This window comes from Populus alba, chromosome 6, assembly GCF_005239225.2.
Source record: "Populus alba chromosome 6, ASM523922v2, whole genome shotgun sequence".
NCBI classification, from domain to species: Eukaryota; Viridiplantae; Streptophyta; class Magnoliopsida; order Malpighiales; family Salicaceae; genus Populus; species Populus alba.
Genome location: NC_133289.1, coordinates 24,385,971 through 24,455,099, shown reverse-complemented (window position 1 = coordinate 24,455,099; position 69,129 = coordinate 24,385,971). Strand labels below are relative to the sequence as shown.

Sequence of the window (69,129 nt, the reverse complement as noted above, 5' to 3'; positions counted from 1 at the left end):
GAAGAACAGTGACGGCATCCAAATCCAATTAATAGACTCATAGGGAAAAACATGGGGAGCCTTTTGTGTTCCTAAGCAAGTGCTATTCACATGCAAGGCAAGCAAGCACTTTGTTAGTTTCATTTCCTCTTATTGGTTTTTTTGTGATTGTAATCATTTGGTTTTTGGATGCTAAAGTGTAAGGCAGACCCCAAGGGTCCTTCCTCATCGCCATCGCCATCCACTAGAGAAGGAAATGGCCAAGAACAAAAAGCTATACCAAATCTTCCACCTTTTATCCTTAGTGGGTCTTCTATGGACGCTCTTAGAAATCATAACTTCCATGACTTCCCCTCCCCCTCTCTCTCTCTCACGCGCACACACCATTCTTTTTTTAGTTTAGATTCTCATAAGATAATGAAAAGAGATGTCTTCACAAGGAACGGTCCTCTTCGCAGGGTTCGGCTTGGGGTGTTATATATATATATATATATATATATATATATATATATATATATATATATATATATAGCTATGAAGTAATAATGCTTGTGACAATGTCACATGCAAGTAGCTCTCCACCACTACTAGTTAACCCTCCTTTTTTGCAAGTCGTTTCGTTCTTCACTTATCTTCTTGTGAAGGATGGTGCATTTTTTTGTAGCTTTGAATGCGTGAAAGAAAGAAAGAAAGTCATGCGAGGGCATGCGTTTCTAGAGTCTATGTTTTGAGACAGAAGAGACGGGATAATAGAGACACATCCCTTTATCATTTTTATTTTAAAAATGTAGAAATTCACTTGAAAATTGTGATTTATTTTATAATTTTATCCTCACCTCTCCAATCAAACACCTGTCTATCTCTTTTGTATTTGAGCGTTAATCCTGTAATTATACTCTTTTGAGGTAAAATAGATTAAGATAATGAAAACATGTCCCTTCATCTTTTCTATTTTGAAGGTAAAGAAACTCACTTCAAAATTATGATTTATTTTATGTTTTCATCTTCATCTCTCTAACTAAACACGTTTCTATCTTTCTGTATTTATCTTTTCTATCATAACACACAAACCAAACGCAACCTAATTCTCTCTCTCTCGCTTTTTTGCTGTCTCGTGTACATTCATGTGATTTCTTCGATCAGATTTTATGGAGAAAAAGGTTACTTGCTTACATGGTCCATTCCCGTGAGTGATCAAGCTTTTTCATGTCATGAAGTGAGATCCCTTCACGGTTTGAGAATAATCTTAACTAACAATTAATTTCTTATATGCCATCCAAGTTGATTCACAGATAAGATTTTATAATTTGCAACAAGCAATGGAAGTCTTTCTTGCCCAATTCATGAATCTCACTTGGAGTCTGGAAGCTGTCTGTTGATTGTAAGAGCTGTCTGAATTCGAAACCTCATGGTGAGGAACAAAAAAAAAACATCCACAGAGACTTGATAAACTGGGTTACATCATCTTCCTTAACCAAAATCTGGAATTAGACGAGGCCCGTCTGAAAATTATAAAAGGTTAATGTTTTTACAATTTGGTATTTTATCAAAGATTTATCTTCTCAGTTCTATCAATTGCTGTTTCTTTTTTAGAAAGAAACAGGAAATTGTTGATATCCAACGTATGCAACATGAAATTTATTTGGGACTCTGTATTTCACCCTGTTCCTGCCCTAATTTGAGGTCTGACATAAATAGATACATGGGTCCTAACTCCATACCTGTAATAAAGTATGGTAATCAAGTAAGAATAGCACTGAAGCCAACCTTTGTGTCTACTCTTTTATAATATATATGTATATTTTTTTCTTTGCTGGTGAAGGAGATTTTAGAAAGGATGGGAAGTGATTCGTGCTTTAGCCACTTTAGAAAGTGGAATGTCCACTCTCCCATCAATTCCAAATTTTGAAACATAGGATTTCAATGTTTCTAAAATGTAAGAAGGACATCTCCATTTAGGTGAAAATACTATTATTAAATTTGGTACGACTAAAATTTAAAGAGTTGATTCAAGATCTAATTCAAGGTTAGGTTAAAATAAAAAAAACAAGCTAGAGTTAACTTGACTATTTTTTTGGTAATTCAGTGTGTTAAATTCTGGTTTGACTTTAAAAAAAATATTAAAAATAATATCATTTTATTTTATTTTTTAAAAATCCTTGAATCAATACACCCACTCAAACTATAGACATGATCACGTATAAGAACAAGTTTAATAACTTTAGATAGAAAGATGAAGCACTTCATGGTTTTGTAAGAAAAAATCAACAAGTGGGTAGTACAGAACTATTAACCCCTCAATAGCTAAGACAAAACCTTAAACTATAGGATGAGTCCATGATTGCATGCAAATAAAGCCTTTCCTTTAACTTGCGCTATAATATGGGTCTGTATTATTTTTTAGTAAAATATTTAACCTTTATAAGCGTATTTTATTATAAAAAATAGAAATTCAATAACTCAACTTATAATCCCAATCAACTAAATAAGTTGGTTTTAGTTAAATAATATTTTTTTAAAAAAAACAATAATGGCTAACAAATATATATATATATATATATATATATAAGCTATTGCAATAACATGAGAAAAAAATCGTTATTCAAAAAAAAAAAATGAGTTATAGTTATGTTTGATGAATTTGTTTATTAAAATCAATTTGTAATAAAAATCAACACACACATAAAACTAATTGAATAAAATAAAAAAAAATATCATACAAGGCTATATATATTAAAAATATAATAAAAAATAAATATTAAAGAAGGTTATACATTGCATAATAAAAAAATATTAGACAAAACTACAATTTATGATAACATTTTTTATGGTGGTTATACTAATTTGTGTATTGTATGATGTGTTTATGGAGTATGAGAAGGCAGTTCCTATGAATTTTTTTTATGATCCAAATGATGGGGTGATTAATATATGTTATCTTTAAACTTGAGGGGTCAACCAAGACATAAAAAAAGAATTAAAGTGAAAAACACATGACAATCAAGTGGCTTTAAATTGTAATTTGTTTTTATTTTGCTCAATGAGCTTTTTTTTCTTTTTAATTGCATTCATTTGAGATCAAATTAATGACCAATCACACCTCGTTTATTTAAAGATTACATAATTCATAGAAAAGGAATCAAAGTGAAAAACACATGAAAATCAAGTGGCTATTTTAAAATTGGATATCTTGAATTGAATGATGAAATTAAAAATAAGAAATCATAAGAATAAGAATTATATTGAAAACATCAATGCATGATAAGAAATTGTGCATGTAGAATTTTTCAACCTATCATCTATTTAATTAAATAAATTATAAATTATTGTGTACATAAATAAATAAAAATTTATTAACGATAAATAAAAATATAATTAAAAAAATTAAGAGAAAAATATAAATTAAGATGCATAGAATATTGATTAAAATCAATTTGTAATATAAATCGTCATACACATACCTTATTTAAAAGAAGAAAAATATTGTCCAAGGTTGAAAATACTAAGAATATTGTAAAAACTAAATATTTAATCTATATAAAATATATTAAAAAAATTACAAGTGAATCACACTAACCTCTTAAAAAATTAAACACATCTAATATAATTAAAAAATAATCATTATTTACAAAAAGCTAAAAAAGCCAAAAACAAATCATAGAGAAAGGGGTATTACCCTAAACAAAAATAAAAATAAAATAATTTTTTAAAAATATAAAAAAACATTAATTAAAAAAAAAAATTTGAAAAACAAAATAATAAATAAATGAGGCCAGATGGCGTTAAGAAAAGGCCCACGTGTGGGCCTTTATTTAGCTTTATTAGTTCAATAAAGTGGATGACATGTCATCTGCTTTAATTATAAAAAAAAATAAACGACAGTCATCCGCCTCAATAGACGATGCATCGTCTGGAACTCCTAGAATCTTGTAATTGGTGTGGCCAGAAAAACAGATTCATGTTTTTTTTATGCAAAAACCCATTTTGAACCAATATTTGACCAAAAAAACCTAATGAACATCCTAAGAGCATTGTCTAACCAATTCATGATCTTCAAAAGCATAAAAAATCACACAAAAACTCGAAATCAACTAAAACAAAAGATCTTTTTGACCTCATATATGTTTTCTAGTCATTTTCAAAGTAAAAAACACTTAATCTTAACCCCATATCATGTGGAACCATTTGACATAAAAATCAAATGTTTTGACGGTCAAAATTATTGCCAGCAACAACTTTCTTTCTTTAAGCTGGAATGCAGCTACCTCCATCTCTCTCCTCTAAAAAAAATCTAAAAATAAAAAAAATAAAGTTTAGTATCAAAATTTACCATTTTAAATTATAGGGATCAATCACCTAATATCTAAAAAAGATGGGGGAAGAAAATTTTATTTTATGTTACCTGTGTTTTTCAGTTCAGTCTTTTTTCTTTCAATTCAACAATTTCTTCCCTTCTTAAAAAAATGCAATTGACTTTAAATCCAAGCACAAAATGCTCCAATTATGGAAAAAAATTAAAATTTAAGAACCAAAATAAAAAATAAAAAATACACTATGACAATCCATGGTGAATTATGAGAGGGTCATCAGTAAAAATTGCTACAATATTTTATCCACAAGCTTTAGTTTTTGATAATGTTAATGGCTTCCAAAAACCCAATGGTATGATAGCTCCCAGGAATCTTTTTGGTGATGTAAATTGAAAGAACAATACTAAAAGCATTGGTGCCAAAGAGACTGGAGGTGAGGTTTCAGGCCACTCGTCCTCGGCATAATTGCAACGGCATCTTTCTTTCTTTCTTCTCCATGCCTCCATTTGTCCATGTCTGCCCACTTTAAGCTTCCCTGTTTATTTGTGCTCCTCTCTTATTTGTTCAAATGGTCAAAAGAGTCTTTTTCAAAAACTCAAAAGTAGCAGCTATGGTGGTCCATAATCGAGAACCAAAATCAGGGACCATAACCTTCTCTTGTACATTGAAAGCAGTACTCTCCATTTAGGGTGATTCTTGTTACTTGGGGAATATAATGTTCTACTTGAATGCTCAACTTCAACATGACATCAAAAATACTTTCATTTTCTTTTAATCTTAACGGTCGTAAAACCCAGACTAGTCTAATAAGTTAATTCTGAATCTAATTCGAGCTAGTTTCATAAAAATAAAAGACTTAGAGTGTGTTTGGTAGTGTGGTAGCGGTTGCTTTTCAAATAGCTTTTCGTGCCGAAATACATGCTAATGATGTTTTTTTTTTCATTTTTGATATCAGCACATCAAAACGATCCAAAAAGTACAAACCGAACTCAATTTTAGCAAAAAAAAAAAAAAATTTGAAATTTAACGAAACGCAGTTTCGATCGCACTACCAAACGGTAGAGTAGCTTTGTCAAAACTCACAACATAGCATGTTTAATTAAAATTCTTTATTTAAAAAAAAAAAATTAAAATCTAGGTGACCCATTACTCGAAACTCGTTCAGGATGGGGTTTGGCAAGAACTATGATTCCAACCACTACTTTCTTATCCTCATAAAAAGAGAAATTGCATTCTTGTATAGAGACGACACACATGGAAAAGAGTCTCCAAAACCCTAAACAAGCTTTGTAAGAATATAAACTTCTCAAAACACCAATCATTTATAATTCCACTAAAATAAAAAAATAAAAAAGAACAGAGAATAGCCAGCGAGAACAGAAAATCAAACACCTCCTCTTCTACTACTTTTTATTTATTTATTCTCTGTAGCTCCGTCATCGGGCATGATGGGCGGTCGATAAAAGCCCAGTAAAATAAGGACTAGAGGTGTTAATTCTGCAACCTTTTCGTCAGGGTCAAGGCAATGAGACACGTTAGTCAAATCTACCGCACTGCTACACATGCCGAGGATTAAAAAATATGCGTGTGAACATATTCTTATTCTTAATAATAATTAAATTGTTACTATATATTATATTTGTCAAACTCGTTAAGCAAGAACAAAAAAAGGAGTACGTTTTGTACGGCTCCTTTTTTGACTGTATAATTATCAATAATCAAGGAGGGCATGTGTGTGATCGTGACAGGGCCCAATCCTAACCTTTGTTATATGTCTTGCAATGACCGCAGCAATAAATCTTTGGAAGGACTTGTAAAGTTTGAGTGGAAAAGGCAGAAGATAATTGGCTTTTTTAAGGATGATTTGTGATTGTTTTTTAAAAATATATTTTTATTTAAAAATATATTTTTAATTTTTAAAAATTATTTTTAATATAGTATATTAAAATAATTTAAAAACATTAAAAAATATTAATTTAAAAAAAAAAAAATATTTAATTTTTAAAAAAAAATACTTTTAAAATATAGAAACAAACCAAAGATGCCGTGATTGATTGATGCTTTCTCTTTTAAATTATCCATTCAGTTTCAAGTTTTTCTAGATATTCGTTATTGGAACAAATCTATATTTATATAAAAAAATATACTTGTTATTTCGATGTTTTCTTTTTTGTAAAAATATAAAGAGGTTAAAAGTAAAACTAGATGAACATAAAAAATGGGCTTTAACCGATAAACATGGTTGGTGATTTCTTAAACTAATTTTCATTCGATTTAATTTAAAATTTAATCTAGAATAATAGATTTTGAATTACTAAATTAAATTATATCATAGAATAATTATCTTAATAAACAAGTAAAGTATTGCAACGAATAGATAATATAAACTTCAATATTTTTAGCTAGCTAACCATCATTATAGTTATGTACGGGGAAAAAATTAATTATGTTTAGATATAATTGCATGGAAAACTTGAGATTCAAAGTTAATTTTTATGAAATTTAATTACTAATAAATAGCAGTAAATATTAAAGAGTACTGGTAATATATATGGTTACAAAAGCTCATTAAATATATATATATATATATATATATATATATATATATCCTATATGCAATAATGATATTATGCATATATAGAGATGGGAAACAAGTTGAACTAATTGATAAGGGTATTGATGGATATTCTTATTCTTAATTATATCCTGTAGAGATGGGAGGGGATGGTGACTTTGTGGGTAAGGTATTAAAGATTATATATATGCCTTAAATTGGATTTTAATGTTTCTGTTCATCTTTGCCTTTTGTACTAAGTTTTTAATATCAAATTGATGTTTGAAATCCTTAAAATCCTTAGCAATGTGGAGGTGAATAATGTGGTGTAAGAATGTTGACTCCATCCTTCAATTTCCATTGCTTTTTGTGTGCGTTTATAGTGTGGAGTCTTTTTACCTTACACGATCGGGAAACTTAACTCGGACAAAAGCATCATTTGTTTCGTGTGAATATTAGCTTCAATTCTTCACATATATTTATATTGTATTTTTTTTTTTTATCTAGATATCTTCATATCCTTTTAAAAAATAAAACTAGTTATGTTTGAAGTTGGTGACTGACTTTTCTAATAAATGTATTTTTAAAGATCAAACTTGTATTCACATCTTTACAGGGATATAATAGTGCTTAACCGCTAAATTAATATTTCATTGGATGAAAATTATATATATATATATATATATATAATTTAAAGAACGGGAATAAAAACAAAAATATAAAATAAACTGTCCTTGTATGTCTTCTTTGAATGCCGTGTTTAACATTCTTTTTTTTTTAAAAAAAAAAAAAAAAAAGTTGAATGAATAATTAAACTAGTATGGACTAATTGAGGTCCTATCATTTTTCTGAAAACAATTAGTGTGGATTTTTGCAGCTAAAAACCCAACTTGGTTTTTAATGCTTAATGTGACCGTGAGACAAGTCCTAAGAAAAATCATCAACTACCCCTTGAATTCAGATCACGAAACCTTCACGCCAAGGTCTGGTGGACCCCTCGCTACAGGGCCAATAAATACAAGTCAAAAAACAAACAAAACGCAGAGAGAGAGAGAGAGAGGCGTGCCATGATTTTTCCTCGTTTAATGTCGAACTTCTTCCAGGTATGAAATGGAATCAAACGGTTTAGGTTGCTTGATTCATGAAGATCAAGGAGCCGATCCTGCCCACATGTTTTGTGATCGGATGGAAGGTCAGCTGACTCAGCTCATTGGGGATGGCTTGACTTTCCAAATCCCGGGTCCGGGTCCCACCCACCCACCCACCAACTTGGCGCTCTTGATTGAAACCTCTCTTAAGTCTTAACACCGTCGAAAATTACGGGGAGAGTAATTCCAATTCTCTACAACAAAGATCCACAATAAACATATAAATATTATTAAATCCAAACAATTCAAACCTATCATTAAATATATATATATATTTATTTCGTATTGAGCGTGTATGCACGCACACTTAAAACATTTTTTTTATATATATATATAATATACTCGCGCGCGCATATATATATATATATATAAACTTTCACCGTTTAGTAGACACACATGTATCTCAAATATATAAGTTACTATTTTATTTTATATTGAATAATAAATGAATACTCTCGAAACACTATGATTGTAATATAAATATTTAAATTTATTTATTTATTTATTAAACACGGATATAGTAAGAGCCCGATGTTACAAACCCAAATCCCTGTTTGAAAGGCCGTCGAGGACAAATTTTCTCCCGGTTGCTTTCGTAATTTATTGCATATAGCAGAACATAGCGTTCCGGTCCTCCTCGAGCAAATTGCAAGGTCATGCTGATTTTTATAGTCAACCAAGAGATCAATGCCACTGCTGGTATTGTCATAGAAGATAACACATTAAACGACATTAAATACATTCTCCGAGCGATTATAGGAATATAACTCTTATATTATATTATATTAGTTGACATATTCAAATAGATTTAATGTTTTTTTTTATATAATAATCCAAAACTTACGAATAAAAAAGATAAATCTCCTTCGTCATCTATATTCCACCAACATGTCATGTATTATCAAGTACCTATTGCTGGACGGTGGATATTGGCATCTCTCTTCCCATGGATATCTTGTAGCATCCAAGTCGTCGTATTTGAAGAGTCACATGCAATAACCAAGATATATTAAGTAAACATGGCCCTTGACAAAGCCATGTAATACAAGGATCAAGTAGTTAGATTTTAAGCTTGTAGGGTGTATTTTAACTAATCAAATTCTAGATTTATTTTTTAAAAATTACTAATTCGAGTCCCATAAATCTCAGAGCTACTAGAAGCTTTCATAGTCGTTAACTTCATGACTCGTGAGATTAGTTAATGTGTATGCAACCTGACCCAGACACCCATGTTAATAATAATAAAAAATAGTTAAATTTTCAATAATTAGACTAATGCACTTTATAGTTTTTTTAACTACTTTTGGAAATTAACAAGCCCTTATTGGAGCTCCTAGGAGATATTAAAAATTAGTGCATGTTTGGTTTTTTATATATACCGTTTCAATAACATACAAACCCTACCAACCAAAGATATGAGTTCAACTCATACTTACTAAGCTCACACAAGTATTATGTGTTTAATTTGAGATAATATCTAAATCATTGATTAAATAAGTTAATTCATAATTTTTTTTAAAATAAATCAGTAAAATGAATTGTTTGGATGATGAATCAGACTGAGTTTTTCAATCTATCAAGTTGAATCAAGTACCTCTTATTTATTATGGAAAAACAGCCATGGTCAAATCCCAAATTTATCGAGTTTTAAGTTAATCCACCAAGTTAAGTTAAGTTTAAAACGGCTTTTGCCCAATTTCAAATTTTTTTTTTTTTTTTATCAAAATTGAGTTACTTTCTGGATCGTTTTGATGTGCTGATATCAAAAATAATTTTTAAAAAATAAAAAAATATTATTGGCATACTTTTCGGCACGAAAAGCTATTTGAAAAGCAACAGCTACCACACTCCCAAACACCCTCTAAGTTTAATAACCAATTTACAAGTTAGACCATATTTTTTTATATTTTAATCCAAGACAAGTTCACGTGGACTGCATAGCCTAGTTGGATTTGGAGGTTTTTTTTTATGAAAAATAATAAAAAAAACTAGTTTCATATTTAAAAATTAGATTTATTTTGATAAATTAAAATTATTTTATTTTATTTTATTGTATACCACGTTAAGTTTGTAAGTTTGACAAGTTAATTCAAATGTTTTATTTTAATAATTAAAAATAAAAATAATGTTGGTTTGTTTAAACTAGGGGATAAAAAACTAGCTTTAAATTTCACAAACCAAGTTTATTTTTATTTATCGAAATACTTTTTAGAATGAAATTAAATCACCATTGTCTATAATTAAAGCCAAAAATCAAAATAAATTAATTTTGGAACTAAAAACTTAACTAATTAAATCAACTCAATTATTGTAATATTCTGTTTAACAAACATCTTTAGATTAATAACAAACAGAGAATTTTGACTCCTAACAAACACTCTCCCAATTTTCCTGCCGAAATTCTAGCATTTAATCACTTTGAAAAGTCCCACAACCTTTGATCCCATGAAACAAACGTACGGTGAAGATACAACATTGTACTTGAAACAAATCAAAGGGTTTTCAGAATCCCAGAAAACAATAAAAAAATCAGCCTTATCTCTAAGATCTCTCGTTATTGATAATTGTTAGACAGCTACCTCGGGAAAAATTGTAAGCTTGTGGATTATCGGATGAATTATTTTAATTGCCATCACAATGTTTTATATATTTATTTGTATTTAGTGTTGACATGACAGGGTTTAAACTGGATTAGATGGAGTTAACAATATCATTCAAATCCTTGCCAGGTTAATAAATTATCTGATTGATTTAATTACTAGAAATCCAACATAGATGAGGTTTCAAATCCTCAGATTTTCATATCAAACCGTCAGCCGGACCGGTTTAACAATTTTGCCAATAATAACTCTTGGTGTTGGAAACTTACGGTGGTTATGGGGACATGAGAAGACAGCCCTGGGAAATTAATTAATTAAAATAAATTAGGGTTTTCAAGGGGACAGAAGCTTGGTTTTTCTTCTAAAATTATCATAGTATATTAAAACTTTTGGTGGGATAACAACATTTTTTAAAAATTCAGCAAAATAATATATTTTCATTTTATTACGCTTCTAAAACATTATATTTAATAAATATCACTATTTTCAAGCACAATAAAATAATTATCACGCTTTCAAAAAATAATATTTAAATATATATTGCTTTTAAAATGTCAACCAGTCAATCATTTCACACAAAATTATAATTTTATAAATTTTTTATCTCAAATATAATTTATAAGTAAAAATATATTTTTTTATTTAAATTATAGATTAAAAAATAAATTCCAATTATATATATATATATATTATTATTTAACATATATTGTATAAGTAAAAATAAACTTTAATTAAAATTATAAAAACTTATTATTCATGCAGACTTAGATAAATTGTAACTCAATCATGGCACAGACAAACACTAAAATCAAATACTTCTTGATTTTACTTGGGAATTGGATTATTTTAAAATTTTATATCTTGGTTTTTAATTTTAAACTACTGTTTATCTCAAGAGCATTGATATATTCAATACTAGCCAATATAATAAAAAAATATAAAAATTTGGAGTCGTGCATGATTAGACCTTAGATCAATTTTATTTTTCATGTTGAATATATAGCTAGTTTGAGGGTCTGACTAATTCTTACTATAGTCATAATTTAAAACACTTTCCCAATAAAAAATATGTTTATAGATCTTGAAAATTTAATTTTTAATTATTTAATTTAGAATAATTTCGTTATTGTTTGTTACCTTTTTATTGTTTTTTAGTATGCAATTGACAATTCTAAACCTAACTTGGTATTCCAACTAATATTTACAATAATTCTTGTAATCGAACAACTTTCATAAGGAATATTTTATTTAATTTATTTTGAATAATATTCTATTAAACAGAGATCTAAATATTAAATCATCGAAGGGTAATCTTGTTTTTTAATGAGTTACTTACATAAAATTCTTTTCTGATTTTTTATGAATCTTGAATCAATCCATATCCTATCCGAGAGGATAAAATCATGATTTTTTTAATATTTAAAAATTTTGCTAATTAAAATCTCGTATTCCAGTACAAATCAAACTTTCATTTTATTTCCTCTCAGTCAACATTCAATTAATTGAAAATTGGTAACCACCTCAATTTGAGTTGAATATATCGTAGGAGGGCATGCCCATTGGCCATTACAAATAGAAAATGGCGGGGGGAGGGATCAACTCGGGCGGGTCAAATCTTGCCCGATAGGGAGTCGAGAGTCCCTATTAAATTCCAACACCCACTCGTGTCTCAAGACCCGCGCGTGGCATCTCTCTACTGCAAATCCCACAAATCTCCCTGCCATGTAAGCCCCCCACCTCTGTATAAATTCTAGCTCAAGCAACTCCCCTACCCCACGCCTTCTTCTTCTTCTTCAGAGCACTCTCATCTTTTCTCCCTCTAAATTCTCCACCCCCCTAGCTAATATTACTATGATTCTGTAGTTTTCTCTTGAATTTTGTTTATATTTCGAGGGTTTTCTCTAGCAAGGCTAAACCATGTCCAGCAAGGGCGGCATCAGTCTTGAGGAGATAAAAAATGAGTCTGTTGATCTGGTATGTACTCTTTTCTTCCTCTTCTTCACCCTCTCTTTTACCCTTTTTTTGTTTGCATGTGTGTTTGGTTGCTGAGAAAGTGAAAGCAATGAAATCATCATGTCTACCATTACCTATCGAACTATCTCTCTCTCTCTCTCTCTCTCTCTCTATATATATATATATATATATATATATATATATGCACGTGTTTGGTTTCTGAGAAAATAATCACGCTGTTTTCTTTAGGAGATTTTTCGAAAAACTATATGGAATCATTCTTCTGTTCATACTTAAATACTGATTTTTTTCCTTAGTTTTTGAGTTCTCTAAAATCAATCTTCGATCTTGTATGTTGTGATTAATTTTTTTCACCTTGAAATTATTATTTTTGTATTTACTTTGATTTTTACCTTAATTATAGACCACAATTCTAATCTCAAGTTCGATTTTTCTTTTAAAAAATTTATTTTTACGTCTTCGAAAAGGCAACTAAATAAATAAAATAATTTTATTTTGAATTTTCAGTTACGTTAAGAAAAAAATATCTAATCAAGTCGAAGACCTGCCTTATTTTGCAGGCCATTAATTTCGGCGATAATTTTGACTTTTATATATATCAACAAAATCAACCAAAACTTTAAATAAATAAAATATTACCATAAATAATAAACGTTGCCTTTTGGAAACTCCGAGGGTTTTTTACTCCATCTTCACGTGAGGTTTTCCCTTAAATGATGACGTGGATTGTCTTTTCAATTTTCTTTTATAATAATAGGGATAATTTTTATGAATTTATTATAGTTTTATCTTTGAAATAATTTATTTTTTTTATCATAATAAGGATAATTTGGATTAATTTATCATATTTTTAACTTTGAATTAAAGCTATTTAAAACCCGGATTGGTTCAGGTATTGCAGGGATAAAATAACATTGGAGCAAATCCATTTATTTATTTTTCTCAGATAATTTTATTTTGATAAAATAATAAAAAATTTAAGATAATTTTTTAGTGTTTATATTTGACGCAAACATAATGATTTTGTTTCTGTGTTTTTAGATAACGCGTCTTTTGACGCCTGTATTGTAGTTGTTTAAATTTGATTTAATGACCATTTAAAGAATTTTATGAATAGTGTTTATATTTGAGGCAAACATAATAATTTTAGGGTTTTTTCTATGGTTGATTCTTTTTTTTTTTAACCTAACCACATGCTTTTTTTAACACAAACAAAATATGTTTTTTTTTTTTTTTTAATTATTAATAATGATCTGTATAGTTTGAGCAATATGGATTTTGTACTTTACAGTTGTAGTCCCTTTTTGGTGTTAGCTTATTGAGCAGAAAGAATTTTTTTTTTAATATAATGTTTGGACTTTTAGTGTTAATTAAGCAAGGTGGTTGAATTTTTTTTAATTTTGGAGACTTTGAAGACAAAATATTTGACCATGGTGGATTCATTGACCACCCACAGCTCAAGCTGATATGTTATCTGCTGCCCATGTTTCCACACCATAGTTTTGTATGCCAGCTTGTGAAAAATTTTGGGTTTATAATTTTATTTCCATTATGATTTTTCACTCAAGAAATTGTTATACAAGATGTAGTAGACAAATATTGTTTCCAATTGGCAATCCAAGTTCCCAAATCCAACAAAAAAAAATGAAAAAAAAATGGTTTAATTTTATTAAGGATATAAAAAAATGGACAATAGTTGAACAAACTTTTGGTATGACATAGTGTATGTACTCTTGTCAGTTAGATTTTGTGATGGTACTGTAAGAAGGTATATGGTGTGTCATTTTGAGTTGGTTCATGATAATCATGGAATGTTTTTCTTGTTTCTTAGTAGTTAATGTTGTTTTCTTTGCAGGAGAGGATTCCCATGGAGGAAGTCTTTGAGCAGCTGAAATGCACAAGAGAAGGTCTGTCGGCAGACGAAGGAGCCAGCAGGCTTCAAGTGTTTGGACCAAACAAACTAGAAGAGAAAAAGGTCAGTTTTTGTAACTTTTTACTCATCATTGAACAAAAAAATGGAAGAACATATTAATAAGAGTGTTAGCTATTTGATTCTACTGAGTTTTCTGCTAAATTTGAGGTTTGGTGTTTGATGAGCAGGAGAGCAAGGTTCTCAAGTTTCTGGGATTTATGTGGAATCCATTGTCATGGGTCATGGAAGCTGCTGCATTGATGGCCATAGCCTTGGCTAATGGTGGTGGAAGGCCTCCAGATTGGCAGGATTTTGTTGGGATTGTTGTGTTGTTGGTGATCAACTCCACTATTAGTTTCATAGAGGAAAACAATGCTGGTAATGCAGCAGCAGCCCTCATGGCTGGTCTTGCTCCTAAGACTAAGGTGATGACTGAACTTCACAAGTTCTTGCTCTATACTTTAGTTCTTGCATCTACTGCAAGATTATTTAATCATTTATGTTGAAAAAAATTCAGGTTCTGAGAGATGGCCGATGGAGCGAGCAAGATGCTTCAATCTTGGTTCCAGGAGACATTATCAGCATTAAATTGGGAGACATCGTTCCAGCTGATGCTCGTCTTCTCGAGGGTGATCCTTTAAAGATTGATCAATCTGCCCTTACTGGGGAGTCACTTCCTGTCACCAAGAACCCTTCAGATGAAGTGTTTTCTGGCTCAACATGTAAACAAGGTGAAATTGAAGCAGTTGTGATTGCCACTGGTGTGCACACCTTTTTCGGTAAGGCTGCCCATCTTGTGGACAGCACCAATCAAGTTGGACATTTCCAGAAAGTTCTTACTGCCATTGGTAATTTCTGTATTTGCTCAATTGCTGTTGGAATAATCGCCGAGCTTATTGTGATGTACCCTATACAACATCGCAAGTACAGAGATGGAATTGACAACTTGCTGGTTCTCTTGATTGGAGGAATTCCTATTGCTATGCCTACTGTTTTATCCGTCACCATGGCTATTGGTTCCCACAGACTTTCTCAACAGGGTGCTATTACCAAGAGAATGACTGCCATCGAGGAAATGGCAGGAATGGATGTTCTTTGCAGTGACAAAACTGGGACTCTAACTCTGAACAAGCTTACTGTTGATAGGAGCTTGATTGAAGTGTTTGCAAAGGGTATGGAGAAGGAGCATGTTATGCTTCTTGCAGCAAGAGCTTCAAGGACTGAAAATCAGGATGCTATTGATGCTGCGATTGTAGGGATGCTTGCAGACCCGAAGGAGGTATAGCCATTTCAATGCAGTTTTCTCCAAGTTCTCTATATCTGAGGTTGCACAAAAAATCAGGACTTAACTGTTATAATTTTCATTGTTTGGCAGGCACGAGCTGGGATCAGAGAGGTTCATTTCCTTCCATTCAACCCTGTGGACAAGAGGACTGCTCTGACCTACATTGATTCTGATGGAAACTGGCACCGGGCTAGCAAGGGTGCCCCCGAGCAGGTAAGATGCTTTTCCTTTTACCAATTCAGGGATCAGCATTCAGAGTAATAACCACCTGCTCATTCCCTATTTTATGTTTCTATGCAGATATTAACTCTGTGCAATTGCAAGGAAGATGTTAAGAAGAAGGTTCATTCTGTGATTGACAAGTTTGCTGAACGTGGACTTCGATCTTTAGGTGTTGCAAAACAGGTCTGCAATTTAGTGTTTATCTACATCCTGTCACTGTGCTATTCAAACAAACCCGATCTTATTGTTTCTTTCATTTAATGAAATGTATGCAGGAAGTACCTGAGAAATCAAAAGATGCTGCAGGTGCACCATGGCAGCTAGTTGGTTTGTTGCCCTTGTTCGATCCTCCCAGGCATGACAGTGCTGAAACCATCAGAAGAGCTCTCCACCTTGGTGTTAATGTTAAGATGATTACTGGTAAATTTTGTTTCAATCTCCCTTGGAAATTTGCTCTGATGCGATTTCTTAGATTTTGTTTGTTGTTTCCTCGATGTCCAGGGGATCAGCTTGCAATTGGCAAGGAAACTGGCAGGAGGCTTGGAATGGGAACAAACATGTATCCCTCTTCTGCATTGCTCGGCCAAGACAAAGATGCTTCTATTGCGGCTCTCCCTGTGGATGAGTTGATTGAAAAGGCCGATGGATTTGCTGGAGTTTTTCCAGGTGACTTCAGCTGCCTTATTATCAATGTTTCTCTCTCTCTCTCTCAAAGATTGTGCATTTTCAGCCCCTTCTCCCCACACCAATTTTAGCATTGTTTTTTACTGACTTTCATTTTTTTTTATTGATGATTATTTTTTAGGATTTTGATTACTTTTTATCATGTTTCTTAGTCTTAACACTTTTTTTTATATATTTTTTACAGAACACAAATATGAAATTGTGAAGAGGCTACAGGAGAGGAAGCACATCTGTGGAATGACAGGAGATGGTGTTAATGATGCCCCTGCTCTGAAGAAGGCAGATATTGGAATTGCCGTTGCTGATGCAACTGATGCTGCCAGAGGTGCTTCTGACATTGTCCTCACTGAACCAGGACTTAGTGTTATTATAAGTGCAGTGCTGACCAGCAGGGCTATATTCCAAAGGATGAAGAACTACACTGTTAGTTACATTTTCTGCTTGTTTTATTTCTGTGTCCAAAGGAGTAGAATTTGTGAGAGTTTAACTATCTCTGATCTGGTCGTTCTCTTTGGCAGATATATGCAGTTTCAATCACCATTCGTATTGTCGTAAGTACCAAATTACATGTGAAGTTATCCTGCTATTATCAATCCGAGACACTGATTCAAATTCTTGTTCTATTTCTTCTCAAAATGGCAGTTTGGCTTCATGTTTATTGCCCTGATATGGAAGTTTGACTTCGCCCCATTCATGGTTTTGATCATTGCTATTCTAAATGATGGTGAGATCTTGAGTTTACTCTGTAAATTTGCATCATTCTCTTCGTGCAAGTTATTATTTAACTGAATTATCTTAAGAACAATTCTGACTTTGTTTATCATCAAACGTCTAGGAACGATCATGACAATTTCAAAGGATCGAGTGAAGCCATCTCCGCAGCCCGATAGTTGGAAACTTAAAGAGATATTTAGTACTGGCATTGTGCTTGGAGGTTACATGGCACTGATGACAGTATTATTCTTCTGGATTATGAAAGACACCGACTTCTTTTCAGTAAGAATACTCCTCAATCTCACTACCGGTTTGTGGTTTCGTTTATTCAGGTTTTTATGTATTTATACATTTTCGGTTATGCAGGATAAGTTTGGTGTAAGGTCACTGAGAGAAAACAATGAGGAAATGATGGCAGCCTTGTATTTACAAGTGAGTATCGTGAGCCAGGCACTTATTTTTGTCACAAGATCTCGCAGTTGGTCTTTTGTTGAACGTCCTGGATTCCTTCTCCTTGGTGCATTTGTAGCTGCTCAGCTGGTAAGGATTTATTCTATCGGCTTTATAACTATTTGTTAAACAACCATCCCTACCAGGCTTACTTTGTTATGGCCTGCTTCATGTTTTTTAAAGCATGGCAATGTGCTTCATTAACCTTCTGCCAATGATAATCTTGAGATCCTCATTCTGGATGTCAAATATTTTGCTTATATTTTAGAAAATGAATCAGATCAGATTATTAGCAACCCTAACACATCGCCTTGAACCATTCTTGAATGACAGGTCGCAACATTGATAGCGGTCTATGCAAATTGGGGTTTCGCACGTATTGAGGGGTGCGGCTGGGGATGGGCTGGAGTAATCTGGCTATTTAGCGTGGTGACATATGTGCCGCTTGATATCCTCAAATTCGCAATCCGCTACATTTTGAGTGGGAAGGCTTGGGATAATCTCTTGGAGAACAAGGTATATTTTTTCATAACAAAATCCTGAGTCTGAGTCTGTTTCTCTGCCTCGGTGTCTTTCTTATTTGCTCATTCGCTATCTTCTTGTAACAGACTGCCTTTACTACAAAGAAAGACTACGGCAAAGAAGAGAGAGAAGCTCAGTGGGCCACAGCTCAGAGGACCCTCCACGGCCTTCAACCTCCTGAGACCTCCCACAATATGTTTTCTGAAAAGAATAGTTACAGGGAGCTTTCTGAGATCGCCGAGCAAGCCAAGCGGAGGGCTGAGATGGCAAGGTAAGCAAGCCGTATTCCTTATGTTTCATATTCAATGAACGGGGAAACGAAAAAGCTTTTGTTTTTCTACGATCTTCTGTTAGTACCTTGATACTCATGAAGGATGGTTTTTACAGGCTGCGGGAGCTAAACACCCTCAAGGGGCATGTTGAATCAGTGGTGAAGCTGAAGGGACTGGACATTGATACAATTCAACAACACTACACAGTTTAAAGAGTTCCAAGTCTTGATGAGAACAAACTCTTCGGAGAAAAGCCGAGCTGAAAGCTAGGTATATGATGACGAAGATGACGAAGAAGGCTGGAAGCGAAAATCATTTAAATTAGACTAGAATGACACTCCTCTTGCTATAACTTAAGGGTACCTTTTTGTTGTTTGTTATTTACCTTCAAACCCAGATGGGATTATTTCTCCTTCAGGAGCTAAATATAAGCAGCCACACATTTTCTCCGCTGTACCATTTTTCTATCGTCTTTAATTTTACATTGTCTGCATCAATCTTATGTTGCTGATAGAGTGATGCAATTATATGCTTTAAAATTGTATCAAATGCCCCCTACTGTTTCCATAGAAACCTGAGCATTGGGAACATGAGAGAAGCCTTCTGTCATGACCAAGCAATCTTAGGTAGGGCGTTCTGTAAGCAATTGAGAAATCACAAAACCAGCCCTGAGATAGGTAAATGGACTCTCCTAGGGCTTCACTACAGGGTTTGTAGAAAGGAAAACAATTCTAGCTCTTCCACGTCTTTCAACAAGGGCCCAAGTTAGCAACGTAGATGGGAATGTGTTTAATACACTTGATATCTAACGTAAAACAGAGAAGTACTTGAGAAGTTTCTTCAAATGCAGCACGGATCGAAAACAATCCAACACCTGTAGGCAGAAAATGCATCAAAGGGGAACCCGGAGAAAACTAAGTGGAAAAAGATTAGGTAAACATCTAAACCAGCATCAGCTAGACTACACTTCCAGCTTATCTCACAAAATACCTTGTTTATCCTCTAAAAACATCTATAACAATGTGTTTCCATTTACAAGCAGGTGATGGAATGATCCAATGAAAAACTGATGGAAGTAATTAGGAAAATATGAATTATCAACTTTCAGAGCAAGCAAGTCAGCCTCACTTGTTTCACCATAAATGCAAATAACAATGAAATAATGACAATATAAACTACAAATGAGAGGTAAGGCACCATCTTTTGAGGTTCTTGCTTTAATTGACTTGCAAGTGTGTATGAAAGGTATCTTTTGCTTGCTTGAGCTGCATGCAGGAATTCTCCTTTAGGAGCTAAATTGGAGAGCTAAATATAATATGATGTTGCCTCTTGTTTTACAGAAAAAGCATCCTCTGCGTAAGATAGGCGAGTTGGACTAGGGTGAGTTCCCAGCACTTCGCTTTTTCTTGAACTGATCAACTGGCCATGCAATGATTCTGACTCCAGTTGGAAGCACAGACAGAGACGAGGCCTGCGTATCTAAGACTGACTATTGCCTTGCTGCAACAAGAAAAGTCATAGAAAAACATCAGAATAGGTGGAAACATATCCAGTATGTGTGCGGTACAAGATTCATCATTGGCGCCATAGAAACTGAAAAAAGCAATCATGCAATGATTTTGCTACAATTCCCTTTTAGCAACAAAATATTTGAAAAATATCTACAAAGTTAGTGAAGTTAAAGTTCCATTTAAATAAACCTCCACACAATAATTTAAAAAAAAAACCATTTTTTTCAATCAAATCACTCACAAATAAACTGTTAATTACTGCATTATTAATTAGTTATTTAATTTAATTAATGGGATTGAATCACTTCAAATTAGGAGTAAAGGGTTGATTTTATTCAATTTAAATTAGAGGATTTTATTTCATATAGATTAACAGTTTTAATAATATGGAAAGTCTTAATGTGTTTAACTGGTAGTGAATCTCCTGTTGTCGTTGCTCTTTCTGGGAGTATGGAACCTGGTTTCAAACGAGTTAAGAATCCCATGTTTTGTTTTTGTTCTTTTTTGGTTTAGATATGAATATGAACGTAGACAAGATGTGGTTTTTATGATGTTGTCCTGACTTGCAGCAGGGTGATATTCTGTTCTTGCATATGAGCAAGGCCCCAGTTTGAATTGGAGAGATTGTTGTGTACAGTGTAGAAGTATGTTCTTTCTTGCTCTAATTTGTTTTTGTTGATACGGTGACTGTTGAGATTTCTTGATCTTATCTTTGATATTTTTTATTAGTCAATGTTTCTAGTATTTAGTACATCTTTTTGTTGAACTTTTGCGTATAGAAAATAATGGAGAAAATATGAGGGTAGCATTTGGTATATCTTCTCGGAATAAAAGAGACAGGCACTTTACATGTTTGCATGCACTTTTGTTTTGAACACATCAATTTTATGCTCGTGTCTTCAACTCTTCAACCAAGCACGTTTTTGTCTCTTCTTTTTCTGTCCATTCTATTTTATAACATTAAATAAACGCAAACAGGTGTTATTTCTTCATTGGTTACATAAAGGTGGGACCCGCCATTTACTGTTATGGGTCCCACTTCTATGCGAGTGGAGCAGTAGTGCCATAATGCGGGTGTTTTGGTGAATCTTGTTTGAACCGATTTTAGCTGTCTAAACCTCAACTCTAGGAACTTTAGTGGGAATTTGATGTAAGCAGAGGTGCGTGGGTTAATTTAAGGCGATTCAGCTTTGTATTTACCTTAACATATAGAAGGCATTCTTGTGAATTTAGCTAACATGGACATTGTTGTTCTCTTTTGCTTTGATTGTATCCCAAATCTATTTCTTTCTTCTTGCTGTCATGCATGTATTTAGCATTATATTCTTCTTTTTACCCTGTGATTAACATATCTTCCACGCATTGCTTAGGGACGCCCGGTTCCAATTGTCCATCGAGTAATTTAGGTACCGATATCTGCGAGATTCCACTTGTTTCGTTATCTAAGTATGCTTGTCATTGTTTATTGTAGGATATGCTGGGCACTTTGCACAGGGTTGTTGAAAGTGTTAAGCTGACTATTTTGTTCCAAACTGAAAATGTGTTCTTCATGGACATAGTGACCATATAGAAAGGAAACTACTACAAGGAAATACAAGCTTCTGTGCATCCACTCTTGTTTATTTTAATGTCAATCATAGTATATTTCATGTTTCTCACAAGGAAGCATACCGATAGAACAAAAGAAGGAAGGCCCTTAGCTCATCTTGACCCCACTCACATTTCTTCTGGATTCAATTTGTATCTGCTGGCTCTGTAACCACCCACAGAATGAGTTAGGTTACCTGAATACTATTTGATTTTAACAACAAGTTTTCATAATGTACATTTGTTATGCTTTGTAGGTTCACGAAGAGGAAAATAATGGAAATGTTGACATCCTTACAAAAGGTAACACGTTCTGTACCTCAAGCTGTTAAATTTCTATGAGTACACATCTGCTTATCTTACCTAATCCTCTTCTGCTCTCATGAATAAAATATGAAGATGAAATAAAATGAAGGATGAAAAGGGACAATCCTTCGGCCTATTAAGTCGTTTTATAAGGGATACAAGGGAAATGTTCTTAAAAAATGTTTGAGACTGATGTTCAATTTGTGATTGGCTAATTTTATCAGGAGACGCCAATCCTTTGGATGACAGGAGCTTGTATGCTAATGGTCAGCATTGGTTGAAGCCACAACAAATTATTGGGAGAGCTGTTGCGTAAGTCCTTATGCATGTGTTTTCATATATTTTGTTTGCAACATGAAATTGCAATGTACATGGGAGAACATGGATTACTTCGAAAAGTACAAAAAAGTGGTGTTCTATATAGGTACTTCCACATGCTGTCATCTACTGATTTTATCTAATATTTGTTTGATGACGGGATAATTCAGGCTGGTTAATATGTCCATCCAAATGAATGATTTACCAACTCCTTTTGACATAAGAAACACATACTTTCTGTCTTATGATTCTCTTCCAAACGCTTTCTGCAATATCAGTAAACTAGTAATCGAGCCGACGCATAAATTAATTCTCTTGATTTATGCGAGACTGACTTGTATCTTCCCTCCTGCAGGTTTGTGCCTTATGTTGGCTGGGCAACAATCATCATGACAGAGAAACCTATTATTAAGGTAGTTTAAAGGTTTTGCACCAACAGAGATATTGTTCTTTTGCCTTTCGAATCAGTCATAAAACTGCTAGAGATGCTCATTTCCCTGGCTTATGAGAATAACAATTGACAACTGAAACTCTCAAGAGAAAATTAAAATCAAACCAGAAAGGAAGAAGTGCAGAATGTGTGCTTTTGTTAGAGACTCCTTTCACTAGTTTTTGTGCAGAATGTGTAACTTTGTTCTGGTTTTTCTTGCAGTACATGTTTATAGGCGTCTTAGGTCTGCTGGCCATAACCTCGAAGGATTAAGTGATCGAGTTTTCAGTACATGGATGATACAATACAAGCTGAAACAAAAAAATTTAGATTTTTCGAATGCCTACAGAATTTTGTAAGATTTGAAGGCTACATATCTTGTCCTGTGAACTGCGGATTAGGTTGATGAAACATATTTGCCGTGTTAAAAATCCGTTGCGCGTTGCCATACCTTCGAAAAAATTCTTCAGATCAATTTCTACCATGATCTAAGCATGTATCTGCTTTCAGGAACATCATGCCACTGTAAATGGGACTACTTCACAGGATTGAATACCTTTTATTATGAAAAATCAGTGTCATTAGTGCTATCTTGTCTAATATAACGCAAGGATCGTCGCATAATTGCTTTGACCTTGTGAAGGTATCTGATAATTTGACATCAGTATGGCAACGATAATGAGAATAACATTGAAGGCTTTTAGTCAAGAGGTTGACCCTTCCATAGGTGGAAGCTGTCTGAGCAGGAACCATGTTGCTGTGTAGCTGATGTGAAGTCACCGAGAGAACAACTGTCTGTAAACCCTCATCCCCACTTAATTTTCCAGAAATTTTGAAACCGTACATCTATATTTCCTTTAATTGAAGAGAGTGACGACTGCTGTGAGTTTGGTCTTGTATAAATTCAAAGAAATGCTTCTTAAGACGTGTTTGGTTGCTGTCTCATAAAGACAGTGGAGATGCATCTCTCTTTTATTAAAAGTAAAAAACTTTAAAATTGTCTTATTTTATGTCTATTTTTCCGATCAAAAACACGTTTATTGGATTTCAACACGCACGACACAACATCAATGATTACGAACAATACTAAATTTCAAGTTCTTAAAGTGTATCCAAAATCACGCTCCGAAGAATTCCAACCATCATATTTGAGGTATCCATAAGCATCGGTATATATTCAAGTCCCTTTCCATACTTGGCAATAAAGTTCTAAGAATCCATGAATAACGAAAAGGTCATTTTGCTTCGTGCATTTTAGTGCTCGATGCCTGTAGAAGAGTAAATAATAATTCAGTCCCTGTATTTTTCAAGTTTTCGCAATACAGTAACTTAGTTTCTCTGGTTTAGAAACCATTACTTAATCCCATGTGTTTACAACTATTATTTCATCAAAAAATGTTCTGTTAATTTTTTTTTATATAAAAATATAGGGGTGTGATATGAGGTTTAAAACTAAAGGGACTAACTAGTTGTCTCACTTGATGTCTTGCTTCTCTTCTTTTATGCATGTGGTTTCAAGGGTAGTTTGTACTTGGTACAAGTACTAAGTGGGTTTCACACTAATGACTCAAGCCTTAGAGAGGATATTAAATATTATGACATGTATTTAAAAGTTTATCCATGCCGTTAGGTATGACTAGTCAATTTCCCACATCACCTCATACTAAATTGACTTCAAATTGTAGTTCATCCAGCCATGGCATTTTTTTTTAATGGTATGTTTTTAGGCTAACTTATATATACTTTGATTAATTTTTTAAGATTTTAAAATTAATATTTAAATAAATCTTTAATAATCTTGAAATTTATGACACTTAAACTAATAATTTTTTAAAAATAAATTTAAAATTTAATTAGTTAAATTATATCTTAAAGGACTCTCACAATAACAAATATTGTTTAAGCAAGAGGTTGCATGAAGCTATTTGCCCCGACAAAAATAAGGGATTCTTCTTCAAGTGATATCACCACACAAGTCAATTATGTCTAATAATAGTTGGGTTGAGTTAAAAAAAAAAATTAAATTTAAATTGACTTAATTTGGTTCATTTAATTTAAAAAGGTATTTTATGACTAGTTGAACTAATTGAAATTTAGTTTTATTTTTTTATATAATATCTTTTTTAATATAAATATTGAAAAACTAACTTGAATATTCAACTGATTGTACATGTCTTTATACCAGCAATTAAAAGTTAAATAATTTAACTTCTCGTATTCATAAAATTTTGATGCCATGAAAGGTTAAGTTACATTTTTTTTATATTTTAATAATAAATTAATAAAAGTGCGCTCAAATTTGAAATGTCAGCCTTTTAATTTTGCAAAAGTACTTATCATCAACCATGAGGTCATTATATTTACTTTTATTATAAATTATTTCTATACAACAAAATAATTTATTTCTATAATTTACTTATTATAAAATCTAATACTAGATCTCAACAAGAATCAAAGAAATGAATGTTTCACCACATTATGAAATTTTAACACCATTGTATTTAGTTTTATAATCAATTTAATTATATAAAAAAAATAGTATTATTGAAAGGAAAACTATGAATTATTTTCAAAAATTAAGATAAGGCATCAAGTGACTTTTAAGAATCTTAAGTTATTAACTTTAATCTAAATAAAATTAAACTATAAAAAAAATTCTCATAAATGCATCAAATTAAATATATAATATTTCAGAAAGAAATTAATTTTATTTTATAAAAATGGATTAGATCATATTTTTATTTTAAAAAAATATGTGAGGTAGGGATGAAACTAGAGAATTGAATTGAAAATCACAAAAAGGATTAAAAAAGATGAAAAGAAAAAATTAAAAAAAATAATTGAAAACGTTTGTGCTAAAAGAACACAAAGGTGAGACCACGCAAGAAAGAAGGAACCGAAGAGAGAGGGAGTGAAAGGGAAAGAAACACAGAGAGAAACCAAGAAAATAAACACAGAAAAACAAAAAGAGAAAATAAAACTCTACTTTATTACACTAATTAGCTGCAAAAGCGAGCGATCAACCTAGCTAATACTCTCAAAACCACAAACCTTCTCTTTCTTTCTCCTTCTTCTCAAATCAAGAACACCGAAAACTACATTCAATACCCGATAAAACAAGCCAGGAATCAAGCTCGAACTCTTCTATTTTGGCGAGGTTTAATCAAAGGTTAGTTTTTTCAAATTTTACTTGATTAATCCTTGAAACCCATTAATTTTATACTCGTAAAGTTTAGTTTTTGCACTTCATTGTCATTTTTTTTTAATGGGCTCTGTTTAGTTTGTTTTACTGATCTCTGTTTATTAAGTTGAATTTGTGAAAATTTGAAGTTGTTAGCTTGTGAATTGTGTGTATTAGTGTGAAAACTGAAGTGGGTTTTTGTTATTTTGATTGGTGCAGTGGTATATGAAGAGAAAGGAGTTTGTTGTGTATATAAAGTTTGGTGATTTGAAGTTAGGGTTTTGATTTATTGTGTGTTTGAATGAATTGGTGTTGGTTTTGGGTGATTTGGATTGAGTTTTTTTTAGCGAGTTTGATCTCTTAGGGTTTTGGATGTTGTAAAGATGAGATTTGGGTTTGCATTGTATGGTTTGTTGGCGGGCGAGTTTCGGGTTATTTGGAAACAGAAATAGCTGTTTTCTAGGTTGAAAATCGTGGGTTTTTGTGATTTTGGTGAATGGTGGGGTTTGGGACTGTTTGTGCTGGAGACAAGCTGAGGTTGACTGTTGATTTGCTTTGAATTTGATATGTGGGTGTGGAAATTTGTGTTTTTGTGGAGACAAAGATAACAGTGATTGAGTGTGGAATTGGGGATTTTGCGGCTCAGTTTTTGGATGGTATATGAATCTGTTCCGTGAGAAATGCAACCTTATCAGAGCTCCAGAGTTGATTTGGTTGAATTGAGAACTCAGATAGTGAAGAAGGTTGGAGCTGAGAGATCAAAGAAGTATTTTTACTACTTGAATCGATTTTTGAGTCAGAAGCTGTGTAAGAGTGAGTTTGATAAGTCATGTTTTCGCTTTCTTGGAAGGGAGAATCTACCACTGCACAATAATCTTATACGTTCAATATTGAAGAATGCATGTCAAGTGAAGACACCGCCACCAAGTTACGAGGCGGGTCCCACAAAATCTCCGATTCAAGCTTCGAAAAGCTCTCCTGTTAGAGAAGATGGGCATGAACAAATCGGGTCCCTTATTCCAAATCAAAGCGTGCCCATTCGGCCTAATGGGATCTTACCAGTGTCCCCAAAAAAGGTTAGGTCAGTGACACGTGATCAGAAGCTCAGAGATAGACCCAGTTCACTTGGACCCAATGGGAAAGTCGAATGTATCTCACATCGATCAATTGGTACAGAAGATAATGGAAGTAAATTTGTAGTGGAAAATGGGGAATTGGCTCCTTGTGATTATCAGAGACCAGTGCAGCATCTTCCAACAGTTGCTGAACAACCCGAGAATGAAAGGGAGGGTTCAGCTCAACGGCCCATCGAAAGACCAAGGACACAGAACAAAGATCAGACTGCTTTTGTGGAAGATAGAGATGAGGTGGAGCAGGCAAACCACCTGAGCTTCTCTAGAAGTCCTCTACTTGCACCTTTAGGGATTCCAAATTGTTCAGCTAGCATGGGTGGGGCCCGCAAAGCTATGCCAGTTGCAAGCAGTGGTGATTTCGTTAGCTATTATGACAGTGGTGGATTGTCTGATACAGAGATGCTGAGGAAACGCATGGAGCAGATTGCAGACGCGCAAGGTCTTGGAGGGGTTACGACAGAATGTGCAAACACGTTGAATAAGATGCTGAATGCGTACTTAAAGAGGTTGATCAAGTCATGCGTCGAGTTAGTAGGAGCACAGTCGCTGCGTGATCCAAGAAAGTACACTGTTCACAAGCAGCAGGTACAGAACAAGTTTGTCAATGGCATGTGGCCAAGTAATCACTTGCATATGCAGAGTAGCAGTGGTCCTGTTGAGGGTATGCAGGAGCAGAGGCCACATAGTTCAATATCTATGCTTGATTTCAAAGTTGCCATGGAGCTAAATCCACAGCAACTCGGTGAAGATTGGCCATTGCTGCTGGAGAAAATATGTATGCAGTCATTTGAGGATTGAAAACATACCTGTGAAGATTTTTTCATCCCAAAGCCATAATTGGGTCAGGCTGTCCTGGTTCAAAGGCATTGACAACTGTTGTTAGAAGCCATTGATGCACCCAGTTCTGTTTCTTGTTGCCAGGATAAACCAGATGGCTTCCCTTTTGTTGAAGCTCAGCTACTGCAAGATGAAATTTGTGGGTTGAGCATCCAGATGGCTGTATTCTCCTGCCACAGATCAGGAAATTATTTAGCAGCAACCAAGCCAGGGAAAGTTTCAAATAGAATGCCCTCGGTTGGCTGCTCTGTTGTACGATAAGCATTGGTGTTGGCTGTCTGCTGCCGTCACTACAGATCCGAAGCTCTTCTGTATAATTTACAGCCAACAAAGAGGTACTCTTAAGACAGTTTTGCAGGATACACTTGTGTAGCTTGTTGAAAGGTAAACCACTGGTGTAAAGAGCTGTAGTGTTGCTCTTTGTATTTTAAAATCTGAAACGATTGGAATTCCAATATTAATAACAAATTGATATCCATTGACTTATCTTTCTTGTCATGTTTGAAATCTCAAGTGAATGACCCCTGAAAATATCCCTAGTAAAGCATTATTCTACCTCTCGTGTTCTCTTCAAGATTGTGGCTTTTCCATTCCGTGCCTAAACTAGCATAAATATGCTCTCACATGAGAATCTTAAAAGCTTTTACATGCCTAGACTAGCATAAATGTTATGCGCTTGCGAAACGTGGAATTGGCCAATCTTACATGTGCTGGTGGCACAACTTAACATATTCAAATCATGAGTTAGAGAGCAGGGATTTTCATGTTGTAATGATAAATAAGTGGCCACATGCAAGTTTGTGAACAAGTGGTTGGCTGATAATGAGCAAGGAACGGTGGCGTTCTGCTTGTTATCTGTTTCTTCACGAACTCTATTTGCAGCAGTACTGGTTTATCTCATCCAATGGAAACTTAGCTGTTCAGTCTGCCATGAACTCTATAGGATCAGCTACAGGTAATATTTGCAAGAGAGATTTAAACGCCCTTCTGAGATTCACTAACAGAGTAAACAGCTTAAATTCCAGCACTGGTCGAGCCACCCGAATTCCATCTGTCAATCCTCAGAGCACCGTTTGATCATAATGCAGAAACTGTCATTGAACTTGTTCTGAGATGTCCTGTGGAAGGCAGGATTTGGAATTTGTAAAATGGTATTCATATTTCTCATAAGCTCGTCTAAAGGTGGTGAACTGTTTCTAGATTGCTGTTTTTAGCTTGGTTTTCAGGAAAAATATATTTTGTTGGAGCTACAGTTTTTCACACTTTTTCCCCCAATCTTGTCAGAGCCACTGAATGAGTTTTCCATAATCAAATGACTTCTGAAGAACCATGGACTTTAAAGAAGCTGGTTTCTCTGGTGTTCAAGAAAAGCTCTGCAATCAATTTTGCTCTGTTGATCAGTTACCATTTCCCTAAACTGATTATTTTGTTAGGAAGCTATTGCCCTTGTTATTATTTCATGGATATCAAGTTGCTTAGAGATCTGAACCATTGAAATAATGAAGTAATAGCCAGCAACTCGTATTCCTCTTTCACTTTCACTTTCACTTTCAATTTTCTCCATTGAAGGATATCTTCGTTTCTTAAAATATCGCTTTCATGTTTTCTGCTCTTGCTGGCCCTAAAAACACAGTGTTCACTATGACATCTTCCATTCATGAAGGTCAAGTACATCATCATGTGGGGTTTATTAGTTCAGCAACCTGATTCTTCTTTGCCTTCTTTCATTTCTCTTTAAAGCACTTCCAGCAAGTTATTTGGCCTCCATTAACCAACACGTTTCCTCTTCTACTCTTACTGATGTTTATCAGGTGCTGGCTTTCAATGAAACTAGTTACTTCGCATGGTATCTGAATTGACCAAATAGTCATAGTCATGAGTGTAAATCTCTTCATTCCATTCTTTATTCTAATTAAAATTAATTAATAGTACTAGTGTGAATTTATACAAGTTTCAAACCTAAATAATTGTCATTGTAAAATGATAATAAAAACTCTTCAAACTCATCTAAAATTTTAAGTTTTTGGATTAAATTAGTTTTTTAATATATACATCTATTAGGAAAGAGACAGGGAGAGGGAATTTAACAAATATTGATTCAGAAGTGTGTTGGGGATCAATTCGTTTGCTTCAGTTACAGGATCCGGATCAATCAGTGCACTGAACCTTTTTAAGAATGCTTCATCGTCGTGCCTGGATCCTGCTGTCAACTTGTGGAGATCCATCAAAATTTCTGCATGAAGAATGTAGCTGCTCTGTGTTTGGAAGAAAATGAGATAAATCATGTTGATTGGTTGATTACTAATGACCTGAAGAAAGATTAGAACTTACAGAGCTCCTCCAATTTCGACAGAAGAAAGTACTGTCTTGGACGTGTTCAGCTCGTTTGGGACTCGCGTAGTTTTTTCTTTCCCCCATAAACCAGACATATTATTGAGAAAAAAACACCTACATGACAAGCATGAAGGTAAGATACAGAGAGAAACATACAGAATAAATGGAGAAAGACCAAACACAGCTCCTAATCGGGTTATCAGGTTTCACCGAGTCAACTTTTAAATTAATTTGAAAAGAAATCCTGCTCAATTAAGATTCAGGTTGACACTCAGCTCAACCCACCTACGGTGTTTAATAACTATGTTTTAGGGTGAAAAACATTGTTTCTTGAACCTGCCCTCCCTCCCTGTGTTGTCAATTGGAAAGCAAGACTGTTTAAATAGTTGTTTTTATCATTTTGATAGAGCAGTCAACCTCTGTTTTATCTTTCTAATTTCCCTTGTGTTAATTAATTATCCCATAGGTCGTGTGAAGTGGCCATGCCATGCTAAGCTGCCATTTTCTATGCCTCCATTGTCCCTTAATAGCCCAAGCCTATGTTCCAAGGCTCGATACACAGATGCTTTTGGAACTATTTTTCTTCACCAGGACCTTCGCCTACCTTATATTACAAATTATGGATGCCCTTATTTAGCATACCAGCATTCAATCATGATTATCAATAACCAAAGTTATTAAGTACAGATCGGTCCATAACTCGAGCCAAGTCTAGTCGATGGATTTCCCTAGGTTAATCATAGGCCGGGTTTCAGACATTGACAACAAGCACAAGCTTAGCTTGTACATGTTCACCTTGGCTGCAGACAAGGGCCTAAAACACGTATGCAAAGATTCCTTTATTCCGTAGAGAGGCTAGGGTTAACTTCACGCATGCAAGTTGCTTGATAAAAGGATCATCACCCCAACAAGGCACACCAATGCCGAAAGTAATCTTAAATGCCTTGAAAATTGGTCAATCAAGGAACAAGTACATCACTTTGAAAGATCATATTTGTCCCAAAAGGCCAGAAACAAACCATGAAATTTTCATTCGTGTTTCTTTTGTTTTGGGTAGACAATTGACCTATGACTGTGGAGGCTTTACAGAGCCTGAACTTATTAGTCTTTTGAAAGAGAATTGTTATGTACATAAAAGAAAACTTATCAAAGAAATATATGGAAGGGGACAGACTTTTTTGTACAAAATGGAAAAGTCAGTCGCCAGCATCTAATTCATCAATCGATTACAAGGATGGCAGTGGTGACGAGGATGAGGAGGGAGCTGCTGATGTCTTGCAAATAGGGCACCAATTTTTCAGACTTAGCCATTGATGTATGCAGGCCACATGATATCTATGCTCACATGGTAACCTTCCCACTTCATCTCCGTCAGCATACTCTTCCTGCAATACTACAAAATTAAGCAGCATGAGAAACAAGGTGATGGATAGACACTGAGAGTTTTGGTACACTGAAATAGCCAAATAAATATGCTCATTTTCATTCTAATAACTTACTCCCAAGTGTAACTAACAAATGCCTTTACTTTTGGCTTCTTCAAAACCTGAATTACGAATTATCTTAAAATTATTGTGGTTGTTATTTTTCTCGAAGATGTATAAGGATCTCAGACTTGTTCTGACTGTAACTAGATTGAACCTACAGGTCCATTGAGGTGAGAAACCAAAATGGCCAGGTTTAGCACAATTTGCTTCTGCATAAAGTCCATGTTAATGCTTTGAACCCTTCGTTTAAAATGACTTTTGAAATTCCAAATCAGTGAGAGGCATGTATTAGACCACAAAAACCAAAAATTGAAAAGAGCAAGAAAACAAATTAAAAAGAGAGAGAGAGCGAGAGAGAGGAAGAACGTAGGAAAACTAATGAACAGAAAAAAGACCTGACAGATGCTGCATCTGATGTCATCTTTATCCCCTTCAAGGTTTGTAGTCGCATCCTCCATAGGAGTGGACTCATAAATGCTAGTCTTAAGGCATTCTGAAAATGCTTCCTCTGTTAGTGCCGTGCTCACAGTACCCATTCTCTCTTCAAGAGCTAATAATTCCTGTCAGAATAGGAATGATGTAAGGTTACAATGGCTAAGGATGACATAGCTTGTTGAGGTAACTTTCAACTCAAAAATTAATTGCTCATAATAAAATTGGTTGATGAAGCACAGCAGTTTTGATAACAAAAGAAAAAGAAACACGAGAGCACAAAAAGCATGGAAGGAGGTAAAGAAGTACAAGGAATCTCAAACCTCATACGACATATTGTCAATATCCAGTCTCATCTCTCTGTGTAGATCATAGAAGTTCAGTCCATTAAGGACCAAATTGGTCTCCAAAACAAGCAATTGCTGCAAGACAGAAAAGAAGAGTCAGGCACGTGTATGGAACCAGATGAAATCAAAATGCCAAAATTTTTACCAACCTCATATGTTAGCTCTTCATCTTGTTCAATCCTCTCAAGTGCCAATAATACCTGTACAAAATCATTTAACCATCGTGTTCAATTAATGATATGATAGCAAGAAAACATGGTGAAACCAATTATGGAATAAATACCTCAGCAATTCCATCCATGTTGTGGTGCCGGAAGCTCTCTCGATTCATTGAAGATCGGGCATTACTAGCTTCTGCTGGACTGGATGGCGTAATACCCTGTAAACTCCCGCTTCTACTGCCAGGTTGACTATAAGAACTTGGGCTACTTAAAGAGGCTTCCATAGAGAACTGGTGTGATGAACTAGGAGCATTCAAATCCAGGGATATATCAGGTTGAGACATTAGTGGGATCTCATTTGCTGATAAATTGTTTCCACCTCCTTGGTTAGAAAACCTTGCCCTTGCGTAGCCACTGAGTGGTCTTCGAGTCCTAACTGATGCTGCGCTGCTATCCCTGTTCAAAGGTCCAGTTCTGGATCGCCTTGAATCAGAAATGGAGATACCAGGACTTGAACTAGCACTCCGCCCTTCTAATGATGATCCGATCATCTTCTTCCCTCTGGCAGAGGAACTACTTTCTACATCACAAACTCTCTTTTTGACCATGTCTTTCCTTCTACTTGGATTTGAATCTGATGATGAAGAACCTGAAGAGGCAGCGTCAGATACTGTGTTGCATCTAGGATTTTTGAGACCATACCTGCTGGCACTCACACGCGTCCCCTGGATTATGCTTTTAGAAGCCAAAGAAACAGGCGAGCCCACTACAGTCTCAGGGTTTACGAATCCTGATTTCTGATGAAAACTCCTCCGAGATCTTGTATTTGTTGATATACCGGAGCTTCCAACTTCCAATGAGGTGTCACTTGAACCAGCTCCATCAGATGGGGAAATGTCTAGTTTAATCCTTCCAGAAGGTGGTATCCCTTCAGGCTCATCCTGAACACTCCCAGTTTCAGAGGAATCTGCTTCTAGTCGAGAAGAAAACTTTTTCCGAGGCTCCTGTAAGGAGTTTCTAGGCTTGGTGATTACAGAGCAAGTCCTAGACGAGCTTCCATTTGTTTCCTTGCCACCTGAGGAAGATGAAAATAACGGTCTTGGCCTTGAAGATTTGGCTTTTTCTGAACTGATTTGAGCACCTTTACTAGAGTTCAGTCTGCCACTGCATCCAATTCGGTTGCAAAATTGAGCTTTTTGATCTCTGTTATTAGCAGAATCTCTCAAAACATGGGCAGATCCCTTTCTAGAGACAAGGGATCCATCACCAGCTCTCTTACAAGAATAGTCATCCATGAATTATATATAAGTCCCTTTAAATCTGCAAACAGTTAATTAAATCTATTGTTTAGACCATTACAGCCTCTTGAAAAAGCTGCATCATATGAAGTGGGAAAAAAAAAAAGATGCAAGGCAAACATCTTAAAATAGAAGAATGTACCGCAATATTATCCACACCATGTCAGAAAATGTACAGCATAACTAGGAAGCATCAATGATTCAAAGTGCAACTGAAAGATAAAGAGAAATCTGCTGCCAAAACCTAACTCAATAAATTGTTTCTAAACACTTGGGATATGATGAATCATGCATTGATCACAAATCTTTATAAGGTGTCCATATCGAGATTACAGGAGACAAGAACAATACATCTAAAACAGCGACTACATTATAAATATCCAATCCATCCAATCATCAGAAAACTATGCAAACTGTGATCCAATAATCTCTTTTCTTATTACCATTTACCAAAGCATACAACTACAGCGAAAGTGCCAACAGAGGAATTCAGAGTAATCGTTAACCAAGATTCTTTCAGATTATAATAGCAACCACCAGCGGTGCTATTTCCAGCATCACAATAATCTGCAAATTTCCTCAAAAATCCCTATTGTGAATGCCTCATAGGTTTGTCTGCAAAGAACCCTAAATCACCCTTCAAAAGGATCATTAACGGGCAGTATGTATGCCAAAGAAATTGGTTGCCATCTGGCACAAATTCCATAAAAACCAAATTAAGATCCATGTCATCAGTAGGGCTCAATAACAGAATATGTTTGGGTTTGATCAAACATTCAAACCTCGAATTTAAGCTACAGCTAATAAAAACTTCCTCATATCTTCAAACAACATTCCAATTCCAGCCATCAAATTAAACCTACACCTACACTCCTTTGCCCCACTGATAAATATTTTATAATATTTTTTTTTTTCAAATATTCATCTTTCCCTCTTCTGCTGCATAAATACACTAACAAAAATATAGCAAAGAACAAAAGGAACCTAAAACACCTGACAAAACAAAACAACATAAGATAACATAGAAACTCTGTTCCTTAAATTAAGAACTGATCGAGAACCAATCATATAAACCCAGAAAAAATAATCACATATTAAAGAGAAAAAACCTTGTTTTCCATTTGACAACTATATCAACTTTGATCACTCAAAGACAGGAAAAAAGAAAACACAATACAAAACAACAAAAGCCAAACATGCAAAGAAAGATATAGAGAACACCCAGATGGCAACACCTCCATAATTCATTTCCAAAAAAAGTGGGTCTCTTCAGTGTTTTTTAGTAAAATAAAACCTCTCCTTTTTCCCTGAATTTTTCTCCACTCAATCTCTCCCTTATTTTCCATAAATAACTTGACCTTTTCTCCTTGATTTTAGGATTCTTTTCAAATGAAAATTTTGAAGAAAAAAGAAAAGCAACCAGCTTTCATCATTACAAAGAGAGAAAATCCAACAAAAAAAAAGACCAATCAAAACAGGAAAAACCCACCAACCAAATAAGAAAAAACACAACAAATAAGAACAAAACCAACTCTTCTTATTCAAATTGAATAAAAAGAAAAAAAAAAGAAAAAAAATGGTTATTTTCATGTTAATTCAATACTGACGTGGTCTGGTCTACCTTTTCTCCTTCTCGGTATTTGTTCGATAAAGAGGTAGAGAGAGAGGAGCCTAGAGGAATTTGAAGGAGAGAAGAGAAGGCGTTTTTTAGAGAGAGGAAATTTGTAGAGAGAGAAGTGGGAAAAACTTGTGTGCTTGTAATGTTTTTATGAGTGAAGAAAAGGGAAGGAAGATCCAAAGTTGAAGCCAGAAAGTTCCCCTTTTATTTCTTTATTTATTATCTACTATCTTTAATTAATTATTCTGTTTTTTTTTACAACTTGCATTTTTTTTTACTTTCCTTTTTCACAACTTTTGCGAAAAAGTTTTTTTATCATCAAATATTTTACCTATATAATATTTTTAATATTTAGAAATGTTTTCCTGTGATTAATGAGAAGGTGATGATAATATAGTGATAATAATGATAAGATAATTTTATGATTATAAAAATAATAATTATAATAAAAAAAATAATAATTGCAAAATGGTGATGAAATTATAAAAATAATGGTGGTTGTGGTTGAGAAGGTAATAATAATTGGGTTGTGGTTATAGAGGAAAATATGATATTGGTGGTGAGATTAAGATGATAATTGAAATAATTGGATGATATTGTAAATAAATAATTATTTGTAAAAATATTTTATGAAAATTTATGAATTAAAATTATTTTTTGTATATGAATTAAGTTTGAAGTTAACTATAAAATATTTTTTATTAATTAATTTTTTTATAAAATATTTTGATAAAAACAAACATAGAAAAATATATTTCAAAAACAAACACAGAAGATTTGAAATAAATTTTCATGTAAAGTATATTACTTTAAACAAACGGATTTTAAGTTGTATTTCAATAAATTAGGTAGGATTGGATTATTATTTTGAATAAAAAAAGGATAATAAAGATAATATATAAATATATAAATTATTTATATAATATATAATATATAAATATATAAAGGATTATATATATATATATATATATATATTAAAATATATAAATTGATTTCTAGATCATATGGCATAAACATTTTTATTTTATATATTTATCTTTCATGTCATGTAACATTGATCAAACACAATTTTAATTTTAATAATTGAATAATAAGTTAATAATGACTAAACAAGAATATATATTTTTTAATTTTATTTTTCACATATCTTAATTCAATTTCTTTAAAAGCAATGATTGATTTAATATAAGTTATACTGTAATATGTACGATGTATTGATTATGGGTAGTAATTAGAATGTAACCTCTATAATAAGATAAAGTATTAGATAAAGTAAGAAAACTGATATGGTGATGACTGTAGTACGTAAATCTTAATCATATTTAAACAAGATTATGATAAGAGTAAATAAGGTATATTTTTAAATAAAAAAATTAATGATCAGATGCTCTAAAGCATATTTTTAAGAATTATAGAAATTAATGAAATAAAATCTTTAATTGAACCAAAAAAGTTGCGTGAAAAAAATCACATAATAAAACATGCTGTGAAACTTCTTTCTAAGAATAAAAAAAGAGAGATGAACAATACATTTTCAAGTGTGTTGTTAAAATATCTTTCCAAAATATAATAAAACATGTAATTGTTTGGAATTAAAATATAAGAAATAAATTTATTGGTCAAGTAAAGTACCACATAACTCATCAATTATTTATCATTAAAAAATGAACTTATTCTTAAAAAAAAAAAAAACAATATTCTGTATGCTCTAGCTAGTAGAGGACGGCATAAATTATGAGATTTGTTATGACAAGACGAATCATAGTGGTTATTCATTGGAATAAAGTTTTATAAATTCTCATTATCGTTGTTGAGAGGTATTGCTAATTTCATTATGATGACAAAAGTAGCTTATTAAGCTAATATATATTTTGATAATCCCAATATATTTATTTATTTATTTATAAAACTTAGAAAGTTAGATATCGATGCAGAGCTTCAACTGATCTGAGTTAAATGAAAAATAAATGAAGGAATTGACTAAGTAACTAAGTTAAATCTATTATTTTTTCTAAAATAATATTATTTTGTTTTTTCTTTTAAAATTGAAATAATCCACCAAACAGTCCCGAGCTGATCCTACGTGGAGGAAGAAAAAAACTATTGTTGTGGCCATCAACAGTTTTGTCCTAGATGGCCATCACCACATCTTGTTGAGCTAAAGTTTCCAGACCCCACAAGATACAAAAGTAGTTGCTAGTGGGGCTTCGATTCTCAAACAATTGAAAAGTATTCCTTAAAAAAAAATATATATAAAACAAGTTTTAAGTCTTTTGTTACAAAATAACTTTTTTAAGGTCATTTGATATTATTAAAAAGGTGGTACTTCTAATTCTAAAATAAAAAAAAAACATTTAAATTTTGCAATTTTTAAAAAAATAAATTTAGTATAGATTTTTATCATTTCAAAAAAATAGGAGATACAAAGAACATATCTTTTTTATTTTGTCTTTTTTTTTTTTTTTATCTCAAGTGGTAACTAAACATTATTTTATTATTTATTTATTTTTGAAAATATTGACAAAAACAAACAAGTTTCCCAACTTTATCAAAAAATATAAATCTCTTTTTTTTTTTTTTTTTTGCAAGACCAGTAACAAATTGATGAAAACGATTAGACCTGAAACTAACTAGAACTCATTCCTCTTATATTAAATACTACCATTGAACTTTGGTCCAAAGATTGAGTAATTCTTACTTTATAATATCATGTATTTACATAAATATTTAAATAGTATTAATATTTCTTAAAAAAATGTTGAAAATAACCCAAAGAGGAAAGAAAGAAATAATGTCAACAGAGGATACACTGCCATTTGTAACCCCAAGATTAAGCACAAATTGGGTTAAAGCCACCATGCGTGACAAGTCACATTCGATATTGATGATAAGTCCTTCGGACAAAGCCTGAAGAAAGTTGCCATAAGCCCCAGCTTGGTTCTTCCACGACAAGAGGAGCAAGAGTGGGGTTTAAAGGGGCTTTATATCCTAATTAAGCTGGTGTTCCTAAGTGGAAAAACAAGAGGGTGACTTGTTCAACAAAACCAGCCTCATGTTTTTGGGTTTCAAAGCTTGTCCATGTCTACCTTTTGTTATGGTTCTTATTTCTTTCTGTAATTAGAAAATATAGAAAGGGAGACAAGTTGTGCTAGCTAGTTGACAGATTTGAACCAATAAATAAATTATCTACCAAGAAAACATGTATTGTCTACAGGAAATGCTAGCCAGCCATCCATTAGCCAAGTGCCAATGGTTTTCTAGTTATTACAACTATGATTTGGATTTTTCCCGATTTTGGAATTTTTTTTTGAAGATTTAGGTGTATATTATTTTTTTTTACAAAGATTTGTGACCCAATATATATATATATATATATATATATATATATATATATATATATATATACACACCATGAATTGCCAAATGCAATTAGACAAAGAAGATATTTTTCTTTATCAAAGAATTTTTTTTTTTAAGTTTACGAAGTTAATTGGAAGGAAGTGCTCTTAAAATATATATTTTACTATCCTTTATATATATATATATATATATATATATATATATTATTTGAAGTATACACAACATAATAATTAAACATAGGTTAGCCCAATACTTAAATGATAAGTTACAAGTTGATTTAAATCAATTAAAATAGTGATATTGTTTTATTTATTTATTTATTTTAAAATTAAAATAATTTGATTGGGTTATTGATTTTTTTCTGACAACCAACTTGAGTTAGGGGATATATCGGTTGGTTTTAGGGTTAATCTATCGAGCTAAATTGAGAATTAATGATTATGATACAGATTGAAAACACACAAATTGTTTTAGTTGGTGAATTTCTCTATCAAATAGGGGAAGGAAACAAAGGGAGAAATAAAAAAGTGAGCTTAATTTGCAATTTGTTGACATTTTCTGGGCCATGTTGATCTGAGATCACTCTCCTCCACAATAACAAATGGTGATGTTGTTATTCATTAGAGTCAACATCTAATAATAATCACTAGAGACCACTTCGAGGGCTAAGAAGCCATCACATAATTATTAGACCGCCTTGTTGACTTCAATTTAGGATTTTATTTTTTTCAAAAAGCCCTCAAGTATTGGGTTCATATCAATTTTGTTCGCAAACAATTTCTTATAGCAATTTTATCCCTAGATATATATTTCATTAATTAGAATTCCTCAACAAAAAATGATGCTAGATGATGTATTTTATTGCTCGTACCTTCCAATGAAACTGCTCACACTTGATAATCTTTCCTTTAACAACTTAATTTCAAACAAAAATCTCTTACATGTACGTGAGTACCAAAGAGGAGAATAATGTAGTTGTCAAGCATCGAAAAGGTCAACATTCCCTCCTCCACATGTCTCGGCTGCTTGATGTTGATGATCTACCATTATTGATTTCATGGCCTTCCATTATCTCTACAACCAAAGCCACCACCATTTCTACTTCTATTTTGCGCAATTCACTCTCCTTTATCAATCCCAATAACCATATTTCCTCTCCTTAATTTCTTCATATACTCGTCTCCTTTTCTTTCTCATGGCATAGCAATATAACAACATCACTCCTCCTACCCCCATTTCCTTGCCTTGGTCAAGGTATGTTGCTTGTAGTTCAGGCCATCACTCCCTCTCTGTTTTGCTTGTAATGTCAATCTTTTTTGTATTCGTATTGTTTCTTGGTTTATAATTTGTTCGTCTTGCAAGAAACCAAACAAATAATTTCTTTTCATTCTAGCAGGATTTTCTATATGATTGGACAATGCTGTAAAAAACCTGCTTGTTTATTGGAAATAGAATCATAAAATGTAGAAATATGACAAGAAGTTTTTATATGTGTACATTAGAAATCGAGAAACTCATTACAGATCGTTGGTTCATTTGATAATGCAGGATTTTTTGAGAATTGTTTTATATGGCAACAACTGCAAGCAATGGTGCCCAGAAGAGGGAGAAGGTCACACCCTCTTCACATCCTCACACAAGTACTTGCAGGCAAGGGAGTTCAAGACCAGCCAGCCCTTCATCAGGCTCGACCAATCAGGAAAAACCAATCCCAAACTACCTCAAGCCTACATTTAGCTCAAGACCTGAGTCCTTGAAACAAGTTAAGAAAACTGGCCATGAAGACACATCACAAAAGCCTGCTCTTCTTAGAAGAAGATCCTTTGATAAGCCTCCATCTCTTCATCATGTACAAAAGCCACTACTCTCTTCAGATTCTAAAGAGAGACCCGGTAGAGAAAGATTAATCCGCACAGCCCGATCTTCATCTTTTTCATCAAAAAATGCTACTTCACCAAAAACTGTCTTCGACCGGAATGCCACGTCACATAAGCCAGGACAATCTCAGCCACTGGCTACAAGGATCACGAGGAGGAGCATTAGTCCCTCTACCAAGAAAGTGAGTAATGCTCTTGTTTTGCCTAAAGAGCCAATCCGTCATGGTGTAGCTCAGAATTTGGATCTTGAAACTAAGCAAGAAAGCAATGCAGAATCTTTCTTGGCTCATGAAAGTGAAGAGATACTGAATGCTGTGAGCCAGGAACAAGTTCCTTCTGATTCGCAAAAGGCAAAAAACAAGGAAGAACATATTGTTTCTGAAGAAACTGAAGCTAACAATGTTACTGAAGATGAGAAGCTCAAGGGCTCTAACATTACCACAGTTGCTGAAGGAGAAGTTAGTAATGACCCCGCATTAGCAGAACCGGTTGAAGAAACAGAAACCGAGTTACATCAAGAAAGCGAAAACCGACAAGAAGAGGAATATAATGGCAAATTAGAGGAAAGCATCGACACTAATGCTAACCTTGAAGAGGGTATTGCAGTTGAGGCTGATGATCAAGTGAAAGTGGAAGACAATGCTAACGAAAATGAGGTTTCGCCCGAAGTACCTGTTGGTGAAGAAAAGGAGGGAGACATGAACAAAGTTAATGAAGGAAGTGAGGAGCATAAGCCCCAGGAAGAACAAGATAAAGTAGTGAGTAATGCTCAAGAAGAAGAAAAGCCAGATGATGCAAATTCGCCACAAAAAAAGCAAGTGGTACAAGGCAATAAAAAGGAATCTCATGCTGCATACAATGATGTGATCGAAGAAACAAAGAATAAGCTACTTGAGGAGAGAAAGAACAAGGTGAAGGCATTGGTTGGGGCATTTGAGACTGTGATAGACTATGAATCTAAATGAACCTGACTGATGATAACATACAGACAATTCTCGATCGAATTGGAGTAACTGAAGCTTAATTTTCAGGTTGCCGATGTGTTTGCTAGATTTCCTTTACAGCTTGTGTGGATATTGTTGCCTGTAGAAAGACATTGATGATAATGTGCAAGAATACATAATTCCTGTTTGTTCTCTCTTTTCCATGACATACATAGCCAAGAAAAACATGTACTCAATTTGTGATTTTTCGAATGAAAACCTTTGTCATAGACCGGTACATATATATTGCAGCTGATAATTCCTGACAAATAACAATTGAACTGATTTTTCCCTGATGATATTTACAAAGATTGTTTTATTGAATCTAAATGACTCTATAGGGACAGTATTCACGTGAACCGGTCACCGGATTTTACAAAATGGTGATTCTGTCTAAATTAATGGAACATTAGTACAGGAAAATATGCATCTTCTGAAGACTGAAGCGGTCTATTTTCTGGTCCTGCATCTTCTGCTCTGCAGCATCTAAATCTTGGTTACCTCCTCCACCTAACGTAATTGCTTGCGAAATTATATCGTCTAATCTAATGAATACTGCTTCCAAACCATCTATTCCAGGTCTGTGACCGATTCAATTAGCCTGGTCTGCAACCAATCAATTTTTCCATGCATAGCTTTGATCTCTTCCCGGACATTTCCTATATTAATGATTCTTGTCTCTCTTATAGCATTCCAAGGAATCAGTGCTAATTAACCAAGTCATAACTGGCTGGCTTGCTTAGACTTCGACTTCCCCTTAATCTTTGTTCTTGGGACCTACAATTAATACAAGTGTGGTCCTTGGCTACTAGTTAATTATTAAGTATAAATATTAAGAATAAATCATTCTGTAGTCCCTTGGCTTTGAATGTTATTACAATATAGTCATTTAAATTTGAAAGGCTATATATTTACAGCTTAATTCTTCAACACTCGGAGGCCATTTTCTTAATAAGTCCCAGAGATTAAGTTAAAGATTTTTAAACAAAAAAGACTTAAGTTATAATTTAGCTCAAAACCTAAGGATTAAGGGATATTTATTGGTAGCTTAGACAGTATCCGCACGCTGCTTTGAGTACTGTCTGGTTAACGTCAGAATCTGCTTCACTATATAAAACCCTTTTAGCATACTAAACGATCACCATTCCAAACCAACTACATATTCTTTCTTCTTCTCCTTTGAGTTTGTCTTCTACCCACTCATTTTTGAACCTACAAAGAAAAAATGGCTGAAGGTGTGCTCTTCAGTATTGCGGAGGAAATAATAAAGACATTAGGTTCCCTAACTGCTCAGGAGGTTGCACTATGGTGGGGGCTCAAAGATCAATTGCGGAAGCTCAATGACACAGTTACCAGGATTAAGGCTGTGATTCATGATGCTAAGGAGCAGGCATAGAAACAGAACCATCAAATCAAAGACTGGCTCAAGAAGCTGCTGGAAGCTGTGTATGATGCAGAGGATATGCTGGGCAATTTTTCAGCACAAGCTGTGCGGAATCAGTTGATGTCGGGGGATAGAGTATGGAGGGAGGTACGTGTTCTCTTCTCAGAATCAAACCAATTTGCGTATGGTTTGCTGATGGGTCTTGCTGATGACATTGAGAGAAACTAGATGACATTGATGCTGACAGTAAAAGATTCCACTTGGAGGTTCGTGATGAGGAGAGAGCTTCGTTGATTACTGTGAGGGAGCAAAATACCTCCTCTGAACCTGAAGTAATAGTTGGGAGAGAAGGAGACAAAGTGATAGTTAAAAGTTTTCTGCTGAATTCCAACAACGATGAGAATGTTCATGTCATTTCCATAGTTGGAATAGGGGGGTTGGGGAAGACCACACTAGCTCAACATGTTTGGAGTACATAGATAGTGAGAGGGTTGGAGGAAGAGGAGTGTTCTTCCCATCTTTAAGGAAACTTCGTATATTTAGTTGTCGTAGACTGAAGGGATGGTGGAAGAGATGGAGTACAGATGAGATGAATGATGATAGTGATGAGTGAACAATAGAAGAAGGGTTGAGAATGCTCTGTTTTCCACGTCTTTCTTCCTTGAGGATTGGCCAGTGTCCAAATCTGACTTCAATGCCGTTGTTTCCAACTCTCAATGAAGTTCTTTTTTTGAACACCACTAGTTCAATGCCATTACAGCAGACAATGAAGATGACATCACCAGTCTCTTCTACTTCTTCTTCAATTACCCGTCCTCTCTCCAAATTGAACAGACTTTATATTTATTCAATTGATGACATGGAATCTGTTCCCGAAGTAGGGCTGCAAAATCTCTCTTCTCTTCAACAACTATTGATCTATGAATGTCCAAGATTAAAGTCTCTGCCACTGCCTGATCAGGGGATGCATTCTCTTCAACAATTATTTATCAGTAACTGCAGAGGATTGAAGTCGCTATCTGAATCTGAATCTCAAGGGATGATACCCTACCTTCCCTCTTTGCAATTCTTAAGAATCGATCACTGCAGTGAAGAGCTGAGCGGAAGAGCAAGAGGATGGGGAAAGGAGAGGGAGGAGGAGTGGCCTAACATTAAACACATTCCAAATATTGTAATTGATTGGAATTACATTCAAAAGGAGGGTCGCTATGTAAAGGGTGAAGGATTGAGATACTAACGAGTATTAGAGCACTTTCACCGAACATACATACTTACATATATGAAAGGTATTTAATCTCTCCCTTTCTTTCTTTATTTTTATTATTATTATTCCATACTCTCTCTTTATTTATTAGATGAATGAAGGTGTTCAATCCCTTCCTTCCTTCTTTTAATAATGTGAAAGGGGAGATTCTACCAGAGATTACTATCTTAGTTGCAAGTGATATTACATTTCAGATGACAGCAAGTTAATTATCTTTGATTACCATCAGGTTTAATCCCAAATAAACACATTATTAAAAGAAAAAATTGAAAAGAATTAAAAAGATTGTTTTTTATTATATATAAAAAAACTGTGAAACACCATTACACTCCATAATGTTTTCTCCCTTGTGCTATGATACCTTCGCCATACACTTTAGTTTTTTTTAGAAACAGTAATAGTAATTGTAATGTAATTTGTAATATTAGTTTCAGAAAGAAACACGGAGACGAAACTTGCAACGGTCATGGCCATAAGAAACCATAGTTTTTGGGGAATGGATATTTCTTCAAATGACGGCCACCTTTAAAGCAAAGTGCCTGATTGCCGAAACTTACAGAATTGTAAGAAGCACTCTTCACCTGCTTAACTTTCTCTATACTTCTCCAGACTTTGATTACTTCTCCAGACTTTTGATTGCAATATGAAGTGAAATCAATCTGCTTTCATCCAATGAAGTCAGTAACGGTGAAAGGCCTTTGTGGAAGGTTCATACAGAATTACAACTCCTTTAGTGGGGAAATTAATACCTTAAACATTGAGCTGCAAGGTAATGCTTTAAGATTCAGCCTCAGATTGTTAAAATCATGAGTGTACATCAAACCTCTACATCACAACTGGTGTTAATTAGACTAAATCAAGTACTTGATCTCCTCCTCATTGTATAAGTTCGACACAGCATTCTAGTTTCTTCCCCCAGTTATACAAGAATTTTAGTGAAGATGGGCAAGATAAACAATTCTAGTTTATGTTTGCTCTTGATTCCTTTGTTTACAACCCCTTCTGTCTCTTCCAGGGAGTCTATTAGATTACTCGAAGGTGAAGGTTTGCATCCTCTACTGTTGAATGAATTTCACAAGCCTGATGATGTCTATATACGGTCTTCAGGAATTTCACTTGGGCTAGCTATAATTGGTTTCCATTGCAGATGTTTTAATGTCTCTGATTTTAGAAGACATTAAAGTGGAAGGATCTGAACTTGAGCACTGCTCCGTAATTATTGCCATGACACAGACAAATATAATAATAACAATAATAAAATAAAATCACTTTGTGAATATTTTTGTATGTCTGAAAAGATTTGCGCTCTCCATTCTTTATTAATTTTATTTTCACTCATTCAAAATTGAACACACTGAAACGCCGAATATATTTTTGGCAATTTATGTTCCTGTTCTCTGCATTCCTTTCCAAATCATCCCATAAATTTACAAAACATGCGTGTAAATTGAATTAATCTGAACGATTCATGCCATTGCCTAGCTTAAAATGGAATACTAGTATTCCCTCCCCAAATTATTGAGTTTGGCTATTCATTTTGTTACGAATGTTGTTGCTGGTTATTTTATTCCTTCTATTTCTATTTAAATTGTTGGGGGAAAAACCCTAGAATCTCAAATCATTTAGCAAGTAAATAAATATAAAAAAAATAAACACGATTAATCACGTAAGAACACACAAGAAACTTACGTGATTCAGTAACTTAAGCCCACTCCACAAGTTAGATACTTAAAGAAATTCACTATGAAAAAGTATGAGATTACAAGATGTCATACAAAATTGCTCTCTCACCTAAGATCCTAAAGTAACTCAAAACTCATATTTTTATCTCTTTTCTCTAGCCACCAAAGTGTTGACAATGGAGACAATATAAATAACCCTTAACCCTAAAATATAACAACCTTAGATTTTTATATATGAATTAAGTACATGTGTATTATTTTTCTCACTTGGGGGCCATAATTTAAGACAAACCCAACACATCTCCATATTGGCTTAAATTAAGTCAACTTACAAAACTAGAACTCCTTTTTGATCTTCCCCACCGAGCATCTTTCAAGTACAACACAAGCCAATCAAGTCCAAGCAATGCTTAAATTTGATTGCAAAAGATAGGCTTCGTCAACATATTTACAAGGTTCTCCACTATATCAATATTCTTAACTAATACAACATCCTTTGACATAATATCTAGAATTAAGTGATACATGTCATTAATATGTTTGGTCCTTTCATGATATATCTAATTCTTTGCTAGATGAATAGCACCATGGCTATTACAATGTAAAATAATTAATTCATATGACAAACCAAGATTACCAACTAAATCTCTAAGCTATAAAGTTGCTGTCATTACCTCTGTCAATGTTATATACCTAGCCTCAGTTATAAACAAGGTAACAATGGATTGTAAAATTAATTTTCAACTAAAGGCACACCTCAAAAGAGTGAAAACATAATCTGTTAGCGATCTCTTTATGTTCAAATCTCTAGCATAATTTAAATTTATATAATCCTCAACAATATTTCTAGTGCTAATACTCTATTATATACCAAGCCAACATATATAGTACCATTAAGATAATGGAGTACCCATTTCACGGCCTACTAGTAAACTTTACTAGGATTGCTCATAAACCTGTTGACCACACTAATAACATGTGAAATGTCTGGACGTGTACAAACCATAACATACATAATGCTTTCAACTGCACTAACATATGAAACATCTGATATGTGCTCCTTCTTCTTCTTGCTTTTAAGTGACAAACTTCTAGATAGCCTAAAATGGATTGCAAGTGGAGTACTCCCTGACTTTTAGTCTTGCATGTCAAAACACTTAAGTACCTTCTTAAGATACTTTCTTTGTGACAAGTATAACTTGTCAATGCTTCAATCTAATATGTATCTTCATACCTAAAATAATCTTGGTTGCACCAAAATCCTTCATCTCATACTCACCACTCAACCGATCCTTTAAACTGTAGATCTCAAATATGTTCTTAGAGGTTATAAACATGTCATCAACAGACAACAAGTATACAAATGAAATTTACAAGTGCTTTATGAAACACACACAAATGATCTATGACTGGTGCATATAGATCCTCTCCTCCAGCTCACCATGTAGAAAGCTATTCTGACATCCTGCTACTTAAGCTTTAAGTTAAACAACATAATCATAACAAGCCATACCTGAATGGAACTATGCTTCACAACTAGAGAGAACACTCCATTGAAGTCAATACCTTCTCTTTGTGTAAATCTTTTAGCAACTAGACGTGTTTTAAACCTTGCACCCCCAACCTCTAGGATTCCATCTTTCCTCTTGTAAACGTATTTGCACTCAAAAGTCTTCTATTCATATGATTGTTTAACAAGCTCATATGTTCGGTTCTTATAAAGAGATTCAATCTTCTCATTCATAGCTTGCATTTACTAAGATGATTTTTTTTTTTCAAGAAATTGCTTCTTTATAAGAACAAGGCTTATATCATTAAGATTCTTTGCAATATTCATGGCAAAATAAACTAGATTAGAATAACCATACTTAATTGGTGCTTTTATCTATCTTCTTTTTCTTCCTATAAAAATATTGTAAGGTTGTTCTCCAAGTATATTTTTAACAATAATATCATGTACCACTTTCTCAATAGGCTCAGCTAAAGCATCCTTTTGCATTGTCTATAATGTTCTAACTTCAATCTCCACTTGTTTGCTAGTACCTTGGTTCATCTCAACATCAATAACAGTCGATTCCTTTTCTTTTTAAAACATAACAGACTCATCAAAAATCATATCCTTGCTGATAATAAACTTAGGTGACTCGGGATCAAGACACCATAACCAATATCCCTTCACCTCATATGCATAACCTAGAAATATGAATTTCCTTGCTCTACTTTAGCTTAAAAGTCCTTTGACAATCTAGTGTATTTGTAACTATCTTATGTCTAAAAATTTCTTCATTGTTGCAAAACTCATTAAACTCACATGAGCATAATTCCAAACCATCATCAATTCTTGAGCGCTTGATCTTCTTACCAGTTTATTTTCTAATCAAGACTTTTCACTACTTAAAGGTGATGAACACATCACTCCTTCTGTTTAGAAAATACACCAAACCTTCATAGAATAGAAAGTTCAATGAGTTTTAGAAAGTCATATGTCCCCCTCTCACTCATATGTTTTAGTCGTATGTGTTATAATTAAGTAGAAGCACTATCATAATCCATCATAGATGATACACTTGTTGAATTAATAATTGTTAAACCTTGAAGATAGTAGAGGCCATTAACCAACTTTTCTTTCATCACAATAAAAGCATCCTTGCAAACCTTTATAACTCTATATTTAGCAAAATATTTATAACCTTGGAAATCAAGAAGACTCAAATAAATTAGATTCTTCATCATCTTTGGAATATGTCAAACCTCTAGTGTCCTAACAATGTCATCATACATCTAAATTCAAATTGTACACACACCAATAATAGAAAGTCATTTGTTGTCTTTAATAAACTAGTACCACTGAAAACTTTATAAGTGTTAAAATAACTTAATTTTATTATGAAAAATATCAAATGTGCAAGCCGAATCAAGAATTCACTCATCACTTGAGTTACCAATAGACACAACCAGAAGACTTTTAGCATCATAAAAAATTCCCCTCCATAGACAACATTTGCAACATTAGAGGTTTCATCTTTTTTTCTCCCTTATCTTCTTGCTCAAGATAGTTCTTCTTAAAGTGCTTGTCTTTATGACACTCAAAGCATTTAGTTTTTCTAAACTTTGATTTTTATTTAAACCTACCTCCATTACTTGAACCTTTATTATTTGTTTCTACCTTTAACAATCAAGCCATATACATGATCATCATTATGACTCTCTAACACGCCTTTTTTTCAACTCCCTGGAGTTTAAGAAAACTTTGTCATCTTTTGAATTAAGATCATACATTCTATATAACAAGGCATCAATAAAGTGATTATAAGATAAAGTTGATAAACATAATAAAATCAGAGTCAGATCCTCATTTGAACCTTAACATCAACATTCTGCAAATTGATCAGTTGTTGGAACCTCTAAAATATAATTCTGATTTTATTATAACAAACAAAATAAATTTGTAATATGATTATGAAAACCGAGTCAAAACCAAGAGAAATTTCGTTTACTCTTCCTACAATATATTGAAATAGAAAAGAACAGGGGATTTGAATTACTGTGGCGGCTAGAACTCCAAAACAGCAAAGATTCCTTGAGTGTGATATCGATTGGTTTTCTTAAAATCCAAGCAAGGAACTATTGGTTGAGGGCGCAGATCAATTAATGGATCGATTTGGAGACCACGTAGGTCCTTGATAGCTTGAGTGTTTGCAGAGTTTGGAATTTGTTCTAATTAACTACGAAATAATAAAAAGGAAAGCATCAGCATCTCTTTTGATGACATTGTTGGTCCGCATTAACAATCAATGGTCTACCCCATGACTGATCTCAGTGAAAGAAAATAAAGCATCCTATGACAAAGGGAAGGTATCCATCGTTGTTTCACCATAATTGAAGCTCTATGTATAAGTAAAGAACAAAGATTATGCTTTGAAAGGTTTTCTAAACCAAAGCAAGGAACTAATAGTTGAGTGCAGACGAGTTAAGGGATTCAGAGATCATGAGAGTACATGTAGAAGAATCTCTAATATCTTGAGTGTTTTGGAAATTTTGGAATCTATTGCTCTATTATAAATACATGATTTTACTTTTGATCTTCACAACAACGCAAGCCTTTTAGCATTCAATCCAAACCTCAATCACTTTCAAACCAACAAAATCAAACAACATTCGTTTCATTTTTCTTGTCTTCTGTTCCCTCTTTGTTCTTTCCCACACACACCTTTTCAACTCACCGAGAACTAAAAATGGCTGAAAGTATACTCTTCAATATTGCGGAGGAAATAGTAAAGAAACTGGGTCCACTAGCTACCCAGGAGATTGCACTGTGGTGGGGTGTCAAAGATCAGCTAAGCAAGCTCAAGAGCACGGTTGCCAGAATTAAGGGTGTTCTTCACGATGCTGAGGAGCAGGTGCAGAAACCAGCCGCTCAACTTGAAGACTGGCTCGGGAAGCTGCAAGAAGCGGTCTATGATGCTGAAGATTTGCTGGATGATTTCTCAACAGAAGTGCAGCGGAAAAGATTGATGTCCCGAAATAAAATATCGAGGGAGGTACGTACATTCTTCTCAGGGTCAAACCAACTTGTGTATGGTTGTCAGATGGGTCATAAAGTTAAGGAACTTAGAAAGAGGCTAGATGAGATTGTTTCTGAGAGTGAAAAATTTCAATTTGAGGTTCGTTGTGAGGAGAAAGCTTCTTTGACTATGATTAGAGAGGCAACTACCTCCTCTGAACCCGAGATATTTTTCGGGAGAGAAGAAGAAAAAAAGAAAGCTATGAGCTTTCTGTTGAATCCCAACGATGAGATTGAGAGTGTTTCTGTCATCTCAATAGTTGGAATGGGCGGATTGGGAAAGACCACATTTTCTCAGAGTGTTTTCAATGATGAACAAGTTAATCATCATTTTGGTCTGAAACTCTGGGTCAGTGTCTCGGGTGGTTTTGATGTCAAAAAGATACTCAAAGATGTATCTGATGAGTTAGAGAGTCTGAAAAAGAAACTTCCGGAAAAAATAGAAAATAGAAAATACCTGCTTGTATTAGATGACGTGTGGGATAATAAGGATGGTCGAGATGGTGAAAAGTGGGATAGTTTGAGGCAGTCCTTACCACGCGAGGAGGCTAGAGGAAACAAGATGATAATAACTACACGTTCTGATGCAATTGCAAAATTAACAAGCAGATTGTCACTTGCGTTAAAAGGCCTTTCTGAAAAGGAATCGTGGTCTCTTTTCTCAAACAAGGCTTTTGGTCCAGGTCAAGAGTCAAATTACATGGACGAAAAAATAAAAAAAGAGATTGTAGAGAGGTGTCAGGGAGTTCCTTTGGTCATAAAGGCAATTGCGAGGTTAATGTCTATGAAAGATAGAGCCCAGTGGTTGTCCTTTATCAAACAAGAACTTCCACATAGGGTCAAAGATGATAACATCATAGATACCCTTAAGTTAAGCTACAATCCTCTTCCATCATATATGAAGCATTGCTTTGCATACTGTAGCTTATTCCCGAAAGGTCATAAGATAGATGTAAAATCATTGATTCGACTTTGGATTGCACTAGGGTTTGTTAGCTCTTCTAATTTGGGTGAGTGTTTAGAAATTAGTGGCCTTAGGTGCTTTGAGGATTTATTGTGGAGGTCCTTCTTTCACGAAGTGAAAAGAGATGATTTAGGTAATATAGAAAGTTGCAAAATGCATGATTTTATGCATGATCTTGCAACCCATGTCGCTGGTTTTCAGAGCATCAAAGTGGAGCGTGGAGGAAATAGCATTAGTGAATTGACTCGGCACGTGTCATTTGACACGATATTGGATTTGTCACAACAAATTCCAATTCCTTTGCCTTGTGCAAAAAGTCTAAGAACACTTGTATTATTTCAAGGCGGCAAACATGATGAGGGGGCATGGGTGTCAATTTGTCGAGACTTTAGGCGTTTACGTGTGCTTGTTTTGAGTGATTTTGGAATGAAGGAAGTGGCAACTCTCATTGAAAAGATCAAGCACCTTAAATATCTTGATCTTTCGAATAATGAGATGGAGGCGCTTTCTAATTCTATCACCAGTCTGGTAAATTTGCAAGTGCTCAAGCTCAATAGTTGTAGTAACCTTGAGGAACTACCTAGGGATATTAGCAAGCTGATCAGTCTGAGGCATCTTGATGTTGGTTGCACTCTTGATGAAGATTTATGTGAAAATTTAGAGTATATGCCTCGTGGGATTGGGAAATTAACTAGTCTACAGACGTTGTCATATTTTGTGGTTGCAAAAAAAAAGAGTCCTAAATCTGAGATGATAGGTGGATTGGATGAGTTGAGAATGTTAAATGAATTGAGAGGGAGGCTAGAAATAAGAGTCAAGGGATATGAGGGTGGTTCTTGTATATCAGAATTTGAAGTAGCGAAATTGATCGATAAAGAATGTCTTCAGTCGTTGACCGTACGGTGGGACCGAGAGCTGGATAGTGATTCAGATATTGATTTGTATGATAAAATGTTGCAAAGCCTCCAGCCAAACTCGAGTCTTCAAGAGTTGATAGTTAAAGGCTATGGAGGTATGAGGTTTCCTAGTTGGGTTTCAGATCTCTCAAATCTTGTAAGGATTCGTCTAGAAAGCTGTAGAAGACTTAAGCATATCCCTCCGTTAGATGCAATCCCTTCTCTTGAAGAATTAAGTATTGGGGGATTGGATGATTTGGAGTACATAGATAGTGAGGGGGTTGGAGGAAAAGGAGTGCCGATGTTTTTCCCATCCTTAAAGAGACTTTATATCTATTATTGTGATAGACTGAAGGGATGGAGTAGAGATGAGATGAATGATGATAGTGATGAGTCAACAATAGAAGAAGGGTTGATAATGCTCTCTTTTCCACGTCTTTCTTCCTTGACAATAAGATCCTGTCCAAATCTGACTTCAATGCCGTTGTTTCCAACTCTCGATGAAGATCTTCATTTGTCGAGGACTAGTTCAATGCCATTACAGCAGACAATGAAGATGACATCACCAGTCTCTTCTTCTTCTTCATTTACCCGTCCTCTCTCCAAATTGAAGGGTCTATTTATGTGGTTCATTGATGACATGGAATCTCTTCCGGAAGTGGGGCTGCAAAATCTCTCTTCTCTTCAACGGCTAGGGATCTATGCATGTCCAGGATTGAAGTCTATGCCACTGCCTGATCAGGTGATGCATTCTCTTCAGCAATTAGAAGTTGGTAGATGCAGAGAATTGAAGTCGCTATCTGAATCTGAATCTCAAGGGATGATACCCTACCTTCCCTCTTTGCAAAGATTAATAATCCATGACTGCAGTGAAGAGGTGAGCGGAAGAGCAAGAGGATGGGGAAAGGAGAGCGAGGAGTGGCCTAACATTAAACACATTCGAGATATTCTAATTGATTGGAAGTACATTCAAAAGGAGGGTAGCTATGTAAAGGGTTAAACACTACTAAGAAGTATTTTCACCGAACATAAAAACACTTACACGTGTATGAAAGGTATTTAACATCTCCTTTCCTTCCTTTATTTATTTTCTTTTATTTTTATTATTCCATACTCTCTCTCTCTTTATTACGTGTATGATGGTTTGAGCATTTTCACCGTGAGGCTACTATTCTTAAATATAAACGTTTTTAACAGCTTCCTTCATTTAATTTCTATGACTATTATTATTATTATTATTATTATTATTATTATTAATCCCTGCTCTTTCTCTATATTTATTTATTTTATTACACACAAATCTCATCTGAAAAAATTATTATATTATTTATATAAATATTGGTAACATTTTTTAATTAATTAAAGTTCCTTTTTTTTGTGTTTTTAAATATTAATATTAAAAATAAATTTTAAAAAATAAAAAATATTATCTTAATATATTCTTAAATAAAAAAATGTTTTTTAAAAAATAAAGCTCTTACATGCATAGTTTTAAAACCCGGACCGGCCCGGCGGGTCGACCCGGGACCCGGCCGACCCGGGCATGGGACCGGTCCGGGTGAAGGCCAAAACCCGTTTGGGAATTGGCCCGGCCAGACCCGGTCGACCCGGTGGGTCGACCCGGGACCCAGTTGACCCGACAAGACCCGGTCAACATCCAGCCCCAAACCCGTTGACTTTTATTTTTTTTTTGTTTTTTTTTTTTGCTAAAACGACGTCGTTTTGATTTTTAAAAAAAAAAATTAAATTTTTTTTTTACCCGGCCGACCCGGCGACCCGGACGAGACCCGGTGACCCGGTCAAAACCCGGAACCCGGGCCTTGGACCGGGTCGACCACCGGGCCGGGTCTTAAAACTATGCTTACATGGCAAGGGGTTCAGCCCTCAACAAAACGACAGATTGCCCCATCTCTCTTCCCTACCTACACAAAGTAATCTATCGTATTAAAGAAAAAACTAAAGGTTTTGCTCATCTGAAACCAACATTTCATGCTACTTTGGTTTCTGTTTAGACTATGCAGCTTCTGTTTAACCTTTTGTTTTCGGCCCCCTTTTGACATCGTTTTTGGTGCAGATATGGTGGCTGGATTGGGTTTGATAAATTCGAAAAGGTAATCAATTCTGGGATCGTCATAGAGGATGGAACAAGCTGGATCTGGTACAGTACTGAAGCTATCTCTTAATGCCTTTATCTTATTTTTTTATCTTCTTATAACATCTATTATCTTATTCTTTTTTTTTTTTGGATTCAAGGAAATCTCATCCCCTGGAAAGCGTACTTTGTGGGCCCAAGTGAGCAAGTAAAATCCCGGCTGTCCCAGGCTCTTACAAGAGATGCACGCCCTGACTCGAACTCGAGACCTGCTGTGCAGATTTCAAGTCCTTTGTCACCACGCTACATCCCTTGGAGACCTGTTATCTCTTGTTATCTTATTCTTGCTAACTAAGTGTCAAGACACTTGTGATTATGGTGGTTAAACCCGGTTAAACCCGTTCATCCAACTTGAATGAATTTTAGTTAAATTATATAAAATATTAACTCAATTAAATTTTTTAATTAAAAATAAAATAATATTATTTTAATTAAATGAATTTAAATAATTTAATTCAATAATTTATAAATTAATCAATAACCTATTAAACCAAGAGTTCTTTCTTGCTCCAATGGCCGTTGTACAGGCACAACAAGTTTAAACAATTGTTCAGCTGTAAAAACTCCAACAGTTTTAGAACCTGATGTAATGTTTTGAAATAAATGAGTTGGAAAAGGCTAGAAAGCCCTTGAAGGCTTAGATGTAGGAATAAATTAAATGAGGGGTATAATAGTAATTGGATAAATAATTGATAAATATAAGTAAAAAAAAGAAAAGAAAAGAAAGAGAGAGATCTGAAATTAGAGAAAGAAGAAAAAGAAGGGAAAAGAGGGGAAAGTAAGGGAAAAAGGAAAGGAGTTTGAGGAAATAAGTTAAAAGGGTAAGATGATGCTTTAATGTGTATAATATGTTTTCTTTAGCTTAAATTTCAGTTTTGATAAATGTTAGGGTTATGAAATTTATGTTTTGAGTTTAATTGATGAATTAAATTGAATGTTAGTGGTTGATTGTTGTGGTTAATTGATGATTTAGTTGATTATGGAAGATTGTGATGATTTTAAGTTATAGTTTTGTTTGAATGGCGAATTTTGAGTTAAAAATCAGGGGAGAACAGTAGGTTTCTGTTGAAATTCTGGTTTGAAGGTTGAAGATGATAAAAATTCAATTTGGTCCCTTAATTTGCAAAAATTACAGTTTAGTCCCTGAACTTTGAAAAATTACAAATTGGTCCCTGGAGCATATTCCGAGATTCTGAACAGAATAACATATGAATTATGGACAGAATTACTGTATAGATAAGAGAATTTAACACTTTCAATTTGGTCCTCCAATTTGACAAAAATTACAATTTGACCCTAAAAAATTGGTAAATTTCCAGAATGGTCCCTGGAGCATAATGATACATCCTGGACAGAATTGAGGATTAATTAAAGTCAGAATTTCAGTATATTCATGGATTTATGACAAATTTTAGTTTGGTCCTCCATTTGATAAAAGTTACAATTTGGCCCAAAAAAATATGGTAAATTCCAGATTAGTCCATAGCTGTAATATTAGCTTTTTCAGATTAGTTTGATGAATAATTAAGGGTTATTTAGTGAATTATTACCAATTTTATTAGTTGTTTTTATTATGGATTAGATTTCAAGAAAACTGTTAAATTTTGGGTTTTTAAGAAAATTGACTAGTTAGTTTAAAAACATATAGGGTTACGGTATACACCCTTAGTTAAGTATATTAAATAGGCTATTTGTTCTTTAGAGTCGTTCTTGAATATGTCTCCTTTATATTCAGATAATCCTGATATTCTACCGGCAAGACGGCAGTAGGATTTCCTTCGGTTTCAGCTTGTGAGTGATGTTTGCTTTTGAGTCAGGTGAGTGGTTAATGTTCCATATGCATGAGAAATATTATAAATATTTGATTTGTTAATATGAATTGGATCATGCTTCTTGATAATATATATATATATATATATATATATATATATATATATATATATATTATCCTTGTTATGATAAAGCATGATCAATTATTGAATCTAAATTCTTGATATGAACCAACATATATTTTGAATTGACTTCTGAATTGATAGCTCCTCATTTGATTGATGTCATGAGTTGAGCTTTGAGATATGAATATGTTTGTTTGATTACGATTATGAACATATGGTATGTCAGTCATAATACCCATGTTAACAGGGTAGTGTTAGTCTTTGTGCACATCGTATCTGAACCCTAGTTGGTCGGGGGAGTCATCAACCTGTGTGGACTGATCATCCCACAGTACGGAGCCTCATACTCATTGCATTTTGATTTTCTGACAAACTTTACCATATAATCTTCTTGTTATGGCCTATTTGAGAAACCTTTCTATAAGAACCTAGAGCCATACTTGTATATATATTTCTCATTACTGTATTATCTCGTGTGTGTATATTGAACGTTATCTACTCACTGAGTTGTTGAACTCACCCTCTCATTATTTATCCTTTTCAGGCTTATAGCTTGATAGCAGGTTGATTAGTACTTAAAAGTGCATATTTATCAAGGTTTTATATAATAATTTTGCACTTAAAGTATCAATAACTCCTTAACTAAAGCATGTTTTATAATAACAAGTCTAATACTATAAAATGCCCTAATATATGGTAAATGTTCATCTTAAATGCAGGCCTATCACATAAATCAAAGGATTGATTGATGAATTCAACTACTGAAATTTGCGAAGATAAAGAGAGGGTGAAACTTAGAAAAGAAATGTTGGTGCAGTCCAAACTAGAACACTGTTTGGTAATTGGGTCATATCTTCAGTTCTAGATGTCCAAATGACCTCAATTTTTTACACAGATTCAGTAAGACATAGGCCTACAACTTTTATGTTTACATCAAGATCTAAGAAGGCCGTTTTCAAATCCAAATTATAGCAACAAAGGAGAAGTCCGAATCTGTCCTGCAGCCCGAAAACTGTTCAGTGTTTGGCCCATATCTGGAGTTCTAGAAATCCAAATGACCTCCATTTTTTTTCCTGGAAAGATGAGTCAATTTCCTACAACTTTCATGTTTTCCAGTGGACCCAGTTCGGATGGTAACATTTTTGTTTTATTTAGACAAGAAGATAAGGATTTTCACCATGTCAAAAGTTGGCCACCCACTCAACAATTAGTCATCAAATCAATAATTTCGAATTTTGGCCTATAAAAGACGGAATTTTCCATGTATTTGGTGGCTTGATTGTTCAGATCAAGTTCATGCTCTTTATTTCTCTCTTTATATTTTTTTTGTAATTTTTAAGTTTTGTTTTGATTAATATCTTGTTTATGCTTTTCATTTCCTTTCCTTTACTTAGTTAACTTGTATTTTCTTTATGTTCTTGTTTTGTTTATTTATGTTTCTCTTCTTCATTATGTTTAGCTAAGTTTATTATGTCAAGGTGAAAAGGTTACACTAATGGTGTAAGAGTAAGTATGGTGTAAACTCAACATGGACCTTAATGTTTAATATTAACATGTCTTATCTTTTTATCTTACTAATTCTTAATACCTTGCTTGTTAAATGATTAATCTAGATTTGTGTTGTATAACACTTGGTACAACAAATGCTTGACACTCTCATAGCCCAACCGTATAGTTTTACCTACACCTGAGCTATGAAAAGAACTTGATTTGTTGTTAACATCAGTTAACATCATGAATTCCTGAAAATATTTAAAAGTTTGGTGTTATGTAAATAAGATAATTAATATGATCATGTTAATAATTTATAATGAGCTATTAATGAGAAATCATCCGATTGGAACCTCCTTTGTGTGTGGTTTCCAGTTGAATAATAAGAGTTTATACTATACTTGTTTGAAATACCATTGGTGGATCCTCTAACCTTGACATTTGTTTTTATCATTGTTTAATCCTTACATTAATCTTCCATCTCAAAGTTCTCATTAATTTCTTCCTTCTCTTTTTATTATTATTATTATTATTATTATTATTATTATTATTATTAGTACTATTATTATTACTATTAATATTACTATTATTATTATTATTATTATTATTATTATTATTATTATTATTATTTACATTCTGTTTATATTATATAATTTATCTCTTTGATATTTTCATAAACTCAGTATATAGGCTGGAAACCTGTAACCCGATCTTTTAGATCATTCTCAGGCATAACAACGCCACGTACTGAGTATTATTATTATTATTATTATTGTTGTTGTTGTTGTTGTTGTCGTCTTGTTATTTATAATTTATACAATTAACCTCTCTGTGGTTCGACCCCAGTCTTGCCGGGTTATTTATTGCTTCGACACTCCTGCACTTGGGAGAAAACATCAATCTTTTGGTCGTGTCAAGTTTTTGGCACCGTTGCTGGGGAGGTAAATTCTTGTATAAATTATAGTATTTATTTTATTTTTTCTAACTTTGTTTCTTTTTGTTTTTTCTTTTCTTCTTCCTTTTCTTCTTTTTCTACACGTGCATGAGAGTTTGGTCACATACATTAAATGATAAACTTTGTAAAGTATACTCATCTTTTTTAGAAAACATGGCCGAAGAGGATAATCAATCGCTTTATAATGAAAATAATGAGAATAATCAGATTAGAACACTTAGAGACTACATGAATCCAACAAGAACAATTGCGCGATCATGTATATTTTTTTCTTCTGATGCATCTCATTTTAATTTTAAGCCAGACATTATTCAACTTTTACCTTCTTTTCATGACTTAGATCTAGAAAATCCATACTTGCATTTGAGAGAATTTAAGGAAGTTTGTAACACTTATAATAACTCAAATTGTAGCATGAACATCATCAGATTTAAGCTTTTTCTTTTTTCTTTAAAAGATAAAGCTAAAACATTCAAATAATCTCTTTTCTTATTACCATTTACCAAAGCATACAACTACAGCGAAAGTGCCAACAGAGGAATTCAGAGTAATCGTTAACCAAGATTCTTTCAGATTATAATAGCAACCACCAGCGGTGCTATTTCCAGCATCACAATAATCTGCAAATTTCCTCAAAAATCCCTATTGTGAATGCCTCATAGGTTTGTCTGCAAAGAACCCTAAATCACCCTTCAAAAGGATCATTAACCGGCAGTATGTATGCCAAAGAAATTGGTTGCCATCTGGCACAAATTCCATAAAAACCAAATTAAGATCCATGTCATCAGTAGGGCTCAATAACAGAATATGTTTGGGTTTGATCAAACATTCAAACCTCGAATTTAAGCTACAGCTAATAAAAACTTCCTAATATCTTCAAACAACATTCCAATTCCAGCCATCAAATTAAACCTACACCTACACTCCTTTGCCCCACTGATAAATATTTTATAATATTTTTTTTTTCAAATATTCATCTTTCCCTCTTCTGCTGCATAAATACACTAACAAAAATATAGCAAAGAACAAAAGGAACCTAAAACACCTGACAAAACAAAACAACATAAGATAACATAGAAACTCTGTTCCTTAAATTAAGAACTGATCGAGAACCAATCATATAAACCCAGAAAAAATAATCACATATTAAAGAGAAAAAACCTTGTTTTCCATTTGACAACTATATCAACTTTGATCACTCAAAGACAGGAAAAAAGAAAACACAATACAAAACAACAAAAGCCAAACATGCAAAGAAAGATATAGAGAACACCCAGATGGCAACACCTCCATAATTCATTTCCAAAAAAAGTGGGTCTCTTCAGTGTTTTTAGTAAAATAAAACCTCTCCTTTTTCCCTGAATTTTTCTCCACTCAATCTCTCCCTTATTTTCCATAAATAACTTGACCTTTTCTCCTTGATTTTAGGATTCTTTTCAAATGAAAATTTTGAAGAAAAAAGAAAAGCAACCAGCTTTCATCATTACAAAGAGAGAAAATCCAACAAAAAAAAAAGACCAATCAAAACAGGAAAAACCCACCAACCAAATAAGAAAAACACAACAAATAAGAACAAAACCAACTCTTCTTATTCAAATTGAATAAAAAGAAAAAAAAAAGAAAAAAAAATGGTTATTTTCATGTTAATTCAATACTGACGTGGTCTGGTCTACCTTTTCTCCTTCTCGGTATTTGTTCGATAAAGAGGTAGAGAGAGAGGAGCCTAGAGGAATTGAAGGAGAGAAGAGAAGGCGTTTTTTAGAGAGAGGAAATTTGTAGAGAGAGAAGTGGGAAAAACTTGTGTGCTTGTAATGTTTTTATGAGTGAAGAAAAGGGAAGGAAGATCCAAAGTTGAAGCCAGAAAGTTCCCCTTTTATTTCTTTATTTATTATCTACTATCTTTAATTAATTATTCTGTTTTTTTTACAACTTGCATTTTTTTTACTTTCCTTTTTCACAACTTTTGCGAAAAAGTTTTTTTATCATCAAATATTTTACCTATATAATATTTTTAATATTTAGAAATGTTTTCCTGTGATTAATGAGAAGGTGATGATAATATAGTGATAATAATGATAAGATAATTTTATGATTATAAAAATAATAATTATAATAAAAAAATAATAATTGCAAAATGGTGATGAAATTATAAAAATAATGGTGGTTGTGGTTGAGAAGATAATAATAATTGGGTTGTGGTTATAGAGGAAAATATGATATTGGTGGTGAGATTAAGATGATAATTGAAATAAATTGGATGATATTGTAAATAAATAATTATTTGTAAAATATTTTATGAAAATTTATGAATTAAAATTATTTTTTGTATATGAATTAAGTTTGAAGTTAACTATAAAATATTTTTTATTAATTAATTTTTTTATAAAATATTTTGATAAAAACAAACATAGAAAAATATATTTCAAAAACAAACACAGAAGATTTGAAATAAATTTTCATGTAAAGTATATTACTTTAAACAAACGGATTTTAAGTTGTATTTCAATAAATTAGGTAGGATTGGATTATTATTTTGAATAAAAAAAGGATAATAAAGATAATATATAAATATATAAATTATTTATATAATATATAATATATAAATATATAAAGGATTATATATATATATATATATATATTAAAATATATAAATTGATTTCTAGATCATATGGCATAAACATTTTTATTTTATATATTTATCTTTCATGTCATGTAACATTGATCAAACACAATTTTAATTTTAATAATTGAATAATAAGTTAATAATGACTAAACAAGAATATATATTTTTTAATTTTATTTTTCACATATCTTAATTCAATTTCTTTAAAAGCAATGATTGATTTAATATAAGTTATACTGTAATATGTACGATGTATTGATTATGGGTAGTAATTAGAATGTAACCTCTATAATAAGATAAAGTATTAGATATTTTTAATATATTTATTTTTCGTTGGTATAAAAATAAAAAAAAACTATTATAAACATTATTTATTCACATAATAAAAATAATATTTTATATCTAACAAATATATTTTTATCCTTGATCTAGTTATTTATTACTTGATTGATTAGTAAATTAAATTAAAAAAGAGCTATAAAGCTATAAAGGAGTTAGTGCCGTCCCAAATATGTAAATAGGTAAAAAAAAAAAAAAAAAACAATTGAGCTAAGTGAGTGAGGTATTTATGGCCGTTGGATTAAACACGGGTGGGCGTCAAAGATCGACGGCTAATGATGACCTTGACGTCACTTACTGATTTATGCTCTTTTTTTTGACATTTTTGTGGATGGAAAAAGGATACCTCACATCACCACAGCACGTTCGTTAATTTTCGGATAAAAGAAATAAAAAAAAATTCATATAGCAAAAATATTTTTTTTTATTTTAAAATATAAAAATTTATTTTAAAATTATAATAAAAAATTAATTTTTATATCCTTTTCTTCAACTCTTTAACTAAACATGTTTTTGTTCATTTTCTATCTATTTTTTCTATTTTAGAACATTAACTTACACAACCTTATATTTTACATATTTTTTTATTTATTAGAAAAATTAAATTTTCCTTTTATTGGATCATGAAAAAAAAATATTATCATTCAATATATCTTGGTCTTGCGGAATTAAAAACCAAGAAATCTATTTACAAACTCCTTTTTTTTTTTTTTTTTTCCAACCATGCAAGTAAATAATTAATTAAATATCGCAATTCAAAGTGTTTCCATCTTGGAAGTTTACACAACCCTTATCTGTGGTTGTTATTAACCTAAAGTGCCCAAATTAATTAATTAATTAATTATTTGATGGATGGATAATTTTCTACTTCCTACGAGTGACTTGAATTGAGGGCCTTGAAGAAGCTAGATAAGCCATTGAAATTGTGCAATTTGATCCTCCTAACCTCGATTTCCGTCCATCCATCACTTTCTTTACTAGCCAAGGGGCAATGGCCCATCTACTAATTATTTTCTTTCTTTTTTTCCTTCCCTGTATATATTTGTTTATTCGCAAAAAAGAAAGAAAGAGAGGTTATATTCTGGTACTGACGAGGACATTTTTCACTGCATATGTCTCTCACGTTTTCAAATTTTCTTTTACTTCTAAGTCTTGTCAATAAAAATAAGATTCTTACTAGAACAGTCAAAAGCAATAATGGTATAATCATGTGAGAAGATGACAAGTATTATACAATAAAAAGAAAGAAATGTAAGTTTCTATAAAAATATAATCAAAATGAATATCGTTAGAACTTAGAAGTTAATTAGATATCAGGAGGAGTGTAAGTTTCAGAATATAAATGGATGTATTTGAATGAAAAAAATAGAGAAGAAAATATAATGATTTTTAATATTGATATTGTGTTTGAAATATAGAGTAATAAGGAATCAAGTAAGATTTAATTTCTTTTTAATATTTATGTTCTTAAGAAAACTGATATGGTGATGACTGTAGTACGTAAATCTTAATCATATTTAAACAAGATTATGATAAGAGTAAATAAGGTATATTTTTAAATAAAAAAAATTAATGATCAGATGCTCTAAAGCATATTTTTAAGAATTATAGAAATTAATGAAATAAAATCTTTAATTGAACCAAAAAAAGTTGCGTGAAAAAAATCACATAATAAAACATGCTGTGAAACTTCTTTCTAAGAATAAAAAAAGAGAGATGAACAATACATTTTCAAGTGTGTTGTTAAAATATCTTTCCAAAATATAATAAAACATGTAATTGTTTGGAATTAAAATATAAGAAATAAATTTATTGGTCAAGTAAAGTACCACATAACTCATCAATTATTTATCATTAAAAAATGAACTTATTCTTAAAAAACAAAAAAAAAAACAATATTCTGTATGCTCTAGCTAGTAGAGGACGGCATAAATTATGAGATTTGTTATGACAAGACGAATCATAGTGGTTATTCATTGGAATAAAGTTTTATAAATTCTCATTATCGTTGTTGAGAGGTATTGCTAATTTCATTATGTTGACAAAAGTAGCTTATTAAGCTAATATATATTTTTGATAATCCCAATATATTTTATTTATTTATTTATAAAACTTAGAAAGTTAGATATCGATGCAGAGCTTCAACTGATCTGAGTTAAATGAAAAATAAATGAAGGAATTGACTAAGTAACTAAGTTAAATCTATTATTTTTTCTAAAATAATATTATTTTTGTTTTTTCTTTTAAAATTGAAAATAATCCACCAAACAGTCCCGAGCCGATCCTACGTGGAGGAAGAAAAAACTATTGTTTTGGCCATCAACAGTTTTGTCCTAAATGGCCATCACCACATCTTATTGAGCTAAAGTTTCCAGACCCCACAAGATACAAAGTAGTTGCTAGTGGGGCTTCGATTCTCAAACAATTGAAAAGTATTCCTTTTAAATATATATATATAATATATATATATATATATATATATATATATATAATATATATATAAAACAAGTTTTAAGTCTTTTGTTACAAAATAAATTTTTTTAGGTCATTTGATATTATTAAAAAGGTGGTACTTCTAATTCTAAAATAAAAAAAAAACATTTAAATTTTACAATTTTAAAAAAATAAATTTATTTACAAAATAAATTTAGTATAGATTTTTATCATTTCAAAAAAATAGGAGATACAAAGAACATATCTTTTTTATTTGTCTTTTTTTTATTTTTATCTCAAGTGGTAACTAAATATTATTTTATTATTTAATTTTTTTTTTTGAAAATATTGACAAAAACAAACAAGTTTCCCAACTTTATCAAAAAATATAAATCTCTTTTTTTTTTTTTGCAAGACCAGTAACAAATTGATGAAAACGATTAGACCTGAACTAACTAGAACTCATTTCTCTTATATTAAATACTACCATTGAACTTTGGTCCAAAGATCGAGTAATTCTTACTTTATAATATCATGTACTTACATAATATTTAAATAGTATTAATATTTCTTATAAAAATGTTGAAAATAACCCAAACAGGAAAGAAAGAAATAATGTCAACAGAGGATACGCTGCCATTTGGAACCCCAAGATTAAGCACAAATTGGCTTAAAGCCACCATACGTGACAAGTCACATTCGATATTGATGATATGTCCTTCGGACAAAGCCTGAAGAAAGTTGCCATAAGCCCCAGCTTGGTTCTTCCACGACAAGAGGAGCAAGAGTGGGGTTTAAAGGGGCTTTACATCCTAATTAAGCTGGTGTTCCTAAGTGGAAAAACAAGAGGGTGACTTGTTCAACAAAACCAGCCTCATGTTTTTGGGTTTCAAAGCTTGTCCATGTCTACCTTTTGTTATGGTTCTTATTTCTTTCTGTAATTAGAAAATATAGAAAGGGAGACAAGTTGTGCTAGCTAGTTGACAAATTTGAACCAATAAATAAATTATCTACCAAGAAAACATGTATTGTCTACAGGAAATGCTAGCCAGCCATCCATTAGCCAAGTGCCAATGGTTTTCTAGTTATTACAACTATGATTTGGATTTTTCCCGATTTTGGAATTTTTTTTTTAAGATTTAGGTGTATATTATTTTTTTTTTACAAAGATTTGTGACCCAATAGATATATACCATGAACTGCCAAATGCAATTAGACAAAGAAGAGATTTTTCTTTATCAAAGTTTTTTTTTTTAAGTTTACGAAATTAATTGGAAGGAAGTGCTCTTAAAATATATATTTTACTATCCTTTATATATATATATATATATATTATTTGAAGTATACACAACATAATAATTAAACATAGGTTAGCCCAATACTTAAATGATAAGTTACAAGTTGATTTAAATCAATTAAAATAGTGATATTGTTTTTATTTATTTATTTTAAAATTAAAATAATTTGATTGGGTTATTGATTTTTTTCTGACACCCAACTTGAGTTAGGGGATATATCGGTTGGTTTTAGGGTTAATCTATCGAGCTAAAATGAGAATTAATGATTATGATACAGATTGAAAACACACACAAATTGTTTTAGTTGGTGAATTTCTCTATCAAATAGGGGAAGGAAACAAAAGGAGAAATAAAAAAGTGAGCTTAATTTGCAATTTGTTGACATTTTCTGGGCCATGTTGATCTGAGATCACTCTCCTCCACAATAACAAATGTGATGTTGTTATTCATTAGAGTCAACATCTAATAATAATCACTAGAGACCACTTCGAGGGCTAAGAAGCCATCACATAATTATTAGACCACCTTGTTGACTTCAATTTAGGATCTTATTTTTTCCAAAAAGCCCTCAAGTATTGGGTTAATATCAATTTTGTTCGCAAAACAATTTCTTATAGCAATTTTATCCCTAGATATATATATTTCATTAATTAGAATTCCTCAACAAAAAATGATGCTAGATGATGTATTTTATTGCTCGTACCTTCCAATGAAACTGCTCACACTTGATAATCTTTCCTTTAACAACTTAATTTCAACCAAAAATCTCTTACATGTACGTGAGTACCAAAGAGGAGAATAATGTAGTTGTCAAGCATCGAAAAGGTCAACATTCCCTCCTCCACATGTCTCGGCTGCTCGATGTTGATGATCTACCATTATTGATTTCATGGCCTTCCATTATCTCTAAAACCAAAGCCACCACCATTTCTACTTTTGTTCTGCGCAATTCACTCTCCTTTATCAATCCCTATAACCATATTTCCTCTCCTTAATTTCTTCATATACTCGTCTCCTTTTCTTTCTCATGACATAGCAATATAACAACATCACTCCTCCTAGCCCCATTTCCTTGCCCTGGTCAAGGTATGTTGCTTGTAGTTCAGGCCATCACTCCCTCTCTTTTTTGCTTGTAATGTCAATCTTTGTTGTATTCGTATCGTTTCTTGGTTTATAATTTGTTCGTCTTGCAAGAAACCAAACAAATAATTTCTTTTCATTCTAGCAGGATTTTCTATATGATTGGACAATGTTGTAAAAAACCTGCTTGTTTATTGGAAATAGAATCATAAAATGTAGAAATATGACAAGAAGTATATATATGTATAAATTAGAAATCGAGAAACTCATTCAAGATCGTGGGTTCATTTGATAATGCAGGATTTTTTGAGAATTTTTTTATATGGCAACAACTGCAAGCAATGGTGCCCTGAAGAGGGAGAAGGTCACACCCTCTTCACATCCTCACACAAGTAATCGCAGGCAAGGGAGTTCAAGACCAGCCAGCCCTTCATCAGGCTCGACCAACAAGGATAATCCCAGCACTCCATCAGGAAAACCAATCCCAAACTACCTCAAGCCTACATTTAGCTCAAGACCTGAGTCCTTAAAACAAGTTAAGAAAACTGGCCATGAAGACACATCACAAAAGCCTGCTCTTCTTAGAAGAAGATCCTTTGAAAAGCCTCCATCTCTTCATCATGTACAAAAGCCACTACTCTCTTCAGATTCTAAAGAGAGACCAGGTAGAGAAAGATTAATCCGCACAGCCCGATCTTCATCTTTTTCATCAAAAAATGTTACTTCACCAAAAACTGTCTTCGACCGGAATGCCACATCACATAAGCCAGGACAATCTCAGCCACTGGCTACAAGGATCACGAGGAGGAGCATTAGTCCCTCTACCAAGAAAGTGAGTAATGCTCTTGTTTTGCCGAAAGAGCCAATCCGTCATGATGTAGCTCAGAATTTGGATCTTGAAACTAAGCAAGAAAACAATGCAGAATCTTTCTTGGCTCATGAAAGTGAAGAGATACTGAATGCTGTGAGCCAGGAACAAGTTCCTTCTGATTCGCAAAAGGCAAAAAACAAGGAAGAACATATTGTTTCTGAAGAAACTGAAGTTAACAATGTTACTGAAGATGAGAAGCTCAAGGGCTCTAACATTACCACAGTTGCTGAAGGAGAAATTAGTAATGACCCCGCATTAGCAGAACCGGTTGAAGAAACAGAAACCGAGTTACATCAAGAAAGCGAAAACCGACAAGCAGAGGAATATAATGGGAAATTAGAGGAAAGCATCGACACTAATGCTAACCTTGAAGAGGGTATTGCAGTTGAGGCTGATGATCAAGTGAAAGTGGAAGAGAGTGCTAACGAAAATGAGGTTTCACCCGAAGTACCTGTTGGTGAAGAAAAGGAGGGAGACATGAACAAAGTTAATGAAGGAAGTGAGGAGCATAAGCCCCAGGAAGAACAAGATAAAGTAGTGAGTAATGCTCAAGAAGAAGAAAAGCCAGATGATGCAAATTCGCCACAAAAAAAGCAAGTGGTACAAGGCAATAAAAAGGAATCACATGCTGCATACAATGATGTGATCGAAGAGACTAAGAATAAGCTACTTGAGGAGAGAAAGAACAAGGTGAAGGCATTGGTTGGGGCATTTGAGACTGTGATAGACTATGAATCTAAATGAACCTGACTGATGATAACATACAGACAATTCTCGATCGAATTGGAGTAACTGAAGCTTAATTTTCAGGTTGCCGATGTGTTTGCTAGATTTCCTTTACAGCTCGTGTGGATATTGTTGCCTTTAGAAAGACATTGATGATAATGTGCAAGAATACATAATTCCTGTTTGTTCTCTCTTTTCCATGATATACATAGCCAAGAAAAACATGTACTCAATTTGTGATTTTTCGAATGAAAACCTTTGTCATAGACCGGTACATATATATTGCAGCTGATAATTCCTGACAAATAACAATTGAACTGATTTTTCCCTGATGATATTTACATAGATTGTTTTATTGAATCTAAATGACTTTATAGGGACAGCATTCACGTGAACCGGTCACCGGATTTTACAAAATGGTGATTCTGTCTAAATTAATGGAACATTAGTACAGGAAAATATGCATCTTCTGAAGACTGAAGCGGTCTATTTTCTGGTCCTGCATCTTCTGCTCTGCAGCATCTACATCTTGGTTACCTCCTCCACCTAACGTAATTGCTTACGAATTTATATCGTCTAATCTAATGAATACTGCTTCCAAACCATCTATTCCAGGTCTGCAACCAATCAATTTTTCCATGCATAGCTTTGATCTCTTCCCGGACATTTCCCATATTAATGATTCT

The 69,129-nt window shown here is 33.2% G+C and overlaps 6 protein-coding genes and 1 pseudogene across 9 annotated transcripts; 6 read left to right on the top strand and 1 right to left on the bottom strand.

Annotated features, from left to right (window-relative positions):
- The first annotated feature begins 12,270 nt into the window (after positions 1-12,270).
- LOC118037628 (plasma membrane ATPase 4) lies at positions 12,271-19,082 on the top strand. Its single transcript, XM_035043674.2, has 16 exons — positions 12,271-12,565; positions 14,421-14,540; positions 14,666-14,902; positions 14,995-15,756; positions 15,853-15,975; positions 16,063-16,167; positions 16,260-16,404; positions 16,486-16,650; positions 16,853-17,091; positions 17,187-17,219; positions 17,311-17,392; positions 17,504-17,664; positions 17,749-17,922; positions 18,166-18,348; positions 18,441-18,625; positions 18,742-19,082. The coding sequence occupies exons 1-16, from the start codon at positions 12,509-12,511 to the stop codon at positions 18,836-18,838; spliced, it is 2,868 nt and encodes a 955-aa protein (XP_034899565.1). The 5' UTR covers positions 12,271-12,508; the 3' UTR covers positions 18,839-19,082.
- A 1,454-nt stretch (positions 19,083-20,536) lies between these two features.
- Positions 20,537-23,091, top strand: LOC118037644 (uncharacterized; annotated as a pseudogene).
- Positions 23,092-25,544: 2,453 nt separating this feature from the next.
- On the top strand, positions 25,545-28,417 carry LOC118037629 (uncharacterized). Its single transcript, XM_035043675.2, has 2 exons — positions 25,545-25,947; positions 26,179-28,417. Exon 2 carries the CDS (start codon positions 26,640-26,642, stop codon positions 27,888-27,890), a length of 1,251 nt encoding a protein of 416 aa, XP_034899566.1. The 5' UTR covers positions 25,545-25,947; positions 26,179-26,639; the 3' UTR covers positions 27,891-28,417.
- Positions 28,418-31,184: 2,767 nt separating this feature from the next.
- Positions 31,185-60,913, bottom strand: LOC118037631 (uncharacterized). Of its 4 annotated transcripts, none has more exons than XM_035043680.2 (6): positions 60,747-60,913; positions 32,813-34,010; positions 32,679-32,729; positions 32,506-32,604; positions 32,146-32,310; positions 31,185-31,648 (listed from the first exon to the last, which is right to left on the bottom strand). In XM_035043680.2, the coding sequence occupies exons 2-6, from the start codon at positions 33,983-33,985 to the stop codon at positions 31,490-31,492; spliced, it is 1,647 nt and encodes a 548-aa protein (XP_034899571.1). In that variant the 5' UTR covers positions 33,986-34,010; positions 60,747-60,913; the 3' UTR covers positions 31,185-31,489. The 4 variants fall into 4 exon arrangements, with proteins under 4 accessions (XP_034899571.1, XP_034899569.1, XP_034899573.1 ...); XM_035043678.2 differs by lacking the exon at positions 60,747-60,913 and adding an exon at positions 35,610-35,771; XM_035043682.2 differs by lacking the exon at positions 60,747-60,913 and having other exon boundaries at positions 31,185-31,656; positions 32,813-35,217.
- Positions 40,436-41,983, top strand: LOC118037633 (uncharacterized). Its single transcript, XM_035043684.2, has one exon. The coding sequence runs from the start codon at positions 40,537-40,539 to the stop codon at positions 41,806-41,808; it is 1,272 nt and encodes a 423-aa protein (XP_034899575.1). The 5' UTR covers positions 40,436-40,536; the 3' UTR covers positions 41,809-41,983.
- Positions 50,273-53,622, top strand: LOC118037630 (putative disease resistance protein RGA4). Its single transcript, XM_035043677.2, has one exon. The coding sequence runs from the start codon at positions 50,392-50,394 to the stop codon at positions 53,578-53,580; it is 3,189 nt and encodes a 1,062-aa protein (XP_034899568.1). The 5' UTR covers positions 50,273-50,391; the 3' UTR covers positions 53,581-53,622.
- Positions 60,914-67,079: 6,166 nt separating the features above from the next.
- LOC118037632 (uncharacterized) lies at positions 67,080-68,738 on the top strand. Its single transcript, XM_035043683.2, has one exon. It carries the CDS (start codon positions 67,169-67,171, stop codon positions 68,459-68,461), a length of 1,293 nt encoding a protein of 430 aa, XP_034899574.1. The 5' UTR covers positions 67,080-67,168; the 3' UTR covers positions 68,462-68,738.
- Positions 68,739-69,129: the final 391 nt, after the last annotated feature.

Coding starts and splice junctions, on each gene's coding strand:
- LOC118037628 (XM_035043674.2), top strand. CDS start 12,509: ATGTCCAGCAAGGGCGGCATCAGTCTTGAGGAGATAAAAAATGAGTCT. Junction 17,092..17,186: donor AAAGGATGAAGAACTACACT/GTTAGTTACATT, acceptor TCTCTTTGGCAG/ATATATGCAGTTTCAATCAC. Junction 17,393..17,503: donor CATTGCTATTCTAAATGATG/GTGAGATCTTGA, acceptor TCAAACGTCTAG/GAACGATCATGACAATTTCA.
- LOC118037629 (XM_035043675.2), top strand. CDS start 26,640: ATGCAACCTTATCAGAGCTCCAGAGTTGATTTGGTTGAATTGAGAACT.
- LOC118037631 (XM_035043680.2), bottom strand. CDS start 33,985: ATGGATGACTATTCTTGTAAGAGAGCTGGTGATGGATCCCTTGTCTCT. Junction 32,730..32,812: donor ACATGGATGGAATTGCTGAG/GTATTTATTCCA, acceptor GATTTTGTACAG/GTATTATTGGCACTTGAGAG. Junction 31,649..32,145: donor TCAGATGCAGCATCTGTCAG/GTCTTTTTTCTG, acceptor GTAGTATTGCAG/GAAGAGTATGCTGACGGAGA.
- LOC118037633 (XM_035043684.2), top strand. CDS start 40,537: ATGGCAACAACTGCAAGCAATGGTGCCCAGAAGAGGGAGAAGGTCACA.
- LOC118037630 (XM_035043677.2), top strand. CDS start 50,392: ATGGCTGAAAGTATACTCTTCAATATTGCGGAGGAAATAGTAAAGAAA.
- LOC118037632 (XM_035043683.2), top strand. CDS start 67,169: ATGGCAACAACTGCAAGCAATGGTGCCCTGAAGAGGGAGAAGGTCACA.